General features: G+C 36.3%; 3 protein-coding genes and 2 pseudogenes across 6 annotated transcripts; 3 read left to right on the top strand and 2 right to left on the bottom strand.

Annotated features, from left to right (window-relative positions):
- Window positions 1–7331: 7331 nt before the first annotated feature.
- Window positions 7332–16502, top strand: KT2/3 (potassium transport 2/3). The gene is made up of 11 exons (XM_086249531.1): window positions 7332–7744; window positions 8666–8884; window positions 11423–11566; window positions 11774–11831; window positions 12686–13003; window positions 13480–13719; window positions 14030–14371; window positions 14509–14697; window positions 15215–15290; window positions 15423–15989; window positions 16167–16502. The coding sequence occupies exons 1-11, from the start codon at window positions 7461–7463 to the stop codon at window positions 16292–16294; spliced, it is 2565 nt and encodes an 854-aa protein (XP_086105657.1). The 5' UTR covers window positions 7332–7460; the 3' UTR covers window positions 16295–16502.
- Window positions 16503–31999: 15497 nt separating this feature from the next.
- Window positions 32000–41068, bottom strand: LOC147279896 (uncharacterized). Of its 3 annotated transcripts, none has more exons than XM_086251563.1 (7): window positions 40924–41068; window positions 39747–40315; window positions 39439–39594; window positions 38568–38678; window positions 36825–36869; window positions 34965–35638; window positions 32000–32612 (listed from the first exon to the last, which is right to left on the bottom strand). In XM_086251563.1, the coding sequence occupies exons 2-7, from the start codon at window positions 40294–40296 to the stop codon at window positions 32250–32252; spliced, it is 1899 nt and encodes a 632-aa protein (XP_086107689.1). In that variant the 5' UTR covers window positions 40297–40315; window positions 40924–41068; the 3' UTR covers window positions 32000–32249. The 3 variants fall into 3 exon arrangements, with proteins under 3 accessions (XP_086107689.1, XP_086107687.1, XP_086107688.1); XM_086251561.1 differs by lacking the exon at window positions 40924–41068 and adding an exon at window positions 40455–40581; XM_086251562.1 differs by lacking the exons at window positions 36825–36869; window positions 40924–41068 and adding an exon at window positions 40455–40581.
- Window positions 41069–51514: 10446 nt separating this feature from the next.
- On the top strand, window positions 51515–58655 carry LOC147279894 (potassium channel AKT2/3-like; annotated as a pseudogene).
- LOC147279895 (uncharacterized) lies at window positions 52416–55889 on the top strand (annotated as a pseudogene). Its single transcript, XR_015123217.1, has 3 exons — window positions 52416–52502; window positions 52619–55563; window positions 55749–55889. The product of XR_015123217.1 is annotated as an uncharacterized LOC147279895 (transcript).
- A 5900-nt stretch (window positions 58656–64555) lies between the features above and the next one.
- LOC147279893 (F-box/kelch-repeat protein At3g06240-like) lies at window positions 64556–66078 on the bottom strand. Its single transcript, XM_086252092.1, has 2 exons — window positions 65687–66078; window positions 64556–65339 (listed from the first exon to the last, which is right to left on the bottom strand). Exons 1-2 carry the CDS (start codon window positions 66076–66078, stop codon window positions 64556–64558), a joined length of 1176 nt encoding a protein of 391 aa, XP_086108218.1.
- Between the last annotated feature and the right edge of the window lie 6011 nt (window positions 66079–72089).

Genomic DNA, 72089 nt, shown 5'->3' with positions numbered 1-72089 from the left:
GGTGTAAACCAAGACAATAGTATTCACACAATAACCTCCCAGACATATTTTGGTTCTAACGGTTGTGTTCATTTCGGCCTTGAACAAAACCTGGTATTCATGAGTGCTTTAGAGAATTCAGCCCTACTCAAAATTCTCATAGAAACGGCCACATTTCCACTCATATAGGTGACTGCCTATAAGGAATATCCTGCCATACCCCACTCGGATAAACCAAGATATAGAATCATTAAAAGCATAGCTTAGCCTATAATCACATTGCAGGCAGCACTGCTTCTTATTCGGAATGGGAAGGAGATTTTATCTCCGCAGTGCTAGGTCAGAGCATACCATAATTTAGTTGGCCCTTTTGAACCTAAATCTTGGGATCGCCAGTCAACTAGGTTGGGTTTCCACTATGGCTTCTCTTTTACAAGGGCTTTAATCCCATTCCCCTTGATAATCTATAAACTTGCTCTCTATTCAAACCTTTCGTAAACGGATCCGCTAAATTATCTCTTGACTTCACATAGTCAATGGTAATGATACCACTAGAGAGTAGTTGCTTCACGGTGTTATGTCTTCGACGTATATGTCGAGACTTACCGTTATACATGTTATTTTGTGCCCTTGCAATCGCTGATTGGCTATCACAATGTATACATATAGCGGGCACAGGCTTAGGCCAACATGGAATATCCTCTAAGAAATTCCGAAGCTATTCGGCTTCTTCTCTTGCTTTATCCAAGGCTATGAACTCAGATTCCATAGTGGATCTCGCAATACACGTTTGCTTGGTGGATCTCCATGAAACAGCCGCGCCTCCAATCGTAAAGACATATCCACTTGTGGATTTTGAGTCTTTAGTATCTGATATCCAATTGGCATCACTGTAGCCCTCAAGTACGGCTAGATATCTTGTATAATGTAGTCCAAAATTCTTAGTGTATCTTAGATATTTAAGTACCCTAATTATAGCTTTCCAATGATCCTTTCTAGGATTATTTGTATATCTACTCAATCTGTTAACTGAGTAGGCTAAATCAGGTCTAGTGCAATTCATAAGATACATTAGACTGCCAATGATACGAGCATATTCTATTTGTGATATACCTTGACCATTATTCTTCATAAGATGAATATTTGGGTCATAAGGTGTTTGTACAGGACTAGTATCATACTTGTTAAACTTATCAAGTATTTTCTCAATGTAGCGTGATTGAGACAAGACTAGTCTATCAGATGTTCTAGAAATTTTAATTCCTAGAATCACATCTGCAACACCCATATCTTTCATGTCAAAATTATTAGTTAGCATTTTCTTGGTTGATTTAATCATACCAATATTACTACCCATAATCAACATGTCATCTACATAGAGACAAATAATAACAAACCCATCTTTAGTGCTTTTAGTGTACACACATTTGTCACACTCATTTATCTTAAAATTATTTGACATCATGGCTTTGTCAAATTTTAGATGCCATTGTTTTGGTGCTTGCTTTAGGCCATACAAAGACTTAACAAGCTTGCACACCTTATGTTCTTGACCAGGAATAACAAAACCTTTAGGTTGTTCCATGTATATTTCCTCGTCTAATTCACCATTTAGAAATGCCGTCTTGACATTCATTTGATGAATTTCTAAATTATGCAATGCTGCTATTGCAATTAGCATCCTAATGGATGTTATTCTTGTAACTGGTGAGTATGTGTCAAAGTAATCTAAGCCTTCCTTTTGCTTATATCCTTTCACAACAAGTCTAGCTTTATATTTATCAATTGTTCCATCGGCCTTCATCTTCCTCTTGAAAATCCACTTATAACCCAAAGGCTTATTTCCAGGGGGAAGATTCACCAATTCCCAAGTATGATTCTGTAAGATGGAATCAATTTCAGAATTAATAGCCTCTTTCCAAAGCGGTGCTTCAGGTGAAGACATTGCTTCCTTGTAAGTACGAGGCTCATTTTCTAACAAATAAGTTAGAAAATCTGGACCAAAGAACTTAGATGTTCTTGCTCTCTTGCTACGTTTAGGTTCAATATTGGGTTCTTGTCCACTAGACCCTTGGTCTATATTTTCTTGATGGCTTTCTTGGTTATTATCATTTACAGTATTATAAGTTCTTTTAAGAAAACCTCTTTCTCGTGCCTCTTTATAAGGAAATATATTTTCAAAGAAATATGCATTCCTTGATTCAATAATTGTGTTCACATGTATATCTGAAATATCAGATTTATGTACAAGGAAACGATATGCACCACTGTTAATTGCATAACCAATAAAGATACAGTCAATGGTTTTTGGTCCTATTTTAACCTTTTTAGGTTCTGGGACTGCCACCTTAGCTAGACACCCCCACACTTTGAGATATTTGTAAGAAGGTTGGTGACCTTTCCATAATTCATATGGGGTCTTGTCTAACTTCTTATGAGGCAACTTGTTGAGAATAAAATTTGCAGATAGCAGTGCTTCCCCCCACAAGTTCTGAGGTGCTCTAGAACTTATTAGTAAAGCATTCATCATCTCTTTTAATGTACGGTTCTTTCGTTCAGCAATACCGTTCTGTTGAGGTGAATAAGGTGCAGTAGTTTGGTGAATAATTCCATGTTGAGCACAAAACTCACCAAAAGGTGATTCATATTCACCACCTCTATCACTTCTTAATACTTTGATCTTTCTGCTAAGTTGATTCTCAACTTCAGTCTTATAATGTTTGAACATCTCAATCGCCTCATCTTTGCTTCTTAGTAAATACACATGACAATATCTTGTACAGTCATCAATAAAAGTAATAAAATACTTTTTCCCACCCCTAGTTTGTATAAATTTTAAATCACAAATATCACTGTGAATTAAATCCAGAGGTTCAGTAGTTCTCTCAATAGAATGGAACGATGTTCTAGTTAACTTTGCTTCAACACAAGTTTTACACTTAGTATTAGAATCAATGTAAAACTTAGGAATCAGATCCATGTTAGTTAATTTGCGTATTGTATCAAAATTAACATGGCCTAATCTACCATGCCAAATATTAGATGACTCAAGCATATAAGCAGAACTAACTGTGTTATTATTATTAACTTTTGGTACAACAGTCATTACATTCAATTTGAACAGACCATCATTCAGGTACCCTTTCCCCACATACATTCCATTCTTAGTAAGTACAAACTTGTCAGACTCAAATACCAACTTGAAACCATTCTTGCTCAATAGAGATCCAGAAACCAAGTTCTTTCGGATGTCAGGAACATGGAGCACATTGTTGAGAGTAACCTCCTTGCCAGATGTCATCTTCAGAACCACTTTCCCTTGGCCTTCAACCTTTGAGGTTGAGGCGTTTCCCATGAACAGTTGTTCTCCATCAAGCTCATGATAAGTGGAGAACATTTTCCTATCAGCACACACATGACGAGTAGCCCCAGTGTCCACCCACCATTCTTTGATATTTCCCACCAAATTAACTTCAGAGACGACCGCAGAAAGATTGATATCAGATATATCATTGGAGAGCTTATCTTCCTCGGTTATGTTTGCCTCATTTCCCTTGCCTTTCTTCTTGCCAGGACTCTTGCCTTGACTCTTACCACTTCTACAGTCCTTTGCACGGTGGCCTGTCTTATTGCAATTAAAACACTTGCCATTGAACTCCTTGGCCTTCTTGGAATTTCCTTGACTTGTGCCTTCCCCATAATGCTTCCTCTTTTTGCTATTATTTGGCCTATTCTCCACTATGTGTGCCTTAGCCTCCATGAAAGATCCTCGCTTATCAGAGTGGCGATTATCTTCCTCAATCCTCAATCGCACGATCAAATCCTCAAGCCCCATCTCTTTGCGCTTGTGCTTAAGGTAGTTCTTGAAATCCTTCCAATTTCTCAATTACAGTAGCCACTTGAAATGACTCAGGAAGTACCATATCCTCTGCATCAATTTCATGCAAAATAAGTTGGAACTCTTGGACTTGACTGATCACGCTTTTGGAGTCCACCATCTTGTAGTCAAGAAACCGACCCACAATGAATTTCTTCATTCCAGCATCTTCGGTCTTGTATTTCTTGTCCAAAGACTCCCACAACGCCTTGGCTATTTTCATTGGACTATACACATTGTAGAGTGCATCGTCCAACCCATTGAGGATATAATTCTTGCAGATAAAATCAGCATGGTTCCAGGCATCAGCAGCAACCATAGATTCTTTGGAAGTTCCAGGAGCAGGAGCATCTTCCTTCAAGAATTTGACCAAGTTCATTGTTGTTAAATAAAACAACATTTTCTGCTGCCACATATTGAAATCAGTTCCATTGAACTTTCCAAGTTTCTCCCCATGGTGAGAAGATTGCGGCAACACAGGAGCAGATTCCATAGGAATAGCAGATGACAAAGGGACTGTTTCTGTCACAGGTCCAGTCATGGTATTTATATTCTCAGTACTTGAGGAACTCATTTTTCCTTTGAAGTATAAACAATTTTTGAATAAGCAGCTATATATAACAACAGCAGAATATAAAGAAACTGATTTTCAACGAAAGACAGAATACACAACCAGAACAAAAACACAGATTAAATGTATGGAAAGTAAAAGAAATAGACAAAATGAATTCTTTAATGTCAAAGCAACAGTAAAGAAGGTAAAGCACAAAAGACGAAAAATTTATGGCAAGATCAAAACTAATAAAGATCTAAGAACAAAACCCACTAGCAGATGTAAATAAAAAATGATATAAATAGGAATAATGAACAGTATGTATATATATATATATATAAATATATATCTATCAAAAGGTAGACTACTTAAACAAAGCAGATCTTTGTTGAACAAAAATCAAAGCCACCGAAATTGACAAAGTCAAAGCAGATATTGAATGAATAGATAATAAAAAATAGAAACAATATAGCAAATTACACAGATAAATCGTCTTAAGATTGTAGGATCCTCTAGGTATAAATTGCTATATTCAAACAAAGAGATTTAAATAATACAAAGAATTAGACAGTAAAAGAAGTTTAGAAAAACCTTTGAAGTCGAGTCTAGTGTTCAACACTATGACCTTAAGACGATTTACGCCCGCCCTACCGTGCTATGGTCAATCGGCGCTCGCCTCCCAGGATACAACGACTTCTTCCTTGCAGTAGTAGCACTTCAAACTACAAGGTTCTGTGAACCCAAATATGCAAATAACTCTTTCTTTGGTAATGGAAGACTGTGCTTGAATGAATGCAAGTTTTTCTTAGTAATTTTTTTTCTATCTTATAAAAGATTTCAAGACTACTATATTTATAGATGCAAAGTGCCTTTTGGAAAGGTTTTGATTGAATTAAATGGCCAAGAGACACATTCCATTGAATGGGCAACATACACATCTGTTCATGGCCATGACTGTTTTAATTCAATCAGTGTTTCTTTTTGAAACCTTGTGTCTGTTCAGTTTTAATTGAACGTATACCAGTGGCTTTCTGGAGGATGACTCTACAAATCAATATTGGGCCTATTACTAAATAAAGCCCAATATTTAATTCCTTTCCACTTACATTTTCCATTCATATAGAATTATGATATTTAAGCAAATAAATATTTCCATAATTAATTTAAATATTCATTACTTAAAATTATCATAATTCCAACATGTTCCTCATGCTTAAGTTGCACGCCTCATGGCTTATTCTTGCCCCTATTTATTTTTCAAATCCTGGATCATATTTAAAAGAAATGAAATTTTTGTAATTGAACTGTAGACCTCCCACTGTGGATCTATGTCGCCATGGTGTCAGGTATGTAGTAAAGAATTTTTCCTCTGAATAAGGTATTTAAATGTTTAGTGCAAGCTATTGCTATTAGGACACCCATTTTTGTTGGCAATTTTTTGGTCAGTGAGGCCTATGACTTGAGGAAATAAAGACCTTTTAAATGTAGTATGAACGTAGATGCTACGATACCGTGAAATTTGTGTATCCGGCTAGCCTTTACCTGCCTCTTCTGGGTTTGCAGGCAAGTATTAGACGATATGAAACAACTAAATTTGTTTTACAAGTTGAGATCAAATAATAAATTTAGAAGAACTATAATACATTAAATGAATTGGCTGAGTGTCTGTCTTACTTATTTTGTAGTATGGGTCGAGCCCATGTTACATTCATTTAGAGTCAAATATCTTCGCTTTTTTGTACTTTTGTTTTGCGGAGTTCACATTACAAGTTGGTAGTATTTGCCTTAGAGTATATGTCCTATGTCCTGAACTGTGTCACCCCTGGATAAGGATCCTTTTGAGTGATGACTCCCGTTTTCTACTGCTGCGGTGGACTGTATCCTTAAGCCATTTATACATCCATATATACATGTGGAAAAGAGTTGTGGGCTTATTCTCTTGCCAACCTGAGCTTTGGGCTGCCAATGGGCTTTGCATATATTTAGTTCCTTCTCTCCTTCTGTAACTGTGGTATGAGGACTTATTAGGCATGACTAGGCTCATGTCCATGTTGATGAATTTTTTTCTGCGTTTTGGACTGCTTAAGCCCGTCATAAACCAAAAAAAAAAAAGAGAAGAAGAAGAACAAAGCCAATGAATGTGGTGAATTCGATCAAGTCATCTATTCAACATTTGTAAAGGGTATAATGTTTGATGTGGTGGGCCTTGATCGGCTATAAATTTTGCAAGCAGCTAAAAGTTGATTGAAGAAGTAAAATTAAAAAAGTAAATTCATTAATTCATTAATTAATCAAGATGACACTTTAGGATCAAACACAATAATTCTGAGGTCTCTATGAGACAAATTTAGAGGCCTTAGGTGAATGGTATACTGGGCCGTAAACAACTCTGCATAACTTGTGTGGATTAGATAATTCAAAGGTGAATATATTGACCGACATCTATGAGAAGTTTCAATTATGAGTAGAATTAATGTCTTGTAGTGATGCTTCTGAGAGGGAGATGCTTCAACTTTTTGGCCACATTGTTTTGCGCATTTATTTCATTTCAAGTTAATTTATGATAGATATCTAACAATACACGACCATGCATGTAACATCAACCTAATTGTTGGCATTATTAGTTCCATCCCAACAAAAAAACACAACCATGAGAGAGAGAGAGAGAGAGAGAGAGAGAGAGAGAGAGAGAGAGAGAGAGAGAGAGAGAGAGAGAGAGAGAGAGAGGAGTATGTACCCCACGATCTATTTGAGATCTTATCAGAATGCATAATGTAGCAGGTTCAGGTACCCACTGGACCAATTTCCTTCACACACGCACTCATAAGGGTCACTACTACTAGGACTACTAGTCTAATTAGTTTGACAAGAGTAGGACCACCACCTGCTATCAAGTCATCCACACCACACCACACCACACCCACAAATCACAAAATGATAATTTCATCATCAAACACTTGTCCACCATTTCTTCCAAAACCCACTTCTTCAAGTCTGCCTAGCTATAAATGAAGTATATATATTAGACTTTAAAGGGTTTTAGAATTAGGAATGGAATTGAAATCTCATCAGTACCCAGCTGCTTCAAACATGAAGAAAGTTTGGAGCAGGAAAGGCCAAAATGGTCATGACTCCCATCCTACCCAGAAGCTTGAACGTGAAGATCATCATCAAAAACATAATAATCAAAGTAGTGCTATGTCGACGGCGGCTGAGGATCTGAATTTAAGGAACCTTTCCAAGCTTATCCTTCCTCCTTTGGGTGCTTCAAGCTACAACCAAACTCAAATAAACTCAAAAGCCTGGATAATCTCTCCCATGGATTCAAGATACAGGTACACTTATATAATTAATCACAAGAAAACTAATTAAGGCCCAATAATTAACTACCATACTTATATCCTAATTTCTTGTACGTGACCATGGAAATGGGCAAAGTCCTCATCTTTCTTTCTTTCTTTCTTTTTTGGCTGAACATGCCCATGAAATCCTAGATCTTTGTTTGTACAAATTTACATACCATGTGAATGTAGTAGTTGGGCACACGCACTAGTACTTTTGGAGGAATAATGCACATCTTATCATATATGTGACATATATGATCTCTTGTTTGAACCTAGCTAAATCCCACATTTAGAAATAATTTTACCTATCAACGGTTTTAATGTATGAATGATTTTCGTATTTATATACGGGTCATCCACGTGTGGTTGAAAACTTATACAGCAAATTGATATGCAATTTTATATAGAACCGTGCAATTTTATATGGTCAAGGAAAGACGGTGCTCACTATGTACGTTGTTATCGTAGAGGCTGAAACATTCTTGTGTATAAATATATATAAAATTATCGTATATGATTCTATGCAATTTATAATATAACGTGTTGGTATTATGAGATTTATGCAATTTATACTATATGTGAATGACCCACTTGTAAATATGAGATTTTTTGTTTAATTTATAATCTATACTAATATATCGTGTTGGTATTATGTACATAACTATATATCCTCGCATGCATGCATACTTAATTATAGTTACTGATGGAGCACATGAACGGTACAAATCTATAAATATATATGTGGGTAGATACAGAAAATGCTTTTAGGCAGCTAATTAATTAATTAATTAAATACTTTTACCTCGATTCTTTAGGGAAAAGGGTTTTTAAAATAATTGAGATATATTGATATATATGATTTATGTATGTATGTATTTATGTATGTATGTATGTATGAATGTGTACGTGCAGGTGTTGGGAGACATTTATGGTGGTTTTGGTGGCTTACTCGGCATGGGTTTACCCTTTTGAGGCTGCATTTCTCCACTCCCAAACAAGCAAGCCACTATGTGCAGCAGACAACATCGTTGATCTATTTTTTGCCATTGATATCATCTTGACTTTCTTCGTTGCATATATCGATCCAAGAACTCAGTTACTTGTTTTTGACTCCAAAAGAATCGTTCTAAGGTTAGTTCAATTCCATGTTTGGCTAGCTTTCACTTAATGAAATTTTTCTGAACGTGGCCGTAATGCTATGTGGTATATTAAGGTGATATCATCAATTTACTTAAATTATATTACATGTTTAATTAAAAAAAAATAATGTTTAGAGTTTGGAGTTTTACATATTAATGATTGGTTGTATATGTGTTATAATTTTAATAAGAGGAAATTACAGATTTAATCTACTTATTTTATAGTTAGTTCAATTTTGGTTCACAATTTTTTTATTGAACAAGTAGAACAATTAGTGGACTAAAACAGAATTTAAAAAAGATCGTGGACCAAAATTGAACTAGATATAAAATAAGTGGACTAAATCTGTAATTATTGGTAAACATTGGTAAGGTGATGCATTATTAATACCTAGTCCCTTAATAATGTATATGTTATATGTTACCTAAATAATTATATGTTACCAATTTATACCTAGTCCCTTAATAATGCATATGTTATATGTTACCTAAATAATTATATGTTACCAATTTATACCTAGTCCCTTAATTATTTAGGTTTTTTTTTTATCACAAATAGTCCCTTAATTTTCACCGAAACATCAATTTGGTTACTAAAGTGCATTTTCACTTAATGACATCCCTCATCTTTGCTACCGAACATCAATTTGATCCCTAGGCACACTTTGAAAAAATTCTCTAAAAATTTCTATGGACTTGTCTTGACTACTACTATTTTTATATGGGGTCAAATTATCAAATTGACATTTAGTATTTTCCAGAAAATTCGGGGAATTAGTTTGGGAATTTCAAATTTTTCATAAAACCAATTTGATAATTTGACCTCATATAAAAATAGTAATAGTCAAGACGAGTCCGTAGGAATTTTCGGGAAATTTTTTCGTATCCTGAGCTATTTTTGGCGAATTTTCAAAGTGTATATAGGAACTAAATTGATGTTCGATGACAAAGATGAATGATGAAATTGATTAAAGCTGCACTTTAGGGACCAATTTGATATTTGAGTGAAAGTATATTGACTATTGATGATAAAAAGCCAATTATTTAATAACTTATACAAGAATGCTCTAAAACTAACTAGTTAACAAGTTAATACAAAACTAACCATCATGTTAGGCCCATCGCACAATGTAATCTCAAAATCCAAAGTCATTTAGCTATTTGATATTAATAACAATTATTTATATGTTTTTATCGAAAACATTGGTCGTCTATGATTTTCAATTTAATTAATTTTTTGCAATAATAATTTTTGAAGTATGGTCTTAAAAATTGATGGTTTGAATTATGAGATGTGAGCCCAAAAGCATGGTTAGCTTCATATTAACTTGCTAACCAGTTAGGTTTAGAGCACTCCCCATAATTTACATATATATATATTTATAGTTCCAAAAGAAATATTATGAATTAATGGTCTTAAATATATTATATATATATGTTTATATAAGTTCATAAACTCGGTTGTACTATACAACAACCATAATTTTTAAGGGGTAACTAAAGACCACAAATATTCTGCCAATGACCAATAGACAACAATTGTTTCATTAAAAAAAGACCACAAATATTCTAACTATAAATATGAAAATATTTCCCAAATATAAAGAAAGAAAACAAAACAAAATAAAGAATCTGAAAATATTTGCATATGAATAATTCTGAAATTTTCATACAGTGTTATAAACACTTTAAAATAATTCAAACTACTTTTTGAATTAAACAATAGTGTGTTTCTGCATAAAGCTATAAAGGGCCATAAAGTTTTTTTTTTTTTTTTTTTGTTATCGACCAAATAAGAGAGAAAAAATTTCAAAACTCATGCTATTCTGGATTCTTTTCTCAAATAAAGTGAAACTTTTTTAAAAGAATATGAACTTTTACTGTTGAACGTACAACTTTGTTGTTTTTTTTTTTGGGCCACTTATTGAACAACTTTGTTTGATTATGAGGGAAATCGATCTTTATCACATTCATAATTGCGATGATATTTCTCACTTTAGTTACGGAAAAGGGAAAAGTGGAGAGGAATACAAGTATATGACAATATGTCATGGCATGACTCAATTGATGAGAATGACATCTCAAAGCTTTTTTGTTCAGTTTTTATATTATAAGCTTTATGCCAAACCACCAAATGAGTCATTAATTAATTAATGACAATATTGTAATTAATTAATTTTTTTTTTTGGCCAAGAATGATTGTAATTTACTTTATTTATATAGTGACAAATTACAATACGTACTATATAAATAGTGACAAATATCACTTCACAAAAAAAATTAACTTCAAAATTCATCACCCCCTCCACCTAATTACACTATTACTGGTAGGATATGTGGTTACTGCGGTATGTACATTTTTTTTCTTGACTCCTTAATTTTAAGCCTCCTAATTACATAAAAAAATTTGTCTAAATCCTTCACCATTTAGAAATTCTTCCAAAACCCTCTAAATTTGTAATTCCTTTTTTACCCTCCTCTTATACACGCTGAAACTAAAAATATAACGGGGTTGATGATGATGTGATAGGTACCTTTCGACATGGTTTTTTATGGATTTGGCGTCCACCTTCCCATTTGAGGCACTAGGCAAAACTAAATTGGGTCTTTCTTATTCTCTCTTCGGATTGCTCCGATTTTGGCGACTTAGACGGGCTAAGCAACTCTTCACAAGGTCTGTAATTTGATACTGTCTTTTATACTATTGAGGAGAATCAAATTTTAAATTTATTATAAATCTAACTCATTATTCCACCCGCTCTCACCACTCGGACTAATTCCAAAAACTTTGTAATTTAATGTTTATATGAAGACTCGAGCCTCAAATATATATATATTTATGACTCATACATTATCTTGGTGATTAATATTGCTTTGGCAGACTTGAGAAGGACATCCGGTTTAGCTACTTTTGGGTTAGATGCGCTAGGCTTTTATCAGTAAGTAAAACTTTTCACCTATAATATTATGTTACTCTTCTTCATGTGAATTACTCTACCAAAATTTTCAAGCACTTGAAATTAAGGTGCTTTAATAGGAAAATTATCTTGTTTCAATCCATTTGATGAAAATCTAATGGTGTTGAAAACACAAGTAATAACCCTAGCTAGAAACATGTTTAAGCACTTGACGACAATATATAGGTACTTTTTTTTTTGCCATGGCAATAGGTACTTTAATAGAATAATCTTTGCATTTTAAGCCGTTCGATATTTTATCTAACAGTAAAAACAACAAGAGCTTAAAATATGTATGTTAATGAGATATTTCTATTAATTTGGATTTTCATCAATGGTTTCGAGCATGATAAGTTTTCTATTAAATTAGGACACACACTTAAGTATTACAAATTTGTCTAAATTTTGTTTCATAAAGAATATTTCTCTAAATTGTTTCACATCTTAAGAGTCATAATTATGTTAAAAATAGAAAGAAAAATTGAATTGAATTGAATTTTTTTGACATAAATTTAAAGGAAAATGACCACTTTAGTGTATTTTTTTTTCAACTAGATTATATTTTTTCAATCAAATTCTAGTAATTAGACTTCATATATAACGAATGACAAATTTTTGAAAAGCATGCAATTAGTTATAAAGAAATGTCACTAGAACTTCAAATCTAAGACCCCACTGTAAAGAAAATCAAGGGACCAAAATGGTCATTTTTCATAAATTGAATTTGTGAAGAATTTTGCATCCTACAATTCAATATGAAAAAATTATTGGGTATAACCGATATAGGGCAAATTCAAATTGTTGAAGATGAGAAGTTGTAAAATGGACATACGTAGGTGACACTGTTTTCAGTACATTGTGCTGGGTGCCTCTACTACCTGCTAGCAGACCGATATCCACACGAAGGGAAGACATGGATTGGAGCTGTGATTCCAAATTTCAGAGAGACAAGCCTGTGGATCCGATACATCTCAGCCCTCTATTGGTCCATCACCACCATGACCACCGTTGGTTATGGAGACATGCATGCAGTCAACACCATGGAAATGATCTTCATCATTTTCTACATGCTATTCAACCTTGGCCTAACTGCTTACCTAATTGGAAACATGACAAACTTAGTTGTTGAAGGCACTCGTCGTACCATGGAATTTGTAAGTAATATTCATTACAAGTTTCATATAATTTGTTCTTTAATAAAATCATCTTGAAATTCTTTATTTGATTAATGCCAAATTACACTAACCAGCTTATTTAAGTTTTCATTTTTTTTCAGTTTTATCCTTGTAGCTACCGAATGTTTGCAGTGTTGGTCCAAGTTGTTAGATTGGTTGATTTTTTTTTTTCAGCAATTTTAGTGCAGGTGTGAGGAGAAAAAATGTAGTGTTTTCGATGCTTCAAAATCGGTTTGAAGTTCAGTAAGATTTCAGACTATCGAAAAAACCTAAAGTGCTCTCACACATGATAGGAAACTTGACGAACAAGTCAATGAATTTGACTACTTGGACCAACAGTGTAAACGTTTGGTACAAAAATGGAAAATGAGAAAACTATGGGACCAAAAGTGTAATTTTGAGATTAATGAATTTACATAGCTATTTGAATGATTCTTATTTTATACATGGTACAGAGAAATAGCATTGAAGCAGCATCAAATTTTGTGTGCCGCAATCACTTGCCTCCAAGGTTGAAAGACCAAATATTGGCTTATATTTGTTTGAGATTCAAGGCTGAGAGCTTGAACCAGCAGCAGATAATTGAACAGCTACCCAAATCTATTTGCAAAAGCATCTGCCAACATTTGTTTTTTCCAACAGTAGAGAAAGTTTATCTTTTCAATGGTGTCTCAAGGGAAATACTTCTACTTCTGGTAGGGTAACACTTTTTCATGCCAGTTGAAATCGAAATTAATATCACAGTCATATTAAGAAAAAGACCAATTAGCTGCTTAGAATTACGTCTTGCATCATTTTTCAAATGAGTGATTATTGGTATTGTGGTACTGGATGCACAATTTTCCTGATAAAGTAGTTGGACTACAAATGCTTGAAACTCCAATGATTCCAAGACCATAACATGTGATGCAATCATGCAAATGCCAAATAAAATCAAATCAAATAACATGTTGGTTAGATTTCAAAGCCTCTGTCTCCTAACAATACAATCAAATTGATGACCAGGTTGCAAACATGAAGGCAGAGTACATACCACCTAGAGAAGATGTTGTATTGCAAAACGAAGCGCCGGATGATGTGTACATCATTGTTTCTGGAGAAGTGGAAATAATTGACTATGAGATGGAGAAAGAGATAGTTGTTGGGACTCTGCAATCTGGAGACATGTTTGGAGAAGTTGGTGCACTTTGTTGTACAGAAGTTGGTGCACTTTGTTGTAGGCCTCAAAGCTATACGTATAGAACCAAAACACTTTCACAGCTCTTGAGGCTCAAAACCAGTACTCTAATAGAAGCAATGCAGACCAAACAGGAAGATAAAGTACAAATGCTTAAAAACTTCAAACAGGTTGGTGGACATGGTACCAAAGTTAGTTTTTTTTTTTTGGTAATAATGGTTATGGTTTCTTTCTTTCTTTCTTTGTTTTTTCTTTAACAGAAAAAAAAAATGGAAAGGAATTACTTAAGGTATATGTTGCATTGCAGCATCACAAAAAGCTCAGGGATTTGAGAATTGGAGAAATAATGGTTGAGAGTGGGGAAGAAGAGCGTGACCCAAGCATGGCATTCAACTTGTTGAGTGCTGCCAGCAAAGGCAATGCTGCTCTACTTGAGGAGCTGCTCAAGGCAAAGTTGGATCCTGACATTGGAGACTCCAAAGGAAGAACTCCTTTGGTATGTCTTTTGTAGCCTCAACTATTTAGATTGTTTGTTAATGTCAGTCAAACAAAGAAAAACAAAAACAAAAAAAATCCATCAGAACATATTGATTGAGCAAACAATTTTCTTTTACTCTATTAATTAAAATATGAACTAGTTCATCATTGTGACACAAGAATCTGCTTCAATTTTCACCATTCTTTTAGGATGAATGCAGTACAGGATATCAGAATTTTTGTTCTTCCTAACTGTAGGGTCTCTTATCAGCCTCTGCTTAGGTGACTATCATCCATTTATATCTAAAATATATGTTAAAGCTTAAACTTGATCAGTATTTTGACTTGGTTCCCAAGTAGTGAGTCTGAATTCTTCAAATTTGGTACTTACACTGCCATTATTCTATTAATGTAAGTATCAAGATCTTAAAAGTTAAAACAAATGAGCTTATCTGGGAACTGCAATAACTAAAACAGATAGCGTTATAACAATACGAGGGCAAGATTGAATTAATTGTTTCTTTATAATGCATCAGCACATAGCAACATCAAATGGGCATGAAGAATGTGTAATGGTACTCCTCAAGTATGCTTGTAACATACATGTAAGAGGTAATTGATAATATACCATTCTTAATTTCTTATGCTTTACAGTGTATATGTTACTTCATCCCCAAGAATAAAACCATCTCCTTGCTACTTCCCTGTTCTTAGACTCATCACCTTATAATATGTACATGGCAGACATAAATGGTAACACAGCATTATGGGATGCTATTGCATCAAAGCACCATTCTATATTCCGGATTCTCTACTACTTCGCTGCAATTTCTGATCCATACACCTCTGGTGATCTTCTATGCACGGCTGCGAAAAGAAATGATCTGACCATGATGAAGGAACTCTTGAAGCATGAATTAAATGTTGACTCACAGGATAGCCATGGGAAAACAGCAGTACAAATAGCTATGGAAGAAAACAATGTAGACATGGTAAATTTGCTAGTGATGAATGGAGCAGATGTCACAAACACGCATGACTACTTATTCCCTTCGCAAACTTTGAGCGAAATGCTGCAAAAACGAGAGGTTGGACACCGGATTACAGTGCCGGACACTACACAGGATGAAGTGCTTTTGGTGAGGCATGATGGAGAGAAAAATGCAGATTTGAAAAAGTCCAATGGAGTAAATATTCCAAGAGTGAGCATATATAGAGGCCATCCTGTAGTAAGGAGAAAGACCTGTTGCATGGAAGCTGGGAGGCTAATTAGATTGCCTAATTCACTAGAGGAGCTCAAAACCATTGCAGGTACATTTTCTCGAGGGTATTAATTGCAAAAATATTTGAAGTTTTTCAAAGTCAAAGACACCTAGCAGGACATAAATAACATCTACAGGCTTAAATCTTTACACAAATGAATACATATTTGAAAAAATGCAATAATTAAGAAATTCTAATTTGTTTTTGATCATTTGAATTAAACAGGTGACAAATTTGGATTTGATTCAAGAAATGTAATGGTAACAGATGAAGAAGGAGCAGAAATCGACTCCATTGAAGTGATTAGAGATAATGACAAGCTTTTCATAGTTGAAGACCCAAAGGTTGATTAATCCTCAACCTGCTGAGTGGAAAATGATGGTGGGTTACACTTGAGAAAAAATATATTATAGGTGGTAATTTATCCTATTTTACTATTAACAATATATGATAAATATTAAAAAAGAGATGTAAACACAAAATTAAGCATAGTTTTGATTGGTTAAGTTATCTATTTGAGTGCATGAGGTTGGGGTTCAAAACTTCAAAACCTCCCAACTACACTTTGGTCTTAGTTTACACGATTTCATAAGAATATTGACATGTGGGGGTACATGGTTGGTCACCGAAGGTTGCAACCAACGCCGAGGACAGAGGTGAAGAACTGTGGCGTGCGGCAAACCAGCGTTGTGGAAGGTGGCAACAGATGGAGTGTTGGACCTGTGCGGATTTTAACAACGGAGCCCCCTTAAACAATCTCACATAAAAAGTTTTATAAAAAAATTACATATAATCACAATAAAGGTAAATTTGATAGCTAAAGTTTATAATTAAGTCACAAAATTATAATCGTCTTGTAAAATAATCATCAATTTACAAAATAATCATGGGAAAAATTTTCAAACAAGACACCTACGTACTTTGGGGTCAATCTTAGTTTAGGACACCAGTTTGAATTTGTATTAGTAGAACACATATTTATGATTTGTGTTAGTTTGAGACAATCTGTCAACTCCGTTAACTTTTCCATCCAAATAAGGGATAATTTGCTCATTTTATATTTTTAAAACAAATAAAAACTAAAAACTAAAAAAAAAAAAAAAAAAAGGAAAAAAAGTTACTACTAAAAAACTAAAAAGATTAATACTAAAAATATTTAAAACTAATTTTTTTAGAATTACAAAATATTAAAAATAAACAACATTAAAACTGAAAATTTTAAAATTGAAATAAAAAAATAAAAAAAGATTAAAATTGAAAAAAAAAAAGAAAAAGAAAAGAATAAAACTCTCTCTCTCTCTCTCTCTCTCTCTCTCTCTCTCGCGCGAATGGTGACTCAAACGGCGGCATGCCAACTCACTGGAAGTCGTTGGGGCTGGGTGGGGGGGCTTGCGAAGAGGCGGGGAGGGGCGGGGCAGGCTGGGTTGGGGTGAAGGAAGGTGGTCGGGGATGGGCTAGGTTGGGTTGGGGGGAGAGAGGCAGGGGTGGTTCTGGGTGGGGAATAAGAAAGTGGGCAGGGAGGCTGGTGCTAGGTGGGGGGTGCGACGGGGGCTGGGACTGGGGGGAGGGGGTGCGAACCCGGTTGGGGCTGGGTTGAATGGCGTGCGACGTTGCTGAGTCGGAGAGGTGGTCGGGCAGGTTGGGGGCGGAAAGGGGAGGGAGGGAGAGAGAGAGAGAGAGAGAGAGAGAGAGAGAGAGAGAGATAAGGGGGAGCTTGGGGTCGAGTTGGTAGGTAAGGCCTCTGCCAACGGGTAGGTTGCCGTCGACAATAGGCCGTATGTTGGGGTGGTGTGGGTTAGGTGCAATCCCAGATCTGCTGCATCTTTTTTTTTTTTTTTTTTTTTGCTTTTTTTGTTATTAGTTTTAATCTATTTTAAATTAATTTTTAGTTTTAAACTTTTTAATAATCTTTTTTTCCTCAAAAAAAAAAATTTTTTTGATTTTTTTAGGTAGTAACCTTTGTTTTTTAGTTTTTTTCTTTTTTCTTTAATTTTTATTTGTTTTAAAAATATGAAATAACCATATTATCTCTTATTTGGATGAAAAAGTTAACGGAGTTGACAGATTGTCCCAAACTAACACAAATCCTAAATATGTGTTCTACACTAACCCAAACCCAAACCCAAACTGGTGTCCTAAACTAAGATTGACCCCAAAGTAGGTGTCCTGTTTGAAAATTTTTCCTAATAATCATCAACAAAGATGCAAAGGCATCAACTAACTCAACCTTACCAACCAGATAGACCAAAACCAAACCTCCAGCATTCTTTGGCAATCCCATTGATCGACTAACAAAATCATCAGAGTCTCATATGAAGATTGATCTTCTTGCAGCTAACTGCATGTTGGCATAATTGACTAAACGACCAGTAAAAGTTTCTTGTCTTTGTTATTTGTCTAAGTAGTTTTATTCTATTTTTTCATTTTTATTTAAAAAAATATACAGTAAAACCTCTATAAATGAATGTTGAATAAATTAAATTAATAATCTCGGTTAAATAATAAAAATTTTCGGTTCCGACTCGGGGCTAGTGTACTAAAATAATAATCTGGCTAAATGCTGTTTACACCCGAATTTAGCAGACTGGGCCAATGAAATGGCCAAAGCCCAGTCAGAATTACCAATTAATAAACAGTGTGGCCCAACACGAGAAAGTGGCCCAAAAACAGACCAAGAGGGACATTTCAGTCATATTACTCAAAGACCCCCTCAAATAAAATCACAGCAAGAAGCAAAATTCATTTCTGTTTGAATTTGCTGAAGTCGGCGTGATCATCACGCGACACATGACCCAGAGTCAAAACGAAGACCCAGAGTCTTCAAGCCTAAGGGCTCACATGTTACCTCACTGATATTCTCAAGCTCAAGCTCAAGCAATCTCTCTCTCTCAAGCAATTCTCTTCTTCCTCTGCCAAACACTCTCTCAGCAAGCAAGAAATTTCTCTCTCTAGCAATCCTCACTCTTCCTCTGCCAAACACTCTCTCAGCAAGTAAACAAATCTCACTTTCTCTCAGCAAACAAATCTCTCACTGCAACCTCTTTTCTCTCTCTCTCTCTCTCTCTCTCTCTCTCTCTCACAAACACTTTTGTCCTCTGCCAAGCTCTCACAAACAAATCTCTCTCCCTCACTGATACGCACAAACATACAGTTAGACACAATTTCCTGTTGCCTCAACCAACAAAACATCCTCTCTGCCCCTCAGTCTCAAACTCACAAAAATGCAAACAGTGCAATCTTACCAAATATTTTGCCTAGTCCTGAGTTCATCACTTTTGCAAATAGCTCCCATTAAGCTATTCATATTTTTCAAGTTAATTCAAGCAGTACTTGTATTATCTTTTTATTAACTCTGCCAGGTACAACTGTTTTGGTATGATTGTTTTATGAAAGTGTGTCTTTATACATTTGTCATAAACACTTTATTTGTATTTTCATAATTTAAATAAGCACTTTATGATGATAGCGTATTTTTATACCTTCATCACAAATATTTTGTTTATCTTTCGCAGTTAAATATTTATGATAATAACGTATTTTTATACCTTCATCATAAATATTTAGTTTACATTTACGCACTTTAATTAATGTTGTGTGAGTTTTACATTTAAAGCAGAGTGAGTTTATTTTCTGTATTTAAATTGTGATTTTTCTTATTATTGATAATATTTGGATATTATCGAACAAGGACGGTTTACCGCTAACATTCATGATATCTATCTATTATTAATAATTGTGAATTCCCTTATATATATAATAATTGCTAACATAAAAAGTCCTTGTAGAGCAAGGCATAAAAAAGAACTCAGGCCGAGAAGTTGTTTCTCGATCGGTCGTACAATCATCTAATCAGAAATCAGAATATGGCGCGCAAACCAATACTGATTTAATAGACGACATCATCCACACCAAACTCGACAAAACGGCCTTTGGGTCGACCCGAGTTCAATCCATTTCTGTATTCGGCCTTTGGGCCGTGAACAGTGGCACGCCTGCACACTATCGCCAAATTTACAGAGGACTATAGTGTTCCTCATTCAAGGTTTTCGAGGCCTGAGCCCCGATGAATTTTGAGGGTAACAAAATTTGGCACGCCCAATGGGACTTATTGAAGTTTCACTTCAACAAAGAAGGACTTCGTGCCAAATTCTCCAAATTCTCCCCAGGAGTGAGATTGGTCCCACGACCATACCAAATTTTGTGCTCACCACATAATTTGGCACGTCTGGTGGGACTTACTGAATTTTCACTTCAACAAAGAAGGACTTCGTGCCAATTTCTCCAAATTCTCTCGAGGAGTAAGACTGGTCCCATGACCATACCAAATTTTGTGCTCACCACATAATTTGGCACGCTTGGTAGGTTTATTGAAGGAAGGAAAAAAATTAATTGGCCGTGATAAAAAAGATTCTATATCAAGCCAGCCTGAACTTGACGAAGAGGCTACCTTGCCTCAGTTTGATGTTGACATGGAGCCAATCTTTGACTCCTATGATGATGATGAGCCCATCCTCAATTCTGCTATGCTCGGGGGGCTATATTCAATTATCAATATTGTGGAGGAAGGCATCACTTCTCCAACGTACTAATATTGGGCCATCACAACCTCAATTTATCCGAAAGGATAAAATTAAGATTGGCCATGAAGACGTGAGCGCTATGCCGTACAAGTCAACCGTAAAGTTGACATGGTCAAGAAAGACCAAAACTCAGCCTCGCATGAAGACGCCATGAAAATTGGCATGATAGCGGGAGATGAAGCAACTTGGAGGAACCGATATCGGTTAAAATCGACAGATTTTCAGTCAATGATTGTTAAATCCAATCTACTCGGGGGGCTAAGTGCAAACACGGCCAAAATGGCCGGATAATAAAATGTTTTCTATAGGCCATGAGTGTAAAAAGAGAAAGCTCAAAATAGAAAAAAGAGAGGGCCCAAATAAAGAGAGAGAAAAGTTGGGCTGAAGAAACTTAGCCCAAATTGTCGCCCAGCCCGTTTCAAGCCCCCTTCCTCACCAAGCCATTAGCGCCAACACTGATCGCTCGGCAAGGCTTGGTGAGCCCTCGGTGGCTTTTGGTGAGCGCTCGACGCTGCTTTTCCTTGTTAAAAGCAAGGCGAGGCCTCTTAATGAGACCCTAAGCTAAAGAAGAGGAAAAAACAGAGAAGAAATAGACTAATGTTTTCATTCATACTCAGCAATTCTGATTACAGCCTAATATAGCAAATACCCAGTCCAATAGTGAGTCAACACAACCAATAAAAAGCCAACACGTGGCAATGATAAATCCTACTTGGAAATTGAAGTAAAGGAAAGACATAACAATAAGTAAATTAAACTATTAATTGTATGGGGTTCTCATCAAGGCCACCCGCCCAAAAAGAAGGCTGTCCTCAGGCTTGAAAATTGAAATCTGGAAAGCGTTTGATGATGGCATCAGCATCTTCCCAAGTAGCATCTTCTGCAGGTAGTCCAGACCAATGAATCAGCCAGCGAATGACAGGTTTGTGTCGTCTGTTCACCATAGTACGATCCAAAATTTTGTGTGGGCATAAGTGTGCAGAACCGGAGTCAATAAGGGGAGGAAGTGTAGCTGATGGCACCACATGTTGGCCAAGCTTGGCTTTGAGAAGGGACACATGAAAAACCGGGTGGATTTTAGAAGAGGCAGGAAGGAGCAAGCGATAGGCAACTGACCCAACTTTTGCTTCAATCTGGAATGGTCCAAAATATCTTGGAGCGAGCTTGTGGCAATGGCGAGCATGCACAGAATGTTGTCGGTAAGGATGCAATTTAAGATACACCCAATCACCCACCTGAAAAACTCGCTCTGTTCGATGCTTATCAAGATAAGTTTTCATACGAGATTGGGCCTGCTGCAAATTTAATTTCAAGGCACGCAATAAGGTATCCCTGTCTTTTAGAGCCAAGTCAACCTCATGAACAGCAGTCGTCCCTGGAAGATAAGTAGTAATGGCAGGAGGTAGATACCCATATAAGGCTTGAAATGGGGTCATTTTTATGGAGGAATGGAAGGTGGTGTTGTACCACCACTCAGCCCAAGGAATAGCTGCTGTCCAAGTAGAGGGTTTGTCACCCACAAAGCAGCGTAAATAGTGCTCTAGAGTACGATTAAGAACTTCCGTTTGCCCATCAGATTGTGGGTGGTATGCTGTGCTATGACATAATTGAGTGCCTTGTGCCTTAAAAAAAGCTTCCCAAAAATGACTTAAAAAGATAGGGTCACGATCACTTACAATTGTTTTCGGCATGCCATGGAGACGAAACACATCCCGAATGAATAGAGAAGCCACTTGTTTGGCGGAATACGGATGCGAGAGAGGTAAAAAATGACCATACTTGGTGAGACGATCAACCACCACCAAAATTACATTCTTCCCAGCTGAATTCGGTAAACCTTCTATGAAATCCATTGAGATATCCAGCCAAGCTCCTTCTGGAATGGGCAAAGGTTGTGATAAACCAGGTGGAAGAATAGCCTCATAATTGTGACGTTGACATGTATCACACTCAGCCACAAATGTCTTCACATCACGTTTGATACCAGGCCACATGAAACTGCGAGTTAAACGTTTGTAAGTTCGAAGATAACCAGAATGACCTCCAGTAGTTCCTCCATGAAATTCTAATAACAATTTATTCCTCCAACTTGAAGAGGAAGGCACAAAAATCCTCTCTTTGTAAAGTAACAAGCTGTCATTCCGTAAGGAAAATCCTTTCTTAACTGGTTGTCCTGTTCAAAGTGACTGAATGGTATCCAAGCTCAAAGGATCAGTGAGTGTATCTTGTTGGATCAAGTTGATAGCATCACAAAGAGGACTAGACTGCCCGGTGATGGCCATTAGTTCTGATTGGCGAGACAAAGCATCTGGGCCTTTATTGTGAGAGCCAGGTCTATAATGGACTGAATAATCATATCCCAACAACTTCACAAGCCATTTTTGCTGATCTGGTGTGGTGATTCGTTGGTTCAAGAAGTGTTGAATTGTTCTATGATCAGTGAGAATGCGGAAATGATGACCCAATAGGTATGGACGCCATTTTTGCACTGCATACACAACAGCAAGCATCTCTTTATCATACACCGCGAGAGCTTGATGACGCTGCGATAATGGTTTACTCAAAAATGCTATAGGATGGCCTCCTTGTGACAGTATAGCACCAATTCCTACACCCGAGGCATCACACTCAACAGAGAACTCCTTTGTAAAGTCCGGCATGGCTAACACCGGAGTGGTGGAGAGGGCAGTTTTGAGCTGCTCAAATGCTAATTCTGAAGCTGGAGACCAATTGAACCCATTTTTCTTTAACATATTTGTTAGTGGCTGCGCAATGAGTCCATAATGTCGCACAAACTTCCTATAGTACCCCGTGAGACCAAGAAATCCCCGTAAGCCTTTTAAAGTGGTAGGCCTTGGCCAATTGACAATGCTTTCAATTTTGGTGGGGTCGACTGCAACTCCTTGGCCAGAAATCAGATGCCCCAAATACTCTACTGAAGTAGCAGCAAAAACACATTTACTTTGCTTGACTTTAAGCTCATGCTGCCTCATGGTGTTCAAGACAATAGTTAAATGGCTGAGATGCTCCTGCATAGAAGAGCTATAAACCAAGATGTCATCAAAAAACACAAGAACAAATTTACGAAGATAAGTACGGAATATGTCGTTCATAAGTGACTGAAAAGTGGAAGGAGCATTGGTTAAACCAAATGGCATAACCAGAAATTCAAAGTGCCCATCGTGTGTACGAAAGGCTGTTTTTTCTATGTCCTCAGAATGCATTCTAATCTGATGGTACCCAGACCGAAGATCCAATTTTGAAAACACTGTAGCACCATGAAGCTCATCTAACAATTCATCTATGACCGGAATGGGAAACCTATCTTTCACTGTTGCCGAATTTAAAGCCCGATAATCCACACACATCCTCCAAGTGCCATCCTTTTTTTTAACCAACAACACCGGAGATGAATAAGGGCTTACACTTGGCCTGATAACCCCTCATGCTAAAAGTTCTTTGACAATCTTCTCAATTTCACTCTTCTGAAAATAAGGGTATCGATAGGGCCGCACGTTAATAGGCGAAGTTCCAGGAAGTAAGGGTATTCGATGATCATGTATACGTGTAGGGGGCAGGGAAGTAGGATGTTCAAAGATATCTTCATAGTCAGCCAATAATTGACGAACTACAAAGGGAATAGATAATGGAATTGGCTCCTGTGTCATGGGTTGCAACTGAGCCAAAAAAGCTTGTTTCTCCCCAACCAATAGATGAGACATTGCTTGGCAGCTAACCCAAGAGGCTCCAATAGGCAACAAACCTTGCAAGGAATATGTACCCTGGCTTGTGGAGAACTGCATTGTCAACTTCTCAAAATTCCAAGCTATTGTTCCCAAAGCTTTTAACCAACTAGTGCCTAACAAAACCTCACAACCAGTAACAGGAAGGACGTAAAAATCTGTAGAGCATTCAAATCCCTGTAAATGCAGCAATAACTCAGGAATATGACCCCTTGTGCGCATAGAAGAACCACTTGCAACAGTAACACATAAAGAAACCTCAGTATTTACTGGCTGGTGCACATGCTTAACAAGTGTGGGATGTATGAAGTTATGAGTAGCTCCAGAATCTATCAACACATGTACTTGTTTCTTACCAATGAAACCAAAGAGACGCATTGTTTCTGGCTTGCTAGCATCATTGATAACATGTAATTTGATCTTGGGCTCAACCTCATCCACTATATCGGTTACTGGTGCTTCAAGCTCCACCGGGGACTCTGGGGAATCCACAGTGTAATCCTCCATTCCGTCTAGTAGAAGAACCTGGCTTGGTTGACCGCGCTTGCAGCGATGACCCACTGTATACGGAGCATCACAAAAGAAACAAAGGTTCTTCTCACGCTTGTCCATATACTCAGCTCGTGATAATCGACGACCACTTGAAATAGGAGGCGTTGGAGCCTTTTGAGTGTAAAGTGGAGGAGGTCGGGAATGCAAGGGTGGTGCAGGTAACGTCAATCTAGTGGAGGGAGGAGCAAAAGTTGGGCGTGACTGAGAATTAGATACGCGAGACAGTAAACGCCGACCGGTATGTCGTTCCTCATACACCCGAGCAAGGTCAAAGGCAGCCATTAATGAACGAGGCCGCTGCGCTCGAACATCAACACGTATGTCTTCTTGCAAACCACCCACAAAACAAGCAACCAGAAGCTCGTCTGAAATATCGGTTGCTCGACAAGCCAGTTTGGTGAATTCAGATTGATATTCGGCAACCGTGCCTTCTTGGCATAATCGAGTTAACCGTGCCTGACAATCCAATGAATCATGAAGCCCAAACCGTTTGAGCAACATCTCAGAGAACCGAGGCCAATCATATGGAAAGCGAGGTCGATACCAACGCCACCACGCTGCTGCGTCACCCACCAAATGCATAACTGCAATGCCTACTTTCCGATCATTTGGAACTTGATAATGATCAAAAAACTGTTCAGCCCGGGTTAGCCAATCAATTGGTTCCTCCCCAGCAAAACGATCCAATTCCAAGCGCACATGGCGCATCCAAGGTTGGAAAGAGTCGGGGTGTGAATGGTGATGGGGCCCAGTAGAATAGTGAGACGGATTTGGGGGGTGTGGGAGGGGAGAAGAGTTGGGCGGAGAGTATGGGTACAGATGACCATGATTTGGGTAGGGAAAAGGGGATGGGATGTATGGGTGGGTTGGTGTGTAAGTGGGGGTTGTGGTGGGGCTGTGAAAGGCCGGCAAGGGCGAGGGGAGAGGCGGGAGGGTCGTCACCGATACAGCTGAAGAGGACAGTGGACGGTGATGGTGAGTTGAGGTCGAGTGCGGAACTGGATCCAGAGGAGCAGATCCATGAGGCGAAACAGGGCCGGAGAAGGAACCGAAGAGTGGAAGCGGCCCATCCATCGGGGATTTGGGCCCGCGATGTACCTGGCGGAGCTCCTCGAGAAAATCTGAACGGAATTCATCCTGTTTGGAAGACAAACGGACGACGATCTCACGCAACTCTTGAAGTTCCGATGTAGTGCGATCTTGATGAGCTCGGAAAGCGAGCTCGAGAGGAGAGAGATCCGGCGGCGCAGGTAGCTCCGACCCCATGATCGGGAGCTCTGATACCACTTAATGAGACCCTAAGCTAAAGAAGAGGAAAAAACAGAGAAGAAATAGACTAATGTTTTCATTCATACTCAGCAATTCTGATTACAGCCTAATATAGCAAATACCCAGTCCAATAGTGAGTCAACACAACCAATAAAAAGCCAACACGTGGCAATGATAAATCCTACTTGGAAATTGAAGTAAAGGAAAGACATAACAATAAGTAAATTAAACTATTAATTGTATGGGGTTCTCATCACCTCGGGTTTCTGCAGAAACCTCTTCTTCTTCCTAGTTCTCTCTGTGCAACCATCAAGTCTCACCCCCTTCACCACCTCTCTCCCCTCCAATCTCACTCTCTACGCCAAATCTCCTTGTGGTGCAGTTATAAAAATCAATCTACTCGTGGCGATCTTCAATTTGGCTTTGTTCTTGAAGCCTCATGTGGAAGTTGAAAAAATGGTGCGAACTCGAGGTACACACACCCGAGGCTCTTCATCACGTGCTTCCTCATCACGTGCCTCTAGAGGTGAGTCTGATGTTTCTACATTTCTTAATGCTCAGACTGCTAATAGATATCATCTTTTTATTAGCCATTGTCCTGTAATTATTGAGCGTGAAATTAAATTTCCAATCCTAGTATCCGATTGTGACTGATCGAGGCTACGCCTTTGTCTGATATTGCCACGGCTCTGTGTGGTGCTTATTGGGATTGGCAAGGGGCCGGTACTGTGATTCCCCAAGGAGATCTTACTATATTTTATAGAATATTGAATATTTTGGTCTGTACAAACATTGACCCATTGCATCATTCTGCTGACCATTGATCTTCCCCGGTTTATTTTTGTGGTCATCCACAGCAACGCCATGCTGAACACCAGGCAGAGATCTCTTCCCATTTGGTCATCTGATCACCTAGTGGGCTGTACGTCAGGGGGTTCCTATTTCTGTTTCTGATCCTACTATTGAGGTGCGTAAACCTCTAGACCAGACGACTATTCGTCACAGTCACCGTGCTATACCAGCCCCCGGTGATGCTCCTCAGGGTGGTGTTGATGGCCCCCCAGTTGATCAGCCTATCCCACCACATGATTTATTAAAGTCCAATGTTTTTCTTGTTTCTTTTCTTTATCTTTCATGACTGCTTTTATTATTTTTCAATTAGTTTCACATCATATGATTAGTGTAAGTTAAGCCACGCTATTCCTTTTTAGGGCCTTGGTAGCTTTTTAACACGCTAGTTGGAGACACATGTCATTAGATATATAAATGCTTAACAAATTATCTGCCTATTTAAGAGTTTAGAAAACAATAAAGCATATATAACATTGGTCCAAAATATGGGGCCCTTTACTGTGGTGGGCCCTATGCGGTCGCACCACTTGCACTGCGTAAGATCTTGCCCTGATCACTCTTCCTCTCGTGTTATTTGGAACATGAACTTGCCCTAGTGCCCTACTATGTAATGTGTGAAGTTTGGTTTGAACTTTGTAATCTAGGTCTTTGTTGTTTTTGTTTTTTGTTTTTGTGTGATAAGGGTAATCTAGTTTATTATAGGCCAGGAATAGTAAGATAGTTTGTAACTCATTATTTCGCACCAAAAAACAAAAAATCTATAGGTCTAAATGGTGCCGACCACATAATATGTATCTCACATTTTACTTAATTGGCTTAGAAAAGGGCTATCCGTGGATCAAATTGAATGTGAGTATTGTGGTGATTGGCAAGGTTGACGCGTTGGGGCGACATCTTGCTTGACAAAATTGAAAAGAAATTACATGCAGGTCTTTAACAAGTGTTCAAGTGGAATCAAGAACTTAAATATAATTTCAATAAAGACTCAAGAATCGAAGAGTTTAGGGTTGGTGCTTTTCCGAAAATGACCTTTCCTAAATTTATTTTGAAAATCATTTTGTTTTAGACTTAATTTGCTCTGATACCACTTTTCCGAGAGGTCCTTAACATGACAGTGGCACTCATCCTAAGAATCCCAGATTATGATACTATGCCGCTAGCATCACTATTCCAAGTTCCTTAAACCAAGTTAAGCCTTGTTTGATAGAATATGGGTTGGATCAGAGAATAAAGTGCACACAAGATCTGATATAAACACACTTCAAAAGATAGATGAAATAGGCAAACCCATTAGGATATGAAGTTTTACAAAAACAACCGTAACTTAACATGCATGACGTCTTTAAAGTTCATGTTTAAGAAACAAAATACAGAAAAGATATGATCAATTGACTACTACAAAGATGTTCTGAATATTTACAAACTTGAATTAAACAAGGAAAGTTAATAAAGCAGACAAAAGACCCGGTATAGCAACATGGTAGACATAATGAGGAAGATTGACCTGAGGATGCCCAACAAGATGTACAAGTGCCTCGCCCAATAGATTAGTCAAGGTCGTCAACTAGAGGGTAATTTGCAAGAGTACTGTAGGGGGTAAGTATCACATACGATCATAACTTTCCCTCGGGGGACCCTGGCTAGGTTTGAAAATAATAAGTAAAATACTTAATAAGTATAACCAGTGATAAAACAATTTGAAAAGATTCACCAACAAATTTGTTATGCAACTTCGTAACAAAATCAATGTTAATCGTTGTAATCCGCGAGATCAATGACGATGAGCATGCAACTATGATCATTGTTTATTCTATTCTTTATGTCTTGAAGAAGGGATATTCTATTCTCATTGTTTCAATTTACGTTGATGATTTAATCTTCACAAGCAATGATGAAAATATGATCCAGCAGTTTAAGAAAGATATGATGAGCACCTATGAGATGAGTGACTTGGGTTTACTGCATTATTTTTTGGGAATTACTGCATTATTTTTTGGGAATTGAAGTCTCTCAATCAAGGGATTTTCATTTCTCAAAAGAAATATGTAGAAAATATTCTTAAGAAATTCAATATGCTCGGATGCAAGTCAGTGGCTACTCCCCTGGTGGTAAATGAAAAATTGAAGAAAAATAATGGTGCAAAGAAGGCAAATGATGCAAAATATAAAAGTTTGATTGGAAGCCTCTTGTATCTTACTACTTCCAGACCAGACATCGTGTTTACTGCAAGTTTGCTTTCAAGATATATGCAAGAGCCAAGTTTTATTCATTATGAAGCTGCAAAAAGTGTCTTGAGATACTTGTAAGGCACACTTGATTAATTATGGAATTTTGTACAAGATTGTAGAAAATTCAAGTCTCATTGGTTACATTGACAGTGATTGGGGTGGCTGCCTTTATGATTTAAAAAGCACTTCAGCTCATGTTTTTTCTCTGGCTCAGGGATATGTACTTGGGTTTCAAAGAAGCAGAAAGTTGTGGCCCAATAATCTGTAGAAGCAGAATATATTGCAGCTATCAAAGTAACATCACAAGCTGTGTGGCTTCGAAGAATTCTTGAAGACATTGGAGAAAAACAAGTAGAAGGAACCGTATTGTGACAACAAAGCAGCCATTTCCATTGGAAAAAATCCAGTCAATTATGATCATACCAAGCACATTGATCTCAAATACCATTTCATTAAAGATGAAATTGAGAAAGGGGACATTCAACTTGTGCATTTCAGGACAGAGGAGCAACTTGTCCATTCCCAGAGAAAGATTTTGTTATCTTAGAGAGCTCATTGGAGTTGTGAAGAAAGTGCATTAAGGGGGAGTGTTGGAATTAATGCACTTTAGTAAATTTTGAAATATTTGTATTAATTGTAGCATCCAAGTTAGCTAGCTGGAGCAGACAAAGAATCTTTACAGTTCCTAGGCAAAGCCTTATCAGTTTTTCAGGAAAGAAAATTCTAGAGATATATGCGTTTATAAATATTTTAGCTATGTAATCTTCAGCAATCTAATGAATCAAAGACAATCAAAGAGCTCCGCTGTAGCAACTCAAATCCTTGTGTTTCTCTGCTTAACTTTTTTTTGCAGTAACCTCACTCTTGTGTTTCTTATTTCATTTCTCCTCCAACAGTCACTGCACTATCAAGTTTTGGCCATTGCTTTCTTATATAGGCGAGCTAGCTAGCTAGCTACCTCTGCCTGCTTGCAATCACGATTATGTAGTACCCTTCTATAAGAATTTTGTAAAATCTCTCGAATATATACTTTGCTTATTAACTTAATTAATAGTTAACAAAGTTAAAAATTACAGCATAAATCAATTTTTGGTTACTTTGTGTTTCATGTCTGCTCCCTAGCTACTTTAATTAATAGTATCTGCCTTTGCTTAGTTTATTATAACTTTTTATTGTTTGTGTGCAACACATGCATGACTAGGTTGTACTGATAATATATGAGGTTTTAATTAATAAAAAATTTCAGAGTATTGTTGTAGCTTGTAGCTTTCGCAGTAGAGAATGCATTTATCCTTACAATGATCAAAGGTTCAATCCATTCTTCTTTAAAGATCTTCTTCTGATAGGATTCTTAATTCCTCTGTTGTCGCTGATCTTCTTCTAATAGGATTTCATGGTCCACTTTTTTATCTTCTTCTAATAGTATCTGCCTTTGTTTGGTTATATAGTTCACTGAATGTAGATTCTGTGTGCAACACATGTGGTCTCACTGGATCATGAGATGACTAAAATTTGTCCCCCATTTTATCGATCCTATTTGCTGAACATATATGAGGTTTTAATTTATTAATAAAGATTGTCAGTGTATATAGGGTTGGAGCTTGTAGTTTTCGTGGTAGAAATTGCAATTATCCTTGCACACAAAATGATCAAAGTTTGAATCTGTTCTCTGTTAAAGATTGGCTTCCTTTGTGACAAACAAATTGGACCTATCCCTAAGTTTCTCTTAAATTAATTAGATGTTTTCATTGTAAGCTACAAATTAATTAAAAGAGAGACTTAGATTGCAGTCCATTTTATGAATTTTTCTTAGACTAATACTGATAGTAATTTAGACTTTTTAATTAAGTCATTTTATTTTTCTTTTTTGACGGCTTTATATTAGGTTTTAATTCTGAGATTTTGGGTGGCCCAAAATCTCAAAGTTAAAACCTAATATGCAGCCTCTACAAAGCCCACTCTACACTCTAGGAGGGGAAATACCCTTCAAATAGGAGAAAATACCCTTCAAATTGGGGAAATACTTTATTATGAATTAAAATAATTTTTTTATAAATTAAAAAGACTTTATTATGAATTAAAAGGATTTTCTTATAAATTTTAAAATACCTTTGATCTTCATCTAAAAACTATTTTTCTAAAGAACCTAAATCTAATTATCTCTTAAATTTTTTGCTATTTTCAGAAAAAAAATAAAAAAAAATCAGCTAATGGTGTCATATGAAGCTACAAAGTTGTTTCAACGAGGAATGAATTTTGGACAATCATGAGGGAGAGGGACCATGTATAATGCTAAATCTTGAGTCAGCTTCGTCTGACTCAAGCTTTTTATTGAGTTCTGTATAAATAATTTTCCTTGGGCCTAAAATATATAATTAAATCAGTTTTATTGACTCAAGCTTAGCTTTTCTTCATCTTCAGAGGAAGTAGCTAAAGAGCTCAAGTACTTGTGATATAGGTTCCTTGATGTCATTGTATTGCTCAGTGCCATAACTACACGTCCGCAAAGACCAACTTTAAGATCGTTCACATTTACCACAACCAATTTTATGATAGCTTCATCATCATGAGTAGATGTGTTCCATTTCACGAGCTCTGCTTTGAATTTCTAAGCTTTTGGATGGAATTGAAGAGACCAGAAACGGAGATGCAGACAGTTTCGACATCAATATTGCAAACTATGGTTTGAATGCAAAATGTGAGTGGATATATACAATTGAGCAAGTTTGTAGATTGAATGGAAATTAATTCATTTGTACCCACTCACATTATGCACTTAACCGTAATAGATAAAATTTCAGCAATATTTGCGCACATTACAATTAACAATAAGAGATTAAATTTCTCCATATATACATCCAAACTAGGTGCATGGTTGACCAGCCAAATCGTACTTACAAATCAAATCACCGTATATTTATCACCATACAATTTATTTTGACAACCCTATTTATTCTTAATATATTGCTTATAAAATTTATAATTGTGAGGGACCCCAACTGAGAGCTATTGCTTCATGCTTGCTTTCTAACCGCATGCATTGAGTTACTTTTAGCTCACGCACAAATCAAGATGCAATTAATATTACACCTTCTTCCGCCAGAAACAGAGCAAACTCTTCCTAATAATTTTCTTATATATGAATTTCACACATTCATAGCAAAGCGAGACAATGTCCATGATGGTGAAGATCCAGAAGAAGGGAGAATCTCGGAAAATAGGAAGGCCAGTATTTGGGTCGTTACCACCAGGAACCGTGTATGCTGCTGCAAAGACGAGGGTGGCCACCAGAACCCCCACGACTGTGCATGCCTGAGCAGTGTCTTTCATCCAGTCTTGTGCCAACTTTAGAAGGTCTTTGTGTCTTTCATTGAATAGCTCCACTGCTGTCTTATTCTCCTTGTTGTGGTGCAAGCTATAATGAGGTGGTATTATCTTTTGCACACGCTGCAGGGTACATATAAATTAAAGGGGGCCATTTAGATTTAAGGGATTCCAAGATTTTTCTTAGAGTAACTCATTTGTTTACGTACTTAATTATAATTCATATATAACTCCAATTCGATCTTCAATTCCTCATGCCAGGTTAATTAAAAGATGCTACTAGAAGACCTAATATTTACCTCAAACGCTATATATCTAAATTTTATTCAAAAATTAATATTTTGGAGGTTCGATCTAAAATTCAATAAATTAATCAACATTTTAATATATTGTGTCCTAAATATATATAATTAAGGAGATAAAATTTTGTATATATAACCGTAACATAGCTAGGGAATCAATCCACGTGTTATAATATGGGTGGACTACGAGTAGGTTGCCCATTGGTTGGTTTGGTTCGATATTGGGATTTGGGGCTTACCAAAACAAAAAATTTTGGTATTTTTGATTTCGGCATTTTTTGGTTTCGGTATTTTTTTGGTTTGATAATTTTTGGTAAACTTCAATTTTCAATAATTTTGGTATTTAATACTTTCGGTTTAACTTTGGCTTATTTTCGATATATCTTTGATTTATTTTTTGTTTAATTATAATAATACTAATTATATACCGATATAAATTGAAATTTAATTAAATATGAATCATATGATGCATAACATATAAGGTTTGGTGGATATATATTTGCACGAGTAGGTAGTTTAGTATAATATTAGTATTAATAGCAATAATATTAATGTACGTTTGGGGTCAATCGTATAGATCGACGCAAAAAAAAAAATCATTTAAATGAATCGTGCCACTGAAAAAACTTCACCCAAACCACATAAAGCCAAAAAATCAGTGGCAATTTCAAACCCTAATATTAATATTAGTATTTCAAACAATATATATTATATAGTACAAGTAGGTAGTTTAATAGTATATATATATATATATATATATACACTAGTACCTATCATATATATTAGTTTAATATGCATATATACTGATAAATATGAAAATTATGTATGACTTTAATTTATTAGATGATGACTATATATCTTAACCTACACTTTTGATAATATTATATATTTATATTTTCTTGTAGTTGTTTATAATATATATTAATAGTTTAGTATTTTTGGTACAATACTACATTTATGGTATTTTAGTATTATATAAGCACATATATAACAAATTTTTGGTATATATTTCAATTTTTTGGTAATAATTGGTTCGGTTTCTTTCGGTTGGTTAATTTACCAACTTTTTTTGGTTTTCATCAAAACTAAACCAATTATTTTCTAGATTTTTTCAATTTCGGATTTTCGATTTTCGAATTGTAAAAATCAATTTACCAAACCAAAAAAATTCGGTTGAGAATCGGTTGGTTCAGTAAAAACCAAACCAATGTCAGCCCTTCCACGAGTTTATTCTTTAGTTATAATATTAATAACATATATTCATATTATAATACGTGAATTAGTTACACAACATGATAGTGTTACGTACAATTATATACAATAATATTAATTTCATATAAAAGGGACATGAATATATATATATATGTACAGGCTCCTTCTATTGAGGTATATCTCAACTTATTTATGTTGAGGTATATCCTATTAGGGCCCACACGAGTTATTTTGTGTCGATCAGAACCATTCATTTTTTACATCTCCATTGATAGATCATCTTTGCAAAAAATTAGCCAAATCGAAAATCATCTGTCTATCTAAATTTGATCAAATAAATGGACGAACCAAATATTTTCGATAAAACCGTCCATTTGTTTTATCAAAGTTAGATAAATGATTTTAAATTTGACTAATTTTTTGCAAGGATGATCTATCAATGAAGATGATCCTTGCGAACGGTTCAGATCGACACAAAACGACTCGTGTGGGCCCGAACATGGTCATACCTCCACATAAATTAGTTGAGATATACCTCAATAGAAGGAACCTGTATCTATATATATAATTTGTCTTTAGAGAGAATATTTGCATTTTTCAAAATTTGCAAATGCCGATATGGGGTAGACAGTGTATCGACACCATCCATAGATGATGTGCTGCAGCAAGTTCTGATGTGTTGCAGCAAGTTTTGGAATTTTGTATCAACACACTGTCTATCTCATGTCGGCATTATGGCGGCATCCGCATTTTTCAAAATTTGTAGATGCGGACAGAGCGACGACATAGTGCCGCCATGATGCTAACACAAACTGGCTGTAGCATATCTCGACCATGTGGGCACCATGTCGGTGCCGTGTCAACACTCTGTCTGCATCCACAAATATTGAAATTTGCGGATGTCCTCTCTAGAGAAAATTCATATATTATATATATATATATATATAAGTCAGTCACTGACCTCCACCCAGTGCAACTCATCTTGCAGTTGCATGGCAGGACCATTTATTTGCTGATCTGCTGTACTGTAATATCTGCTATCAGAAACTTGGTGCAATATGGTGTTACCCTCAACGTCGATCCTTGAAGCCAACCTTGACAAAATGAATTTTCTTCTTCTGACAAGCTTAAATACCTCATACTGACGGTGCCTTATGGCCAAATGCAAAATGTTGTGTCCATTATCATTAACGTGCTCAACAGCCTGAGGATGCACCTTCAATATCTCTTTCACAATGTGCACTGCTCCTGTGGTGGTTGCTGTAAGTAATGGGGTAAACCGCTTAGCTTTGGCTACATTGATTTGTTTCTGCTCCTCTTGATCTGTCAGATTCACTTGTGCGGCGTCCAGGGCCTTTACTTTTTCTCCTTCATATTTGTCATGAGTTTGCCCATAATCTTGTGCGGTGTCCGGGGCCTTTACTTTACTATCATCAACATCATCATCATCATCATCATCATCATCATCATCATGCGGGCTAATAAGATCTTCCACTGACCCCAGATAAATCGTCGTGTCTTTTTCTTTCAGACTCTTCTTCCAAGAAAAGTCTTTCTTGACGAGTAAATGGGTGAGTTTCTCGAGTGATTTTTGATTTTTCTTTTCCTTCCAAATTATATGGATTGTTGGCAATGCTATTCATGGTAAGAGAATATAAAGGCAGTAAGTGCATGCTTTTATATATATAAAAGGAAAAAAAATCATTAGAAATTGTTTAACCATTTGATTAAAGGACCATCATTTCAGGTGTTTATGGAATCACTAATTTATTCTATCACAATTAGATATCTTAATGATTTCTAATTTATCTATTTATTTTTGGATGATCCTTATATAGAGACTTAGAAATTAAACGGCTTTGATCATCAAATTACAATGAGGAGTGTGTCCCACAAGGCATACCTTATCATATTTAAGATGAGGTATACCTCAACTGAAGGGGCCTATATATATACATACAATTTGTTTTTAATGGATTTCCAAGGCAAGTGCTCAGTTACACTGTTGAGTGCTCGACAGTGTCTTTTTCTTCTTCTCCGAAGAGCTCGGCACTAGTTTGTTGGTTTTATGTTAGATTTGAACTCCGAAATTTTGGGTGAACCATATGTTGGAAAGTATCCCAAAAAATCAGTGGAAGAAACGGTGCCGAGGGCTTGTTGTAGCGCTCGGTTGTTATAAAAGAACTACTGCCTAGCACACGTCGTCGATGCTGGCCGGAAATCCGCAAAAAAAAAAAGAAAAAAACGGATATGTCCGCCCTAGAGAAAAACTGTATATCTATATAATAAAACATAACAGTTTTTTAATTATCTTCGGGTTCGAATGGCTGAGACCATTTCGCCTTAAATCCAATAATTGGTTATCTATTTCCCAAATTTACTTTTATGTCCATAAGAATTGGTTTGCCGCATCTCTCTTCTTAATTAATTTTCTCAAATTTACTTTTCGGTATCAATTAAACTTCTTACGCTTGCCAAAATATCGGTGTTTGCGCAATAGAAAGAGCGTTTCGCACTCGCTGGAGCAAGTGCAAAGAGGCTAGTAAGAATTAAGTAATGATCAACCACTCACTATAAAGAGGGAAATTCTCCAATCTCTATAGGCACCTAAATTCTCCAATCGATCTCTATAGGGAAATTCTGATCATTGAATTACATGCACGCTCTATATATATTGAGTGGGTGAATAGGTGAGCTAGAAATTCCTCGCCTAATGGTGAGTAGGTGATCATTTATGTGTATATATATATATATATATATATCCTTGATGAATTTAAATGTATATGAAGTACTAATTAAAGGCAAGAAATTAAATATTAACCTTTTGAGAGGAAGTTCCATATGGAAAAGTACACCATCCGAAAAACTGCAATTTTAATTTATGCATGCAACTTGATCAGGAACAGTACTTCAATTGGATCTTACATATTAATAATTAAAATTATATATATATATATATATAAATGGGCAGGTATCCGATATTAAGAATTAAAACATTGGGAAAATTATATCAAAAGGACTAATACTATACCCTATTTTTCAGTTGAGGACTCGCATTTCACTTTGATTCAATTAAGGACTAGTATTAACCAAGTGTTTCAATCAAGAATATTATGTCACTTCCGTTAGCATTTCCGTTAAAAACTGATCAAGTGACCTGCACATGACGAGTTTGCAAGGGCAAAAAAGTATTTTCAGAATAGTTTTTTATTATTAAATAGATAAATAATTAATAGTTAAATAAAACGTACATGAAAAAATGAAAAAAAAAAAAAAAAAAAAAAAAAACTGAGAGCCCAGCAAGGCAGCAACCCAGCCACTCCTCACTCCCCACCCACCACCCCCTCCCCCACTCATCCCCTCCCTCCGACCCCACCACCACTGACCAGCCACCACCCACCCTCTCTCCTCTCTCTCTCCCTTTCATTTTTTTTCTCCCTCTGCTTCCGAATCTTCCCTACTGAGAAAGAGGGGTGGGTAGACTTCCCCCTCCCAACCTAGCCTTAGCCCCATCCCTTACCTGGCCCGCCCAACCTAGCCCTACCACGACCTGCCCAGCCCCAACCTTGCCCCGACCCACCCAGCCCAAGCTTAGCCCACCCTACACCCGAGCCTCACCAGGACCCCATCCCCACTTCGGCCAGCGACGATCGATCCCCGTTCCCTACGCCGGCAACGCCCCCCAACCCCTTCCCCCACACCCGAGCCTTAGCTCCTAATCGAAGAGAGAGTGATAGTGAGCAGAGAGAAATGAGAGAGGAGAGAGAGGGAAAGACGAAAGAGAAAAAGGGAGAAAGGAGAGAGGGAATGAGAGGAAGGGAGGCCTGGCTAGAGTCGCTATCTGGGAAAAGATGGTGTGGACGGTGGGTGGTGGCTAGCTGGGTTGTTTTTTTAATTTTTTTTCTGTTTTTTTTTAATTTTTTATTTAATTATTAATTATTTATATATTTAATAATAAAAAACTAATCTGAAAATACTTTTTTACCCTTGCAAACTGGTGCAGGTCACATGATCAATTTTTAACGGAAATACTAACAGAAGTGACAAAATATCTTTAATTGAAATACTTAGTTAACACTAGTCCTTAATTGAATGAAAGTGAAATGCGAGTCCTCAACTGAAAAATATGGTATATTATTAGTCCTTTTGATATAATTTTCCCTTAAAACATTTTAGCATTTGATATGCATCATAACTATTTAAATGCTTAATTGTGTTTTTACCACTTATAGTGTTAGTTGATTCTCATTTTACTACCGAGATATTTATTTGTCTCATTTTACCACCTACAATCGCCATGTCCCACTTTACCTTTTCTTGTTCATTCCGTCAGCTAATCAGTCAATATTGGTTACAAAAATGCTTTTGTCACATTAGCATTTTTGATAGTTTAGGTGACGGAATGGACAAAAAAAGATAAAGTGGGATGACTTGAAAATATATATAGTTATAGGTAGTAAAATGAGACAAATAAACATTTGAGTGGTAAAGCGATAATCAATTGAAACTATGGATGGTAATAACATAATTAGGTGTTATTTAGATGGTCTTAGAATTTGATTACCTGAAAGCTTCTTCCAACGGAAAGATTGGCGGGGTTGATTTCTACCAGATCTGCTCTCCACATCGTACTTTTGATTTGGTTGGACCAGATCATCATCTTCAACAGGAAGGCCTGCATAATAGATAATAAATAATGCAGTATATGTTCTGGTTAGTGCGTCTACAAACATTAGGAAATTACTTCATCAAAACATATATATATATAACAATTAGTTATTAATTAGTTTGTTGGTATTTCTTTTCAAGTTGTTTATAGACATCCTAAGTTCCAATATCTCATCCAAAAAAATATATATATATATACATTTCTTCAGATATGAGATCTCACATTTAGTGTTAAATGTGGGATGGGGTGGATAGGCCCCCTCCATATAGTTTTTCAACAATCCGAGAGAGAGAGAGAGAGAGAGAGAGAGAGAGAGAGAGAGAGAGAGAGAGAGAGAGAGAGAGAGAGAGAGAGAGAGGTTTCATTAATAAGATCTTTCTTAAATAAAAAATTTAGACAAATGGAAGACCATTTAACCGGCCATTCTAGTTGTTGATCTATTTCTTTAAGTCTCTAATGAAGAATTATTGTTACAAAAAATTGGACAAATTAAAGACTATATAACCATTTGATTAAATATTTATCAAAAATTAAACAACTATATTTTCCTATTTATTTTGTCACAGTTAAATGTGTTAATGGTGTTTTTGATCGATGTGTCTAAAATTTTGAAAGAATAATTGTTAAATTGAGACATAAAAAATAGACGGCTTGAATCATCGAAGTAAAATAATAAAGAGTGAATTTAACAGGAAATTCTTAAATAAGTTATTTAAAGATCCCTCTTAGCTACATCCCTTAGCGCTATAGAGCAGGTCGTACGTACAGTAATAAATGAGCATTGCGATCCATTTGCTTGTGTGTTTAAATCTCGGTTTGAAGGCCAATGGCATTTGGGCTAGCAATTGAAGGCTTGTCAAACCTTTATCTTCCCTTTTTTTTCTAAGATTTTTGAAATTCGTCTGCAACCAAAGAGCAGTCTCTGCGTTGGAGAGGCAAATCAAAGATGAGAGTATGTACGTTATTCTTTTTTAAAGAAGAGAAGCTAGAGAAGTAAAATCAAAAGGAATCGAATTAATTTATATTTGCATATATGCATGTACGTAAAGGGTACGGATGCGATTAGAGAGATACCAAAATGTTGGGTAATGACGGCTATATGAAGAACGGACATATCATCAGCTTCTCTGTGGAAGTGCTTCGCTAAATCGATTTTGTTGGCAAAAAACTTAACCATGTATGTGCGCCCAAAAGCAGCAGCCCGGTAGACTGGGGTTTCTCCCAAGTCGTTGGCCTTCTCTAGTAGGCGTCCACCACCGCACTCAGGCAATATCTCCAACAAGAGTTGTGCTGCTTCTCGATTTCCGAAAGCAGCAACCTCGTGGAGAACAATGTTTCCATGGCAATTATACGACATCAAGGCTTCGGATTTCAGGTCATCATTGGGTAACAGATCAAACAATCTCTTGAGCACGTCTTTGCCTCGGCGGATCCTTGCGGCTGCAACGTGAAATACAGTGTCTTTTTCCAGTGTCATTGCGGTCAGTAACTTGTGCCTGTTGCCCTCGAACTCCATGTGTCGTATCACCTTTTCCCATTCGCTGTCCATGGCCCACCCATAGGGCTCTTCCATCCCTACAAATGGACTTTTGCCCTTCTTTCTCTGCTGCATTTTAACCTCCATCTCTTGATTTTCTACAGATCTGTCACACCCCAGTACAGGATTGAAGAGTAAATCTCAAAGTGAATCACACTCTAATTACAGGATTGTAATGCACTCGCTAAATTAGAGGTCTTGGATTGTAAAACGAAAGCTATCATCGAACTCAGAATAAAAATTACAGTGGGTAGGAACTTTTCCCAGCAACCAGCGCTGCCGCACGCATGTCTACATGTCGGCAGTGCGCGTGGGGTTGCTGGAGCACCATTCATCTTCTTCTTCCTTCAGCCCATGTTTTCCAAAATTTCTAGTTTTTATCTTAATTTTGTCCCGACTTTTGACCAATTAAATAGCCACCAAATTTAACAATCTTATTCTCATTTCGAAAATATGTACTTCTTCTTTACAAACATATAAAGATAATTCAAAATAAAACTATACAATGCAAGATACACACAGGGTAACAAATTAGGCTATCCAAAACAGAAAATTTTCCAGATTTTTAAATTTTCAACCCACTTCAATTTCCTTAATTGGATTCTAACACCCCAAATCAGTTTCCAACCATCCTTTTAACCCTCATATAACTAGAAATCATCATCAAACTCAAAGTCTAAGAAAACAGAGGGTGTCAAAGTCTAGGAACCTTACCTCCTTCCCTAGCTTCTCTCCTTCTCTCTCTCTCTCTCTCTCTCTCTCTCTCTCTCTCTCTCTCTCGGTTTCTCTTTCTTTCTTCTTCTTTGCTTCTTTTCTTCTTTTCTTTCTCTCGAGTATTCTGGGTTTTGCTGGGTTTGACTGCTTCTCTCTCTCTCTCTCTCGGTTTCTCTTTCTTTCTTCTTCTTTTCTTCTTTTCTTTCTCTCGAGTATTCTGGGTTTTGCTGGGTTTGCTAGTCAAACCCAGCCTCAATTATAACACAACACACGCATACACCATCCATCCAACACCACACATTTTTTTAAGTAAATATATATATATATATATTATTGTCTTCTTTATGCTTTTCCTACCTACTTCTCTTTAAGCAGGTTTGCAGTTATAATAAATATATAGTACTGAAGCATTGAGAAGACCCAAAAAGGGAATTTTCCTACAGAAAAAGAGCATGTGATTCTTGCTTTGAAGGAAAGGAATATACTATCCAAAGATAAGAAACATGAGGAATAATAGTTAAGTGGCCAGGGTATAGCCCAATTGATCGAAAGCAAGATTACGGATGATAAATGAAATTGGTGCTCCTTGTTTCCCACAAGACCAGAAACTATAGAGAAATTCGAAGTACTGTTTAACAGTTAAAGTACATGCTTGATGTTGATGAGAATTAATCTCCACGTAATGCACACTGAGATGTTGATGACAATTCTTTGTAGAAAATTTTACTTCATGCCTTGTTACCAAAAAAAAAAGATAGCCTTCCCTAATAAAGAAATCACTGATTTGCTCAAAGTCATTCCGGTCAACTGTGCCTATTTTCTAAATCTGATCTCTTAATACACTAGGTCGGAATTAATTCTCAACTTATTTTTCTAAATTTGGCTGGCCCCATTGAGACACATCTAAAGATTCAATTAAAATAAACTCAACCTATTTCATTTAGCTTAGATCGGATCCATTTTCATTCAAAAGTAGCCCAACCTTCTATTTAACGTACCCAAGCCAACCTCACTTATCAAGCATGAACTAAGTGTTTGATTTTTGGCCGAAACTAAAGTCATTGCATCATTCTGGCCAACTAAACAATAATCTGGCCGATTGATTTTCATCCTCTTAATTCTATTCCAATTTAGCCCAAACACTTACCATAAAAATAGTTACCTTTTTTTACTTCTTACGATGGTCAAATTTTTACCTATAATAAATGCATTATCCAGCAAACGGTCTATCAAAATTTTGGACGCATATAAGGGAAAACTTAATGTGTGTTTCAACTATACACAAAATTTATAAACTAATTTATTATGGTATGTATGTGCCTCACACACTCATTTTTCTTCAATTTGCTTTTTCATCTCTCTCTCTCTCTCCTTCTTTACTTCTTCTTTTCTTTCTCTCAAGTATTCTTTTCTTTCTTTTCTTAATTATAACACAACACACGCACACACGCACACACCACCACATCCAGCACCACAGATTTTTTTTTAAGTAAACATAAATATAATTAAAATATAAATATAAATATATTTTATAAACTTAAAACTCAATATAAAATTAAGTATAATTGTAATTAATTTTTACTAATTAAACATAATTTTATTTAACAAAAACTAGGTTTTCTCACCATGAAATTATCAACTTTTTTGTTTAATGTTAACTCACAATAATATATGTTTTATTATTTTAACTTAAATTATTTATTTAATAGTTTTTTTTCTAAAACATTAACAGTTAGATAGAAGAATAACTGAGTTTTTTTATGCCCTAATGTTTTAGTTAATTTTTTTTCTTTGAGCTTGTGTTATAACATGGTTTGAGAGAGAGAGAGAGAGAGAGTAGTGAGTTAGTGCATGTTTTGATTTATTTAATTTAAATTTTGTTAAGTTATTGTATTACTATTTTGTCCTTACTTTATTAAACTATTTTACTGTAACATTTATTTAGTAGGAGGGTATTTTGGATTTCATGAAAATTTCACCTAAGCAGAGAGTTTGTTTTATATATCTAGATAGATATAAATGTACAATTTTTTAAAATAATATTTAGAGTAAGTTTTAAAGTGAGTAATTTAATTAGATATTAATGATTGTATGTGTAATATACAATTTGAGTGAATTAGTAACATATAATTAATTTCATAACTTACATGTATATATATTTATAGTTCAAAAGACCACAATTAATTAATGAAAAATAAAAAGACCTCAAATATTCTAACTAAGAATATGAAAATCTTTTCCATATATAAAGAAAGAAAACAAAACAAAACAAAGAATCTGAAAATATTTGCATATGAATAATTCTGAAATTTATACTGGACTTGAGAGTAGCTTTCATAGTGTTATAATTCAAACTACTTTTTGAATTAAATAATAGTGTGTTTATGCAGAAAGCACGATAAGTACTATTATGCTGTTTTGTTATTAAGGGGGAATAAATTTTTCAAGTCATGTATGGCCAAAAAAAAAAATTTTCAAGTCATGCCATTCTGGATTCTTTTCTCAAATTAAGTGATACTTTTTGAAGAAAAAAAAAAACTAAAATATGAACTTTTATTGTTGGACAACTTTGTTTGATTATGAGAGAAATTCAACTTTACCACACTCATAATTGCGATGCGATGAGATTTCTCACTTTAGTTACGGAATAGTAGAGAGGAATATGCAAATGATATGTTTTTATATTATATCTTTATCACTTTAGTTACGGCATGACTGATTTGATGAGAATGGCATCTGAAAGCTTTTTTGTTCATATATTATATCTTTCATGCCCCCAGGCCATCACGTGGTTATGATTGTACTTTACTTTATGTAGTGACAAATTACCATACTTTATAAATAGTGACAAATATCTCTTTACAAAAAAAAATAATAATAATAATAATAAACAAACTTTGAAATTCATCACCCCCTTCACGTAATTACAAGTAGGATGTGTGACGAAAAGTCCGTATGAAATTGTAGTTAGACAACTAAAAGTTGTTGTAGATAATAATTCTAGGTCACACATAATAAGCCATTTATGAGTGTCGAATATACCCAAATCTATTTTGCACTCAAATAGTGCTCAAATTTTGGGTATCAGCTAATGCAACACCAATGGTATTAAGACTTAACTCAGTTAAAATGTAGGATGCTTTAATTAGAAACCCAAAATGAGAAAAAAAATTTAACTCAAACCTCCGTCGACAAAAAAAAAATTAAGTAGAAACTAAAACTATTTATCGAGCGCTCGGCAGATGCATCTGTAACCTAACCTGCATCTGAAAGCTTCATTTTCAAGCTGCATTTGCAACCTAAACCCTGTATCTACAACCTAAAACATATCATCTGCAACCTAAAACATATTATTTACAACCTAAAAAGATGCATTTGAAACCTAAAAAAGGATCTGCAACCTAAAAATGTACAGATGCAGGGTGCATTTGCATCCACCGAGTTTAACAAGACACGAGTGCCATCAAACTACCCAATTTTCGATAAGTTTTTCGAAAAACCTCTAACCATATTGAAAACTAAGAATTTGATGAAATTTTGGGGAAGAAGATAGATGGATGTGAAGAAAACTTTGAATGAATGAGGTAGATAAGAGTATTGGGATAGCTAGCTGTTGAAATTTTTTTGGAATTTTCTATAATTTTTTGTGTTTTTTTTTTTTTTTGCCAATTACAAATGAGTGCTGCTATTTGTACACATTTTTTTTTTGCACACCCCTCTTAAAAAAAATCAAGGGAAAAGACCACCCAGCCCCTTCCCTCTTTCTCTCTCTTTCTCCTTCCCTCACCCAACACACCCCATCCCCGTACACAACCCCCCTCCCCTTTTCTTTTTCTTTTTCTTCTTCCATGAACATGAATCAAATTAAGTTCTCACTTCGCAAAGAGAAAGTCAATTTGTCATGAAACAAAAAAAGCAAATGAATGAAAAGGTTAGAATAGCATGGAAAGAGAAATAACAACCTTTATCTCAATAGGTGCTTTGGATGCTTCATAAGATCGAGTTTCGATTGCTCTTAAGGATCTGAAACCATCAGCATTTGCAAGGACCTTGAATCCATTTTCAGCCGTGGTAACAGCAAGCAAATTTCCTTCCTTGTTGAATCTCAAGTAATCAATGAATGGAATCTCAAAACAAGGGTATCTTCTATTTACTCATAATATTTGAAAGTAAAATTAAATGTATAATGAGTAATTTTACTGGAAGTCCACCCTCAGCATCTGTACTAGTAAGAACATTTGTATTATCCATATTCCAAAACTTTATCTGGTTATCTTCACCAATAGCCAAAAAGTGATTTCTTGTTGTATCAAATTGCACTATGCCAGAAGATTTCTTTATGAACCCAGTATACGTCCTCCCCAACCCCACCCTTTCTCTTCTTTTTCTTTTTCTTCTTCTTCCCCCCACACCGAACCCCTCTCTCTTTTCTTCTCTCTTCCCTCCCTTTCTCTCTTTAGCTTTTCAACCCAACCACCCCCGTACACACACACACACACACTCTCTCTCTCTCTCTCTCTCTCTCTCTCTCTCTCTCTCTCTTTCTCCGTCCCTCTCTCCTCTCTCTCTTTCTCTATCTCTGTCTGCGACCACACACCCCAGCGACAAGAACCAGCCACCCCAAACATCCCAAAAGAGTGCTGCTATTTGCACACCTTTTTTTTTCTTTTTGCACACCCTTTTCTCCTACGCACCCCTTACCCTCTCCTAAAATTTGAAATTTCTCTTTAACACACCTCTCTCATTACCAAAATACCCCAAAATTAGTCATCTCACCAAATTTCTCATTGCACACCCACCCCACCCATCAAACTCTACTCACCCCACCCAACATCCAAACAATACACACCTCCCACCAAAAACCAACAAACACACCCCACCCCCGACCCCACCTCCCACCTCAGCCACCCCACACCACTGCGTGCAGCACCCCAACCCCACATCTCTCTCTTTCATTCTCTCTCCTTCCTCTCTTTCTCTCTCTGGCTTATCAACCTAGCCACCCCGCCAAGACCAGCCGCAAATGCAAACAAGCTCCGACACCCAACCACAACATCGCACTACCATAGTCCCCGTCACAGGCCGTTCAGCACTAAAGAGAGGAGAGGAGGGTTGGCACAAGGCTAGGCTGGGCTAGGCTAGGTTGGGCGTGGGGCGGGGTTGGGCTGGGAGGGCCGGGGTTGTTGCTTGAGAGAAAAGCTAGAGAGAGGAGACAGGAAAGAGAAGTTGGGCGCGGGGCTAGGCTGGGAGGGTCAGCGCAGGGTTAGGTTGGGTGTGGAGCGGGGCTAGGTTGGGAGTGCTTGGTTGTCGCTGGAAAGAAAAGCCAAAAAGAGAAGAGAGAAGCCGGAGAGAGGAAAGAGAAGCTAGAGATGAAGGAGAAGCTGGGCGCGAGGCTGGGCTGGGAAAGTCGGCGCGGGGTTGGGTTGGGCTATGAGGGCAGTGGTTTTCGTCGTTGGAGAGAAAAACTAGAGAGAAGAGAGAGAGGCTGGAGAGAGGAGAGAGAAGCTGGAGATGGAAGAGAACAGAGAAGAGAAGAGAGATGGGTGTGTAAATGAGTTGTCCATTAGGGTCTTTTCAAATTGGGAGGTTAGGATAAATTCACTAATTAAGTGATTGGAGGTGTGCAAAAAGAAAAAAAAGGGTGTGCAAATAGGAGCACTCTTCCAAAATACCATAACAGTAACCATTGACCAAAATGAATAAAATAAAATTATGAACACTCCAAAATTGGACATAAGAAATACCATAATTAAATTACAGGCATTGCCACCGTTTCAAAAAGGTCAAAATTGATCGCATAATAAGTTACGTCAAAATGTTCCTGACTTGGAATTTATCAAAATTCCAAATAAGTCAAAATGTAATAAAAAATTTAAAAAATACCATTTTTGCTTACTGTGCATGTTCATCTATCTTTTATCTTCATACATTGCAACACATTTTTTTAAATTTTTTGTGAATCTGATTGTATGTTGCACTATTTTTTTTTTCTTCTATTGTCCTTTTTTATCTATCATGGCTTCATGACACATATTGAAAGGATAGTCACTATTTAGGCATTTAGCATATTTTTTTTATGGACCTCTTTTGTCTCTCATGACTACAGGACACATATTAAAGTACATTCACCATTTTTTTTAAATGTTAGAAACCACACACTACATAAATTCAGACATTGTCAGACAGCCACAATTATAAATTCATTTCACATACTACATAAATTCAGACATTGTCAGATAGTCACAATTATAAATTCATTTTTTTCAAATTAGTGGTTGCATGACAGTGTCCAAAACTAAAAAAAAAAAAAAAAACACCACATAAACTTCAAAAGCATTAATTAACAAGTCGTGATTGTATAGAAAACTAAAACAATGACTGTCTGACAGTAAAAGAAAACAAGAAAACCAATCGATTTGTAATTGTGTGACAGGATGCACAAACAACAAAATTACACATACAAAATTTTAATCCAGTATTTTTCAATTCCATGAAGAGCAACCTTCATTGGCTAATAATAGTAAAATACAAATTCAGTTTCAAAAAAATAATAGTAAAATAAGTGATTGTGTGACAATGACTGAATTTAAGACCACAATAAGTTCATCTACATTAAAAACTAATCCAGTACTGTGCAACAAACAGTGAAAAATTTAAAGAATCATCCAAAACTTCATTTTTAAAGACAAACTCATTTACAAAGACTAAGAATTTCAAATCATAAAATTAATTCAACAGTACTAAAGAACATGCAAAACTAATACTGCACAATTTCATATACATCAAGAACTAATTCAGTAACTGTGCAACATACACTGAAAAATTAAAAAAATTATCCAAAACTTTATTTCTAAATACAAACTCATTTAGTAACTGTGCAACATAGACTGAAAATTTCAAATCAAAAAATAAATTCAACACTACTAAATAACATGCAAAACCAATACTACATAGTTTCATACACATCAATAACTAATTCAGTAACTGTGCAACAGACACTAAAAATCTTATTGTTCATTATTTTCTTAAAACAAAATAAAAACACATTATATTCTAAGTTTACTCACAAGTGCACGAATCGCATTAGTAGCAAAGTGTACAAGCACGAGGTCGATCCCATAGAGAATGGTTAATAAACAACGAATCAATTTAATCAATCAATTAGAATAACTAATAGGGGGTTTAGAAGATGGAAACACACACACACTCATACTATAAACTATCTTGCAATGTTAAACATTCAGTTATCAATCCAAATAAGCATCCTCTAACCATCTAAGGCTAATGATAAATCAATTTAAACACAGCAAATCAAGGTTTGACTGCTAAAAGGTTTAGCTAGTTACTTTCTTGCAATTATTTCCCTAAAACATAATTAAGAGCTTCTTAGGCCTCCTCTAATCAGTTAACTTATATGTTCCTAGTACTAAGTTAAGGCAGCTGTTACCCATGCACGAGTCATTAAGGTCTATGAGAACGTCAAACATGCACAACATACAAGCTTTGGTTATTTCCTTGTAGAGGTCCTACAAAACCATTATCAAGAACACTTTCTTATTCCCTTGTTACTTGTGATTTAGTGTCTTTGACTATTTCACAGCTAAACCTAACAAATAAACTAGATGCAATTACCCTAAGGTGATCAATCAAAGAGGAATTTGATAAATGCAAACATCAAATCAATTCATTAAGAGATGGATAAACGATTTGTTAGAGTTTGGCAAATCTTAAAATCAAGGCTTAACGTGCAAGATAGATCAAACTAGAACATAATTAAAATAGAGAAATAAAACTGAATTATATATATAATCCCAATCCATGTTGAGAATCAAATTAACTAAACTAATTAAATAAAACTAATTAAAAGAAACAAAAATTCCAAAATAGAAAATCAACATCACAAAGGGAGGGGGCTGCGGTAAGAAAGAGATGAGAAGAGTGACACCTAAACAGCTAGGAGGCTCACGGCAAGGTGTGCTAGGGCTGCAGTAAGGTCTCTCAATCTCTCTTTTGTCACGCTATCCTCTCTTTCTCTCTTCCTCTCAATTCGGCTGCTCTCTCTCCCTTTTCTGTATTTTGTGAACTTGGGAATCCCCAATTATAAGAGAATATGATCTATTTATAGAGGAAAGAGTGAATTCCTTGGGAGGCAAGGGAAAAGGAATGTGGGGCAAGGCTAGGGCTTTTAAACACATGGGCTGGCCGCAAGGCTTTCATGCATTGGGCTTAAGTTCATACTAGCATGCGCATAGGCTTTAGGGTTAGGTGGTTGTGCTGCATGGCATAGGCTAGGGTTTCCTTTAGCTTGCACATGTGGGCTGCATGCATGTATGCATGGGCTGCCACTTCACCATCTTCTCTTTTCGACTTCACTCAGGCCTATGGCCTATTTGACTTCATGACATGGCATAGTTGACCATTGACCATTGACTTTGACTTCCAATTTCACCCTTCTCTCCCTCTTGGATTCGATTTCATTTCTTCACTCCATTTGATTCCATGGATGTCCAATACCTTCTAGAAGCTTCTGGAATCTTGACTTGATTGAGTTGACTTTGGCCAACATTTCTTAGTCTCACTAGGATTCCTTATAGATGTAAGATTCATGTCCATTTCACTTCTCATAATGACCATATTGCCCCTAGTGACTCCTAGTATCATTATGACTCCTTTCCCTAGTAGGGTTAGGTTTCCTAGTTCAACTAGGAATTCCTGCTCCAATTAGGATTCTCATTTCAAGCTTGACAATAATGGTTCTAAGCTTGATGTTTCCTCTTGTGACTAGGAATTCTCATTTGACTAGAATTTTTGCTCTTTTCCTAGTTTGACCAGGAAATGTTCCAAAACGGCTCTATTTGCTCATTTTTCCTATTTATGCTTTCTTTGACCTAAACACACAAAAACAAGACAATAGACACAAAAGTATCAAGTTCTAAAATGATGCAAAATGCACACTCATCACCTATTACATTTTTGGACAAAATTTGTAAATAAATAATATTAATATTACCCAACATAATTTCACCCAAATTCATTTAAGGAATAAATGTTTTATTATTTTTGGTACAACTCATTCAAGATGGAGTGCATCTCTTAATTACAATCCCTTGCCTACGTACCCTTTTGAGGAGATCAAGCCAATTCGTAGTTCTAGATCGATATGGGATTCCCAATAAGTGAATGACTCATTGAAAAATTGGGATTTAGGTCAAGTGTTTAGTGAATTTGGTTGAGTTGAACTAGAGATTTGATTTAGGATGCGATTGTATCTAGCCTTGGTTCTAGATTGCCTACGTACCCGTCGCGGGATCAACTCACACGTAGTTCCAAATTTTTGGGAATTAAATGAGTAAGTGACCCACTTACATAATTTTAGTAATTTGGGTAGGCTTTAGAGCCCTTAGATTTAATTTGAGAAATTAATTCAGGGACTTTGTGTGTAGAATTAACTTCTGGGATATTTGGGGTAAAATTGAATAGATTGCGGTTGCACCTGAATTTTAGTAGGTTGCCTACATATCCTTGGTGAGATCAAACCGAATATAGTTCGTTGAAGACTTTGACTTGGTTGACTTTGTGCCACTTTGGAGTTGAATTTAGAATTTAGATTTGAGAGATTTGGTTTTATACCAATTTGAGAGAGAGATGGTTCTGTACCATTTAAGGGAGTTGGTTTTGTACCAATTTGAGAATTTGATTTGAGATTTGAGATTTGAATTTAACTGAAGAATGTGCCCATTAATATTTTTGCATCATTTATTTGTTAAATGACACATTTTATTTTTTAATGAGCACAAGCATTTGAGAGAAGTCCATTGAAATTTATTTATTTTTATACCAATTAATTTTGCTAATCGGCATATTAATGGGCAAATTAACTTTAGAAACAAGCCCATTAAATTTGGTCGGTGCACTTTGAATGAGGGGCTAGCTTTTAGCCTTGCAGGACCAAGTCTAGTAGCTTTCTGACTTAGCTGGCCTGATGGATTAAGAACACCCATGTCAACCAAACAAGCCAACAACCCATTTGTTCTTCAAGTCAACAAATCAGCAAGCCACTTTCATCACTTTTAATTTTTGGTTTACTAACCTACAACAGCTTGTAGCTTGCTCTGACAATTTTGGGACCAAGACCAACTCGATTAAACTTGTGAGTCGGCATGTGCTCACCAGTTTTTGTTTTGTCCTTCATGTGATGTTGGCCTCCTCATGGAATTCCATGGTTTTTCCCATTCTTCTCCTCTTTTTTTTTTTTTTTTTTTTTTTTTTTTTTTTTTTTTTTGCAGACTTTTAATTTTGTTCATCCATTGTTGCATTGCTCGAAATTAATTGAAAGCTTAGCCTCTCTTCTTTTAACATTTTTGTGCAGCAAGAATTCAAAGGAAGAGCCCATCTTTGGGTGTCGCTATTCGAACCCCACTTTTGAATTAGTAACCCCAACATTATTTTTACACTCATGTTTATTTTAAAAAGTATTAAAACTCATTAGTATACCTAACATGTTTTCCTAAACTACCCTTATTGAAACCCAACAATTCTACTTAGTAAACCCAACAAACACACACCCAACAAATTCGATTCAGGGCTAGAAATGGTGATTGAGCAAGAAACATGGGTTGTGACAGAGGGAGGATCTATTGTTGCTAAAAGAGAGCAGCTACCTCTAATATTGGCATGGGCTTTAAGCATTCACAAGTGCCAAGGCATGACTCTTGACCGCCTTAATTTACACTGATCTCTCTAGAGCTTTTGAAAATGGAATGGTCTATGTAGCTCTTTCCCATGTGAGAAGCTTGGAAGACATGTATTTATTTGGTTTTAGGAATTTTTAGGGAATTTTTTCATATACCGAGCTATTTTTGGTAAATTTTCAAAATGTGTTTAAGGATCAAATTGATGTTAATTCGATGACAAAATTAAGGGTATATTGATTGAAAATGCACTTTAGGAACCGATTTGATGTTTGACTGGAAGTGGAGGGACTATTAGTATAAAAGCATAATTAGAAAGAAATGTCACTAGAACCAAGTCTAAGACCCGACTGAAAAGGAAATAACAATAGTAACCAAAATGGTCATTTTTCATAAATTGAATTTGTGAAGAATTTTTCATCGTAAAATTCAATATGAATTGCCTAATTCAAATTATTGAAGATGAGAAGTTGTAAAATGGACTTACGCAAGTGATCACACTGTTTTTAGTACACTGTGTTGGGTGCCTCGATCTACTACCCGCTAGCTGACCGATACCCACTCCAAGGGAAGATCGACATGCAGGGCCGGCTATTAGGAGGGCCCCCAAATTTTTTTTAGGTCCATACATGTACTTCCTTAAAAAAAAAAAAAAAAAAAATTCTAATTAAGTAAAAAGCCCAACCTCAAAAGATAGATTTTCTAAAGCTCTGACTCTCTGTGCGTGTATTTTCTTTGAGTCTTTGACTTTGGCGTCTCTCTCTCTCTCTCTCTCTCATTATTTGCCTTTTCGTTTCCCACTTTCCTTTTCCCTGGTTGTTTTGATTTGGTCCTGAGCTGGGTGCCATCCCCTCTGGACCTCTCTCTTGTGTTTCTTCTAATTGTTAGGTATTTATTTTCTTTACTAACTTATGCATTTTTTCATTATTTTGGTTTTGGGTTTATTTATTTTGGAGTTGTGCAAAATAAATTAAATCATCACTATTTTATCTTCTTAATTGCAGCTGAGAAATGAGAAAGATGAAATCATACAACAAAAGGCTATGGTTGGGAAAGATTTGAAGATATTGAAGGTTAGGTCTTAGGTCTCCTTATCTATTTGTTGTTATATACAATGGGTTGTCGAAAATATCAATCTCGTTATGATAAGCGTTTAAAGAAAAGGAAACATGAAGAATTAGTTTAATCTCAAAGAGGAGCTCTTGATAGGTTCTTTGTTAAAGAACCACAAGATTTAATAGAAGGAGTAGTCAATGAGCATCAGAATGATGTTGAAGAATTAGTTGATGATATAGGTCAAACTGAAACAGAGCAACACAATGATGTTAATGAATTAGTTGATGATATAGGTCAAACTGAAAATGAGGGTAATGCAAGTGTTTGTGATTTAAGCCATGATGAGAATGATGTCTGTGAGGATGTTAATAATTTAGTTAATGACCAACCAACTCAATCTATTCCGGCCCATAGGCAATTATGATCCAAGAATTTGGGATAGTCTTGATACCAAATGGATAGATGTCTTGGTGGAAAAAGGTCCAATAAGAGATTTGTCAATAGAGAAAGGCCCTAAAGATCAACTTGGTAGATGTTTTTCTTCTACATATTACACTCGTTATTTATTAAATGGAGAGAAACATGATAGAAGTTGGCTGGTTTATTCAAAGGATGTTGATAAAGTGTTTTGTTTTTGTTGTAATTTGTTTAAAAGAGATTATAATAATGGTCAATTAGCAAATGATGGGTACAAAGATTGGGTGCACCTTAGTGGTAGGCTAAAAGAGCATGAAACAAGTGCTGAACATCTCACTAACATGACCACTTAGTTGGATTTGCGTCTTAGATTTGGAAAAAATGATACAATTGATAAAGTTGTTCAAGACCAAATTAGGCAAGAGAAGGTACATTGGAAGAATGTATTAGTGAGAATAATTTCAATTGTGAAACATCTTGCTAAGAATAACTTGGCATTTCGGGGGTCTAATCAGAAGATTTACCAAAAAAAATAATGGTAACTTTTTAGGCCAAGTTGAAATGAGTGCAGAATGGGATCCACCAATGCAAAAGCATGTTCGACGTATTAAAGATAGTGATTATTATTTTGGTCATAACATCCAAAATGAGCTGATAAGTATGTTAGCTTTTGAGAATAAAAGTACAATCATTAAAAAAAATTAAAGAAGCAAAATATTTTTCTGTGATGCTTGATTGTACTCCTAATGTAAGTCATGAAGAACAAATGACATTGATTTTGCGATGTGTTGAGGTTTCCACTTGTCCAATAAAAATAGAGGAATTTTTCTTGGAATTTTTAAATGTACGTGAATGATACATCGGGGCAAGGGATTTTTCATGAATTGCAAAATGTTTTGAAAACTCTTGATCTTGATATTGATGATATTAGAGGACAAGGATACGATAATGGATCAAATATGAGAGGAAAACATCAAGGTGTACAAAAAAGACTCTTGGATGTGAATCCGAGAGCATTATACACACCATGTGGCTGTCTTAACTTGTCACTATGTGATATGACAAACTCTTGTGGAAAAGCAAAAGATTTTTTTGGCGTGATACAACGTATTTATACATTGTTCTCTAATTCTACAAAGCGTTGGAAAATTTTGAAAGATAATTTAAAAGGAACTCTCAAATCATTGTCGACCACACGTTGGGAGAGTCATGTTAATTAATAGTGTTAAACCACTAAGATTTCAAACTTTACAAGTTAGAGAGGCTTTACTTGAATTAGTAGATGTTGATAATGATCCCAAAATAAAAAGTGAGGCTGGTTCTTTAGCAAGAAATGAACTTGGAAACTTTGAGTTTTTGTTAGGTATGGTAATTTGGTTTGACATGTTATCTGCTGTTAACTTGGTTTGCAAATCTTTACAGTCTAAAGAAATGCTTATTGATATTGTTATGATTCAAGTGAAAGGATTGATTGTTTTTTTTTTTTGAAAAATATAGAGAAACTGGGTTTGCTCAAGCTATGATTGTTGCCAAAGAGATTACTACTCAAATGGAAGTTGATCCGGTGTTTGTTGAAAAACGCAAAATTTGTAGAAAGAAGCATTTTGATGAGAATGTTAGTGAGTCATCAACTTGTTCTGAATCACCTGAAGAATCTTTTAGAATAAATTATTTCCTCTATATTGTTGATCAAGCTATTGGTTCATTGAATTGAACAATATCAAGTATATGAAGATATTTTTGGATTTCTATTCAATTCAGAGAAGTTAAATTCATTGGATGACAATGATTTGAAAACATGTTGCAGTCATCTTGAAACATTTTACAAAATGAGAATTTTTCTGATGCTGATGGTAATGATCTATTTATTGAATTAAAGCTGTTACGAGAGCTTTTACCAAAGGAAACAAAGACAGCTGTTGATATATTAAATTTTTTGAAAAGGTTGAATTGCTTTCCAAATGCATGCATTGCTTATCGGATATTGTTAACTGTACATGTTACAGTTGCTTCTGTAGAAAGAAGTTTTTCGAAATTGAAATTGTTGAAATCTTACTTGCGATCAACAATGTAGCAAGAAAGATTGAATGGACTAGCTTTGATTTCAATTGAAAATGATATTCTTGAGAAAATTGATTATGATAGTGTAATGAATAATTTTGCTTCAAGAAAGGCAAGAAGAACAAGGTTTAGATGAAACTGTGATCCATGCTAGTTAATTCTTTTGGGCCATTTTGTTGTTTGAAGTTAGATGGTTGCTGCTTGCTGGCTGTTTGGTTTCTTGTAAGTATCTTCGACTAATTTTTTATTTTTTATTTTTGTTTTGATGTGTTCTATATTTAAGTGAAACATGCTAAATAATGCTATTTTATTTGTTTTGTTCTAAGGTTTGTATACCAACAAATATTTGAGCTTTTGTAGAGATTTTGGAATTGATGGCTATGTTACCACATCTAGAAGATTACAAGGCATCTAGGTTTGTATATGTATATATATATATATATATATTAAACTATGTGGTTAGCATCAATTGTTATGTAGAAAAATTGTTTATAAACAATTAATTGATGTTCTTGTTCAGTTAACATAGAATTGCGTGATTATTTTTTTTTTTTTCAGTACAATATGTAAGAAAGGGCCTAATTTTGTTAATTGGCACAGGGCCTCCTAAATGTTTGAGACGGCCCTGAAGACATGGATTGGTGCTGTGATTCCAAATTTCAGAGAGACAAGCATGTGGATCCGATACATCTCAGCCCTCTATTGGTCCATCACCACCATGACCACCGTTGGTTATGGAGACATTCATGCAGTCAACACTATGGAAATGATCTTCATCATTTTCTACATGCTCTTTAACCTTGGGAGAAATGTAGCTTCAAAATCGGTTTGAAGTTCAGTAAGATTTCAGACTATTGAAAAAACCTAAAATGCTCTCACATATGATAGGCAACTTGACGAACAAGTCAATGAATTTGACAACTTGGACCAATAGTGTAAACGTTTGGTACAAAAATGGAAAATGGGCAAACTACGGGACCAAAAGTGTAGTTTTGACTTTAATTAATTTACATGCATAGCTAATTAACTATTTGAATGATTCGTATTTTATACATTGTACAGAGAAATAGCATTGAAGCAGCATCAAATTTTGTGTGCCGCAATCGCTTGCCTCCAATGTTGAAATACCAAATATTGGCTTATATTTGCTTGAGATTCAAGGCTGAGAGCTTGAACCAGCAGCAGATAATTGAACAACTACCCAAATCTATTTGCAAAAGCATCTGCCAACATTTGTTTTTTCCAACAGTAGAGAAAGTTTGTCTTTTCAATGGCGTCTCAAGGGAAATACTTCTACTTCTGGTAGAGTAACACTTTTTCATCCCAGTTGAAATTAAAATTAATATCAGTCATATTAAGAAAAAGACCAATTAGCTGCTTAGAATTAAGTCTTGCAACATTTTTCAAATGAGTGATTATTGGTAATGTGGTATTGGATGCACAATTTTCCTGACAAAGCAGTTGGTCTACAAATGCTTGAAACTCCAATGATTCCAAGACCATAACATGCGATGCAATCGTGCAAATGCCAAATAAAATAAGATAACATATATGTTGGTTAGATTTCAAAACCTCTGTCTCCTAACAATACAATCAAATTGATGACCAGGTTGCAAACATGAAGGCAGAGTACATACCACCAAGGGAAGATGTTGTAATGCAAAACGAAGCACCGGATGATGTGTACATCATTGTTTCTGGAGAAGTGGAAATAATTGACTGTGAGTTGGAGAAAGAGATAGTTGTTGGGGCTGTGCAATCTGGAGACATGTTTGGAGAAGTTGGCGCACTTTGTTGTAGGCCTCAAAGCTATATGAATCGAACCAAAACACTTTCACAGCTCTTGAGGCTCAAAACCAGTACTCTAATAGAAGCAATGCAGACCAAACAGGAAGACAAAGTACAAATGCTTAAAAACTTTAAACAGGTTGGTGGACATGGGTACCAAAGTTAGCTTGTTTTTGTAATAATGGTTATGGTTTCTTTCTTTCTTTGTTTTTGCTTTAACAGAAAAAAAAAATGGAAAGGAATTACTTAAGGTATATTTTGCATTGCAGCATCACAAAAAGCTCAGGGATTTGAGAATTGGAGAAATAATGGTTGAGCGTGGGGAAGAAGAGCGTGACCCAAGCATGGCATTCAACTTGTTGAGTGCTGCCAGCAAAGGCAATGCTGCTCTACTTGAGGAGCTGCTCAAGGCAAAGTTGGATCCTGACATTGGAGACTCCAAAGGAAGAACTCTTTTGGTATGTCTTTTGTAGCCTCAACTATTTAGATTGTTTGTTAATGTCAGTCAAACAAAGAAAAGAAAAACAAAAAAAATCCAGAAGAACATATTGATTGAGCAAACAATTTTCTTTACTCTATTAAAATATGAACTAGTTCATCATTGTGACACAAGAATCTGCTTCAATTTTCACCATTCTTTTAGGATGAATGCAGTACAGGATATCAGAATTTTTGTTCTTCCTAAATGTAGGGTCTCTTATCAGCCTCTGCTTAGGTGACTATCATCCATTTATAACTAAAATATATGTTGAAGCTTAAACTTTATCAGTATTATGGGATGCTATTGCATCAAAGCACCATTCTATATTCCGGATCCTCTACTACTTCGCTGCAATTTCTAGTCCATACACCTCCTGTGATCTTCTACGCACGGCTGCGAAAAGAAATGATCTGACCATGATGAAGGAACTCTTGAGGCATGAATTATATGTTGATTCACAGGATAGCCATGGGAAAACAGCTGTACAAATAGCCATGGAAGAAAACAATGTAGACATGGTAAATTTGCTAGTGATGAATGGAGCAGATGTCACAAATGCGCATGACTACTTATTTCCTTCGCAAACTTTGAGCGAAATGCTGCAAAACGAGAGGTTGGACACCGAATTACAGTGCCGGATACGACACTGGATGAAGTGTTTTTGGTGAGGCATGATGGAGAGCAAAATGCAAATTTGAAAGACCTGTTGCATGGAAGCTGGGAGGCTAATTAGATTGCCTAAATCACTAGAGGAACTCAAAACCATTGCAGGTACATTTTCTCAATGGAATTAATTGCAAAAGTATTTGAAGTTTTTCAAAGTCAAAGACACCTAGCAGGAAATAAATAACATCTACACGCATGCTTAAATCTTTACATAAATGGAATACATATTTGAAAAAATGTAATAATTAAGAAATTCTAATTTGTTTTTGATCATTTGAATTAAACAGGTTACAAGTTTGGATTTGATTCAAGAAATGTAATGGTAACAGATGAAGTAGGCCGGAGCAGAAATCGACTCCATTGAAGTGATTAGAGATAATGACAAGCTCTTCATAGTTGAAGACCCAAAGGTTGATTAATCCTCAACCTGCTGAGTGGAAAATGATGGTGGGTTACACTTGAGAAAAAATAAATTATAGGTGGTAATTTATCCTATTTTACTATTAACAATATATGATAAATATTAAAAAAGAGATTTAAACACAAAACTAAGCATAGTTTTGATTGGTTAAGTTTTCTATTTGAGTGCATGAGGTTAGGGTTCAAAACTTCAAAACTTCAAAACCTCCCTTCCAACTACACTTTGGTCTTAGTTTACACGATTTCACAAGAATCTTGACATGTGGGGGCACATGGTTGAGGAGTGAGGACAGAGGTGAAGAACTGTGGCGTGCGGCAAACTAGCGTTGTGGAAGGTGGCAACAGATGGAGTGTTAGACCTGTGCGGATTTTAACAACGGAGCCCCCTTAAACAATCTCACATAAAAAGTTTTATAAAAAAAAAAATTACATATAATCACCATAAAAGTAAATTTGAAAGCTAAAGTTTATAATTAATTCACAAAATCATCATCGTCTTGTAAAATAATCATCAATTTACAAAATAATCATCAACAAAGATGCAAAGGCATCAACTAACTCAACCTTACCAACCAGATAGATCAAAACCAAACTCCCAGCTTTCTTTGGCAATCCCATATTCCTATTGATCGACTAACAAAATCATCAGAGTCTCATATAAAGGTTTATTTCTTGCAGCTAACTGTTGGCATAATTGATTAAACGACAGTAAAGGTTTCCTGTTTTGTTGTTTGTCTAATTAGTTTTATTCTATTTTTTCATTTTTTATTTCAAAAAATATACCGTAAAACCTATAAATGAATGTTCGATAAATTAATAACCTCAGTTAAATAATAAAATCTTCTAGTCCCAACTTGGGCCAGTGTACTAAAATAATAACCTGGCTAAATGCCTAAGATAATAATTTTTCTTAAAATTTTTTAGTGACCAATGAATATATATATATTAATAATTGATGAAATACATAAAATAAATAACACATAAAAATTCATAATACATATTACGGAACTTTTTACTTAACAACTTATATTTTCTCAATTCATCTCTTTCTCAAAATATGCTTCTAAAATCGTTTGCCTTTTCTTTGTACCTAAACCGAATTGAACCTCATCCTTAACTTTTTTTGCAATGCATACCCCACATTTGGTATATTTTTTTTCATTTTGAAAACACTTGATCTTCTAGTTCTTAACTTATCTCGAAAATGTATGTATATGTAGTTATCTTGAATACACTTGATCTTCTAGTTCGTAATCCATGTATGTATGTACTTATCTCCTGAAATCACCTGATCTTCTAGTTCTTAATGTCAAATTAAAAGTTTGAAGTCATGCATGTATCTTTATTTATTTATTTTTTTATAAGATACAAGATCTAGGTAGATACTGATGATAACTCAATCAAGTTCATATTCAACACTACCATTAATTAATAACAGGTTGGGGATTCTCTAGCCAATCATGAGCATCATTCTCAGGGCCAGTCCTGAGATTTACGAGATCCAATGTGAAATTTTAGTATGGGGCTCTTATTATTGTACAATTTTTTTTTTCCCAATATTAGATGCCTATTTGTAAGATTTGATTACAATAAAATGCATTAGTATTAAGGTTAATAAAATGTGTCTACAACATTTACAAAGAAAATAAAGGAACTATTTATGTATAGTACTAGGTTAGAAAACAAATGCAAACTTTTAGAAGTAATAAGATGTAACACCTTGAATTTTTTTATTCCTATCGTGTGTTGACACGTGTTTTCAAAAATTCGTTTGAACTTAGAAGCTTAAGGTTTCTTAAATGAAATGGAGTTTTCTTTGTCTTTTGTAACTAACTTGTACCATTAGAAATTTAGAGTTGAGCTCTAGTGCCTTGTGCACAAATTTGGTGATTATTAAGTTGAAATTAATTTTTCAAAATTAAATTCATTGGAATGTAATTTTTCTTAATTTTTCAGGAGAACAATTTGTTGTTTGAGGCTACAAAAAATTAAGATTAATTACTACGAGTCCGTAGGATTTTTCGGGAAATTATTTGAATTTCTGAGTTATTTTTGTTGAATTTACAAAATTTGGAAAAATTATAAAATAGGAAAAAGAAAGAATTGAATTTGAAAGCAGACTAGACTGACACGCCGCAATGTGGCAAGCGCGAATTGGTCTAGATGAAGCTGACGAGGCACTGACAGGCGAGCTCACGGAGAGTAGCGTGGGACACATTGCACCACTTGCACTTACCTTTCAAATTTCACTATCTCAGCACCAAGAAGCTCTTAACCACACCACCTATCTCTGCGCACCTGGTTTTGCTTAGTTTCCTACTTAATTTCCTGCTTCACTTTGGCCCTCAAATTAGACCCCCCTAACTTAATTTCTTGAGACGTACACTGCCAATAGATGAAGATTATCCTTTTTGATTTAATGGATATTTGATTTCATATTTACTGACAGGCTTTCTCCTTTTATTACAAGAAAAAGACTTGGCACTTCCAAGAAGCAAAGGTGGGAATAGCTAGCAATAATGGCCAGGTGGCTATGGCTTCAGTTGACACCATTAATTGGAATCAAATCCAAACTTAATGGGACAATAAAGGCTGCAACTTTATTATGCTGTAGTCAGTAAATGGGGAGAACTCGCCCGCCCATTGGATTGAGCTAGTCCAAATTTGGATGTACAGTATTCTGAAAACTATCAGACCAAAGAAACTACTAGATGGACTATTGTGAACAGTCATGAGTGTTAAACTGGTTTTACCAGAGGGTTCTTTGCATTTGATTTTAGAGGGCATATTGGCATTTATCTTGAGTTTGTGTTTCTTTTCTTGAATTATTAATTCCTTTCACTATAACCAAGGAATAAAATTTCGGATTTTGAGGAAATTTCGAAGATTTTTAAATTTCGACAGAAATTAGACGGAAACGACGGAAATTGCTATTAAAATGCGGAAATTTTGAATGAAACTTTACTATATGTTTATTTAACATATTATCTACTACATTGATAAAAAACATTAAAGAAACCAAATTATATAGTAGGTTTCATGTAATATAAAATAAATATAATGTGCGCTGGAGGCAAATACTGTTAAAAAAATAGTTCACTAATTAATAATTACATAAATTTGATTAAACAATCACCTCAGAGGTTGTGTAATTTATTTCCAGTTTTTTATAAATGAAAAGAACTTATCAGAGCTTTGGATTATTGTTGTTGTGCTTATTTGAAGTTGTTCAATTATTACTTTCTTTAGGAATTTCAAGGACGAAATTCTTATAAAAGGGATAGATTATGAGACCCCGTATTTTTTCAAGTTTTATTTTAAAAATTTATTTGAGAAATAAAATATTTTGAGTTAATTTTATAATTTTTGTTTTAAATTAGTTTGACTCATTTTTTGACTTTTCGAACTATTGGACTTTTGACTTCGATTTGTGGCTAGTTGGAAAGGTCTCGAACACACAAACACGTAAGCGCAAATTGTGCATCGATCGAAGCTATAGTTTAAGAGATATAAGCATTTAAAACGAGGGATATTTTTGTAAATTTATAAACATGAGTTTTAAAAACTCAAAATTAAATTTTTTATGTTAATTTCTCTCTCCTCATTAGATCATTCACGCAACCCACTCTACTAGTCTACTCTCATTCTTTTTCCTCATTTCATCATTCACGCAAGTGACGCAACCCACTACTATAATTATATCTCTTCTCTCTCCTCCCTCTTTTCTCTTTCTTTTCTTTTATTTTCTCTTTCTTTTTTCTGTTCTTCTTCTTTCTCTCATATCCAGATATCCTCCATCTCCAGTTTGTGCTCTCTCTCATTCATCTCTCTCTCTCTCTCTCTCTCTCTCTCTCTCTCTCTCTCTCTCTCTCTCTCTCTCTCCTCACCGGCGCCGGCCACTAGCCCACTCTCATCTCTTTCTCCCTGCTCTCGCCCTCTGTCGCCGCCCCCTGTCGCCCCCTGCCGCCGAAACCCACCAAAACCCAGCCCCTCCTCTCTTCCTCCACGGCTTCAGCTCCTCCCAAAACCCAACCTCCCTAAAACCCAGCTTCCCAAAATCCAGAAATCCACCCAATCGAAAATTTTGTTGGTTTAGGGTTAAAATTTCCATACCTGAAAAAATCGAAAATTCTAGAAATCCTTGCTCATATCCAGATATCCTCCAATTTAAATCGTTTTTTTTTTTTTTTTTTTTATCAAACACCTTAAATTGTTTTGGTAGACATGCCCTTTATTTAACTATATATATATATAGAGAGAGAGACCCCTTCCAATAAGGGATCCCTCATTTAGTGTTAAATGAAGGATCACCGTGTGTGGCCCACACGGGTCGTTTTGTGTTAATCCAAACCGTCCATTTTTTACATCTCCATTGATAGATCATCCCTGCAAAAAATCAATCAAATCGGAAATTGTTTACTTGTTCGTTTAAGCGGTCAAAGTTTAAAACAAATGGACGAACAACAAATTCCTCTATAAACACCTAAACTTTGACCACTTAATCGAACGGGTAAACGATTTCCAATTTGGCTGATTTTTTGCAGAGATGATATATCAATGGAGATGTAAAAAATAGACGGTTCAGATTAACATAAAACGACCCGTGTGGGCCCCACAAGGTAATCCCTCATTTAACACTAAATGAGGGATCCCTTATTGGAAGGGCCCTATATATATATATATTGGATCATAACACGGATATCCAGTTAATTAGTAGAATATGGTATAACATATGTCTTGGAACATAAGCTTTTATGTATGTGTAAACATGATAATGATATATGATATATGTGTGTGTGTGTGTGTGTGAAAAGAAATTCACTATGATCGATCATTAATTTGTATTGAAAACATAGGAGACAAAACCACGTGTGATGGAAACAAAGAAAATTAAAGACACCATCCAAACGACTTTTACGAATTATATTTATACTTATATCACGAACTCAGATCTGTCCAACCACGTAGGTTTAATTTTAAAATTAATTACTCTAGGATACATGACAAGCATTTTATTTAACCTTTACTATACCTATTGTTCAAATTTAACAATAAGGTCACATTTGTAAGTTATGATATTAAAAAAATATATTATTAAAAAATTATGTTATTTTCTCTCTCTCTTTCTCTCGCTATCCACACTGCTCCACACCGAAGCTTCTTGCTCCGGCCTTCCCCCAACGAATGGCGACCACCGGTGTGCTCCCTACACCGGTGCCGACTCAACCTACCCTCCCCGCTGCCGGCTGCCCGCCACCTGCAGCAAATCCATGCGAGAAAGGGAAGTAATGCCGCCGGCTTCCTCTCTCTCTCTCTCTCTCTCTCTCTCTCTCTCTCTCCGTGCTTGATCGAAGCCTTCTAATGGATCTGCTCCGAGCTTGATCGAAGCCTTCTAGATCTGCTCTGACCACTCCGACTTCTCCTCGATTGGGCATGATCACAGCTTGTGGTACGTAGACTCCTACTTTGATTTCTTATTAGTAGAAGGTTCTTGATTTTTTTTTTTTTAAGCTCAATTTCTGAAACTGCAATTTCTAGAACATTGCAAGTGAACTGAAACTGCAGTTTATTAGAGTTGTAATTAATAACTGCAGTTTCTGAAACTGCAAATGAACTGAAACTGCAGTTTATTTGAGTTGCAAACTTGCAGTTGCAGTGTAAGTGAAACTGCAGTTTCTGAAACTGCAGTTTATTGGAGTTGCAGGCTTGCGCTTGCAGTTGCAGTTATTAACTGCAGTTTCTGAAACTGCAGTTTTTTTGGAATTGCAGGCTTGGTTGTGATGCGTTTCTTTTGGAAGGTGTCCGCATGTTATATTTTGGGGGGCTGGTAGATAGTGTCCGCAAGTTAATAAAAATAGATTGAGTGGTTTTAGTTAATATTTTGCTTTGTTAGTACCTTATAATTAATGAACTCTTAATTTTATGTCTCCCATATACTGAGTAAGTATCTAGCAATAATTAATAAAGGCAAAAGGAAAATAAAACTATATATAGCAATATTTAATTGACAAAAAAAAAAATCGAATGGATTGATCAATATATCTTCTTAACCTCAGTCTCCTATTTTCATTTTTTGCTCATGTACGTTGTTCTTGATTAATATTAAGGGAAACAAGGCTTTCCTGTAGATCCCAATATAAGGAAAGCCAAGATAAGTTTTAGGAATCAATAGCTTCCGAAGCTTTTTTTCATCAAAATTGTACAAAGCTAAAACTCGTCCAAAGGCCATCAAATCAAAAGATTTTGTCCAAAACCCAGAATGTGATAATCCGCAACATGGGACGGAGACGATCATTTTAGTCCAAGAGTCTTTTACTCCATATTTGTTCATCACCCAAAATTCGTTATATATTGTTTCTCCAGAATAAATACCATATAGTGTAGCATATAGCGAATTTTCTCTGAAGACCCCCAATTGTATCTGAAAAGGTTCGCAGGTGGAGTATGCATCCGGCAGTTGAATTTCACGAACCTCCTCCTCTTCTAAAAGGAAACAAACAATGATCGAGGACTGATCATCATGGCTGCCGCTGCCTTTGAGACTTTTCATCGACCAATGAAGACCTCCATTCAGGAGGATCCCAAGTGAAGATGCAGGATAATAGGGAAAGATAGGGCTGTTCTCAATCTGTCGCCAAGAATTGGTTTCCAAAGTATAGACACTAAACACAATCGCTTCATCTCTATACAACTGCCTGTTAACCACCTTGTACTGATAAGTGGAATAATCATATCCAAACCCAAATAGGTTGGTATATCCATCACACAAGTGGTGTTTTGGTGGCATTGGTAGTTCCTTGGATTCCTTTGTTGCCGGATTAACCAAATATAACACCCTATATAAATGATACAACAACATGTTGGAATTAATGCACTTTAGTGGCTTTTTGAAACATTTATATTTATGGCAGCAGCCAAGTTAGCTGGTGCAGGCAGAGCATGGCTCATCTTTAGAGTTCCTAGGCAAAGTCTTTTCAGCTTTCTAGGAAAGAAATCTCTAGAGCTATATGCTTTTATATTTGTATTAACTGTAATGATAGTAAGCAAATTTAATCAAACACTCAAGAGCTCTGCTGTAGCAACTCAAATATTTGTGTTCTCTGCATAATTTTTCTGCAGTAATCTCTTGTTTTGTTTCTTATTTTCATTCCTCATCCAACACAACAAGCCATTGCAGGGACACATAAGGAAAATGTCAGTATGATCACTAGGAACATAGTCGAGCTTAGTAGTTGGTACGACTAAATAATTATGATTGGTATCGGTAGGATCAGTAAAATCAACCATATGATGATCATTAAGAAACCCATCGGGGTCTATAGAGCGAGGGCAAATACATTCCCCATCAGTAAATACGACTCTTCGTCTTTGCTTGTGTACATCCTCATTCTCAGCAGGTTTGTTGTAGTGCATCAGAACAAAATTGGGGTCGGAGATAAGAGAACGCCATGGTTTTGACACACACCTGAAGCGGCATAAGGACTTTACTGGTAGCCTTGAAAGAATATCTTCTATGATATCGGATGGAAGGTCGTTAGGGTTTGGGTTTCCCATCATCAGCTGGTCCTGTTCCATCTTTCTTCACAACAAAATCTACGTGTTTATTTGCGCATAGAGGAAATTATATATATGCATGTATGCGCTTGGGGGCAATTTTCTTGAGTCCCAATTGGGTTTGGTCTTTTAGGGCCTGCATGATTCGTTTTGCACTGGCTCCTATATACAACAGGAAATCAACCAATCCATCTAGTGGAGTCCTATCAAACTAAGGATTCTGACCAAAGATGGAAAAAGATCGATGATGAAAGTATTTTTAGAGTGCTGCTATTTGCACACCCCTAATTTTCTCTTTGCACACAATTTTCTCCTACACACTCCTTATTAATTTGTCAAACATAAAATTTCTTTTTTACACACCCCTATTATGACCAAAATACCCCAATCTAACTAATATGTCTAAATTTCTCTTTACACACCCTCTCAACCCAAACATTACACACCCCCACAAACACATCTACACTACACACCCCCCTTCCTCACCCCATCTCACCTCACACAACTAACCACCAGCACCCACCATTGCCGACACCCATCTCCGGCTTCATCACCACCGTCATCGCCGTCGTCAGCACCGCCGCCGTCAGCACCGTCGTCATCAAATTTCTGCCACTCCTATCCCCACCACAGCCACTAGAAGTGAGTTTCTCAAATAAATTAGTTGTAAATGTAAATCTAATACTTTTTTATCTAATTTGAATTAGTTAATCCATCCCAAATACCGTTTTCGTCTGTTTTACTAGATTTGTAGGGAGGATTTGGGGTTTTGGAGTGAGCATTTTCGGGGTTTGAGTTTTCTGATTTCGCAGCTCGTTCCGCACTGGTCTGCCGAACGAATTCATTTTATTCGGCAGCCAGCTACCGAACTAAATGAATTGGTTCGGCAGTACCCTACCGAACGAATGCAAAATGTCGGATTTCCATATTTTGGTTCGACAGGTGACTGCCGAACAATGAATATTAGTTCGGTGGTTACCTGCCGAACGAAATGAATTGGTTCGGCAGCACGCTACCGAACGAATGCAAAATTTCGAATTTCCCTATTTTGGTTCGACAGCCATCTGCCGAATGGTGGAACTGTGTTCGACAGTCAACTGCCGAACAGTTGCCACTTTGCTCGGCAGTTGACTGCCGAACCACCTGTGTTGAAATTTTTTTTTTTTTTAAGCTTTTAAAAAATCATATATTTGCTAAAACAATTTTCAATTTCTTGTTTGAAATTATAGGATGGACAGAAGAAGAATCAGACGTGGTGCATCTTCATCTAGAGGGGAAGTCCCCGATGTTGCCGATGATATGCAAAGAACACGACCCACAGCATCTGGGCGAAGAAGGCTAGTACAAGCACGAGCTAGTCGTGAGGCAGTTCCTGAACAAGCTGAGGTTCCGGTTGAGGATTACAATGAGGATAATCCCAACGAGCTTGCTGAGCCTTTCTCGGGAGGTCCCATTGACACGTCCCTGCTGAGGAGTTATGGAACTCACGTAGCTGCTGAAATTTGGAACAACGAGGTATGATCTTTAACAGTTGGTATTTTATTCTTGTGTAACTTGCAGTAATAATGAGTGAATTTCTTTGGTTATATTTGAATTAGGAACGGGAGCCTTTGAGGTGCATGTCCAAAACCACCAAGCTTCGTGAGTGGAAGTTGTGGGCCAGAACAGATAATGACCGGTTGAAGGGATATGTCCTTAATTCTGGGTTGACATCACTGGTGCAGTGTTCTTATCGGACGGTTGACAAAGTGTTGGTGTCCGCTTTTGTTGAGAGGTGGCATCCGGAGACTAATACATTCCACCTGCCTTTTGGTGAGATGACCATCACACTAGATGATGTAGCCAACATTTTAGTCATTCCGGTTGGTGGTGCACCAGTGGCTACACTTGTCGAGGATAACATTACTTATGAATATCTACTAACTGCATATTTAGGAGTTAGTGGGGATCAGGCATCAGAGCAGTTGATGGACTTTGGTGGTGAGTACGTACGATTAGAGTGGTTACGTACGTGCTTTAGTGATGTCACTGATGCCGACTCTGAGCATGAAATCCAATGTGCAGCCCGGGCGTATCTGTTGTATTTATTGGGTTGTACCCTGTTTGTAGATAAGACTGGCACAAGGGTACAAGTGCAATATCTCAGACTGCTCACTAATCTAGACACCGTTAGCCATTACGCATGGGGCGCTGGATGCCTAGCATGGTTGTTTAGGCAGTTTGGATTTGCCTCTCGAGCTGGTGTCAAACAAATCGGCGGATATATGACACTGATAGAGGCTTGGGTGTACGAGCACATGCACACCATTTTCGGTCCATCGTACGATATGAATTATTCCGAGAATTCACCTCGTGCGCTCCGCTGGACTCCAAGGCGGGATGGTGGCAGTGATCTTGAAGCAGTTCAAAGAATACGGCAACGACTTGATGTTTTGTCGGCTGACGAGGTATATTTGTAATTTACAATTATTTTTATAAATTTAGGATTATATTATTACGTTAATGTTTTCAACTATATAATGTTATTGTTTTTTTTCAGGTTATTTGGGAACCATACAAATCCCAAAGACAAGCACACCCATTGCCAGCTATAGCATTCTTCACAGGGATGATAAGGTGTTTTGATGTTATTGAGCCTTATTGTCCCGAGAGAGTACTTAGGCAGTTTGGGAGGGTACAGACGATCCCCCCTGCACCACGTGCGGTTTTTTCAGGGGGTTAGAGGTTCGAATGCGCACTCATACAGACCCATGTACAACTATTTAGCTGGTATGTGGGAGGCGTGGGGGAATCACGTGTTGTCTGAGGAGGCGCGCAGTATACCGGTGAGGCGGCCATCGGATACTGTGAGAGGGTACCTCGATTGGTTCACCTCTATATCACATCCAATCGTCCACAACCCTACTCGCAGAGGTGCATTTGACCCACACGCCACATCGGATATTGCATACTATCGGGTACGTAAATTTACACAATAAATTTTCTCATTTTCCGATTGTATCTGTTAATGTTCGCATATTTTGGCTTTTAGGAGCGCGAGGCTCGGATGCTACGGATTACCCAGCCGATTATTGACATGGGCGAAGAAGTTTCTATCACACGTCCTACTTACCTCTATCAGTCGGTTCAGAGTTTGCAACATATTTTACAGGGGACGCACTTGCAGGACACTATGACATACCAACGCGGTTCGAGACGGCGTCCCCGCCAATGATTATAACTTGATATTTTTGTAGTTTCTTTCTGTAACTAGATAAGGTTTTATTTATGTCAAATACTATGGTTAATTTATATAATTAAATCCACTTCATTTTTTATGTGAAATACTTAGGTTCATGCAAAACAAATATCCACATACTTATATATATATTTAAATCCACATACTTATATATATTTAAATAATACAATAATCTCATCATAACTCAATGTAAATGCATCAAGTCCAAAACATAATCAATCACTATCAAGAGACACTGGTTCTTGTGTGGATGGATCACTATGGCACACAAATTCTTTGAATTGCTCAAGGCGATGTTGGTATCTAGTATATCACATTTTTGCGCTTTCGGTGGCATGCAAGGTCCACACAGTAGGAATAGGTGGCATGGGGTGATCCGGTACTAAGTGTACCTATAAAATAGCATTACACATGAGTTCAATAAATATGGAATAAATATCCACTAAGTGTACCTATAAAGATAATTTAAATATCCAATAAAACAAACCATGTAGTTCAATGTGTACCTGTACGAAATGATCGTCATTGACAAAACCGATACCAATCTCACGAATCTCGGATCCCTCTAGTATATCTGGGTGTACGCTAAATGGTAGGCATGTTAAGCATAACGACCTAGATACATGGGTCACCACTACACCATAGCATGTCGCGATAACATATCTCATCTCCGGCATGTCCATCCAATAATCCTTTGGTGCAATAAGAGGTTCTTCAAAATACTCAATCGAATGCTTTAGCTCAGCAACTCGAGATCGACCAAATATGGACTCATATAGGATGGACAATGACCGTAACGAGTGGAATAAATCTATACGCACTTTCCACCACGCATCTTCACCCAACCCCAATGCCAAAGCTACGACTCTATACCCACAATGACCGTCGGATTTCACATCAGTGGCATCGGTAATGAATGGCCTAATGCTAGCTTTGAATTGCTGTGTATACCGGTGGGTCGGAACAGATGGCGTGAGTGATGTCTTATATGCCTGTAGAAAAATATAAATGAATCCGATTATGCAATGAGTATTAGTAAAATAAAGTAAGATCATCCAAATGAATTATATACCTTCAATTTTGATACTCTTGCCTTTGGCATCTTCTTTGGTGAATTGGTGCCAACTGTACATATTGTAGGTGATGGTGAGTGGCTACCTTGACCCGAAAGTGCATACTCGAAGGCAGATGGCAAACGGCGGATAGAATTTTCGGCTTTACTAGGGCGCCCTTTAGTCTTTACCTTCGCACGCGGTTCTTTTAGCACCGTTATCTCTGGATTCATAAGCTCTTCTATTTTCAAACTCATCATCCTCTTAGTGTCCTCATTCTGTCCTTCCATCCATATTGCTAGTCTATCAAGTGTTGACTGAACCGGTGGATTTGACACTATCACTTGTGGTTCGTGAAGCATATCCAACTTTCTCCAACGGGGATGCACTGAATCAAGTGGAATACGCATCTTACGTCGCCTATACGACAAAATCTCATGTGCACATGGCAAACAGTGTGTATGGCGAATAGTGCAATCACACGGTAATGTTCCAGTCGGATTTGAATCGGCCCTACAAAAAGAAAAGAATTATATTAGTCAGTAAGCATCACATTAATGAAGTGTTCATGGTAGTAATTATAGTTGAGTTAGTATCCAAATTACCGGCCAATCTCACAAGCAATTATAGTCAATGCCGCCATAGATACATAACCAATCAAATCTTTCAATTCCGACTGTCTCATTTTGACTTGGACAAACGTTCGACTCTTCTCAAATGATGCCTTGATGTGTGTATGCTGCAATACTAACAATGAGTGTATATGTGCCCAAGAGGTATCAAAGGGAAGCTGGCTAGAGCCAAGTTCTCTTTTTAGCTTCGCGTGTGCACTTTCCGCCCTATTAATAGAGTCAAGTTAGTTTATATACAACACAATATAATAATTAACAAGTAATGCCAAATATGTGAAAGTGTTTACCTATTGGAAGTTGTATTACCAAAATGCATATATGTGTCTGTCCATACAGCCACAAACTTCTCCTTGAAAGGTATCAACCAAGTGTCCTTCAAATAGTCAATAACTCCAGGAACCCAACCGAACTTAGATTCAATCTGCTGTAAGTCTCTTAAATACACATCTTCTGACGTTGAATTTACCAAGGAATACCATGAACTATAAAACTTATCCCAATCATCCTTGGTTCCAAACTTTTTCTTGCAATTTGCCATCACATTTTTGCTAATGTGCCACCTACACAATAAATGTCTAGCAGTAGGAAAAACTGCAGAAATTGCATTCATGAGTGCTAGATCTCGGTCTGTGACAATCACACCAGGAAGACAATCATCGCTGAGTAACGACCTCAATCTACTCAAAGCCCAAATGTAATTGTCTTCCTTCTCATAACTAATGTAAGCAAATGCAACTGAGAAAGTCATGTTTGTGGATGTGACCCCAACAATCTCAAAGAGTGGCAGACGGTACCTATTAGTCTTATACGTGCAATCCATGATCAATACATGTGGAAATGCACGTAAGAGATCAACACAACCAGGGTGGCTCCAAAACAAATCAGTCACAATATTATCACCACCAGAACATCTATGCCACTCAAAGTATTTGTGTTCAGATAACTTACTTAGCAAACACTGCATTTTAGTTTTTCCAGCCTTCTCTTTCACCCTATTGCGGTGTCTGACATTGTATATTGTTTTGATTGTTGTTGTATTCGAATAATCCATTTCCTTCAAGATGGTCAGAATCTGCTTCGGTTTCACTAAACTCTTAGACATATCCACCA

Source organism: Dryas octopetala, chromosome 7 (genome assembly GCF_963921425.1).
Source record: "Dryas octopetala chromosome 7, drDryOcto1.1, whole genome shotgun sequence".
NCBI classification, from domain to species: Eukaryota; Viridiplantae; Streptophyta; class Magnoliopsida; order Rosales; family Rosaceae; genus Dryas; species Dryas octopetala.
The sequence above is the reverse complement of the archived record's forward strand: the minus strand, read 5'-3'. Positions and strand labels throughout refer to the sequence as shown.

What these genes read in the sequence shown, in the direction of transcription:
- KT2/3 (XM_086249531.1), top strand. Translation starts at nt 7,461, where the DNA reads ATGGAATTGAAATCTCATCAGTACCCAGCTGCTTCAAACATGAAGAAA. An exon ending in TGCTTAAAAACTTCAAACAG is followed by an intron (nt 14,372 to 14,508) that starts GTTGGTGGACAT and finishes GTTGCATTGCAG; the next exon opens with CATCACAAAAAGCTCAGGGA. An exon ending in CCAAAGGAAGAACTCCTTTG is followed by an intron (nt 14,698 to 15,214) that starts GTATGTCTTTTG and finishes ATAATGCATCAG; the next exon opens with CACATAGCAACATCAAATGG.
- LOC147279896 (XM_086251561.1), bottom strand. Translation starts at nt 40,540, where the DNA reads ATGGTGCTCCAGCAACCCCACGCGCACTGCCGACATGTAGACATGCGT. An exon ending in CGCAATGCTCATTTATTACT is followed by an intron (nt 38,679 to 39,438) that starts GTACGTACGACC and finishes TCTATTATGCAG; the next exon opens with GCCTTCCTGTTGAAGATGAT. An exon ending in ATGAGTTGCACTGGGTGGAG is followed by an intron (nt 32,613 to 34,964) that starts GTCAGTGACTGA and finishes TGTACCCTGCAG; the next exon opens with CGTGTGCAAAAGATAATACC.
- LOC147279893 (XM_086252092.1), bottom strand. Translation starts at nt 66,078, where the DNA reads ATGGAACAGGACCAGCTGATGATGGGAAACCCAAACCCTAACGACCTT. An exon ending in CATACTGACATTTTCCTTAT is followed by an intron (nt 65,340 to 65,686) that starts GTGTCCCTGCAA and finishes TCATTTATATAG; the next exon opens with GGTGTTATATTTGGTTAATC.